This window comes from Poeciliopsis prolifica, unplaced genomic scaffold (genome assembly GCF_027474105.1).
Source record: "Poeciliopsis prolifica strain line A6 unplaced genomic scaffold, Auburn_PproV2 SCAFFOLD016, whole genome shotgun sequence".
Classification (NCBI taxonomy): Eukaryota; Metazoa; Chordata; class Actinopteri; order Cyprinodontiformes; family Poeciliidae; genus Poeciliopsis; species Poeciliopsis prolifica.
In genome coordinates, this window is record NW_026562391.1 from 69,389 (window position 1) to 140,283 (window position 70,895).

Consider the following 70,895-nt stretch of genomic DNA (forward strand, 5'->3'; position numbering starts at 1 on the left):
CAGCCACCACAGAAGCTCTCACGCAGTTTTCAGCTCCTCCGCCCGCACCGCGGAAGCTGTTGCTCAGTTTCCATCAACGCTGGCCACGTGCTAACACAGAAGTTGTTGCGCAGTTTCCGCGCATGTCCACCAGGCGGTACGCACTGATGCGTTCGGAGGCGCTCCTTGACGATGCAAAAAATGTGGTGCAGATTCATTGGTTTAGCGAGTAAATATAGCTGGCGGATTAATGTAGGACGCGCAGTGGAGTCAAAATATATTTCAATGCTGTTGTTCTCTTTAGAGGTCAACAAAGGTCATACGTATCCAATTTGGCGTCAGTCGGATGATCCACGTGTCATTTACAGCCGATCATATGCACATGGCGAAGTACTACAGTTCGTCATTTTTCATCATCTTCAGCTGTGTTTCTAAAGCACTCTATTTCATTGTTGGAGTAATACTTACTCAGAGTGGCGAATTACTGAAATGGTTTGTAAGAAGTAAGAAAACGCTACATTTACTGCATGATTTAATTCAACAAAAATTATCTGAGACATTTCTATCCTTTTCGAAATTTCATGGCAACGCTCTCACAAAGTTTTCACGCCCATCCGCCCGTGGATCTGTTTATCATTGGTGGAGGAACACTGACACCTACTGGCGAAATACTGATATTGTTCTTCATCCTGTTTATCTGCTGTTTCATTTGTGGAGCAATACTGACCCCAAGTGGCGAATTACTGAAATGGTTTATAAACGGCAAAAATGGGATGAAAATCTGAACTTCAATCAAAAATGGCCGACTTCCTCTGGGGTTTAGACCATGGCTCCAAGAGACTTTTTTGTAAGTCCTGACATGGTACACACGTGTACAAAGTTTCGTAATTGTAGGTTAAAGCATGGCTTGGGGCTGATCATTTAAAATTTTCTAGGGGGCGCTATAGAGAAATTAGGCCACACCCTACAAATATTGTGATGGATTCCTGTCGGGGAGTGGATGAAGATCCATCCTTGTGAGTTTGGAGCAGCTGCGCCCAAAAATGTGGAATTGAGAGCCAAACGTATGGCGATGGCGTTACAGGTCACTTCGCCACGCCGCCACGCCCAGCTGCTCCATCGAAGCTGGTCGGGTTTGGAATCCTCAACACACCAACATGTCTTCTGTGTCTGGGCACAGTTTCATGTTGATGAGGTCAAAGGGGTCAGATAGCGACCGTTCAGAGTAAAACATGACACTTCCTTTTCTCAGGGGGCGTGGCCTAAGTGATGTCATCATTCGACCATAGGGTATTGTAGGACACCCGATGATGATCAATCACAGAAACTTTGGTGCCTCTGTGAGTTTCTATGTAGGAGATATAGCAGTTTATTTTTTATGGGGAGTAGGTGAACTTTGACCCCTGCTAACCCCCCTTCAGCATTCTCAAAAACTCACCGTTTTGATAACTTTAGATGGGACATGCCTTATGAGCAGACTGACCGAGTTTGAAGCCGATCAATCGAAATCCCTAGGAGGAGTTCGATCAAATAGGAAGGCTGTAAACGGCAAAAATGGGGTCAAAATCTGAACTTCAATCCAAAATGGCCGACTTCCTGTGGGGTTTAGACCATGGCTCCAAGAGACTTTTTTGTAAGTCCTGACAAGGTACACATGTGTACAACGTTTCGTAATTGTAGGTTAAAGCATGGCTTGGGGCTGATCATTTAAAGTTTTCTAGGGGGCGCTATAGAGAAATTAGGCCACGCCCACCAAATATTGTGATGGATTCCTGTAGGGGAGTAGATGAGGGACCATCCTTGTGAGTTTGGAGCAGCTGGCCTGAAAATGTGGAATTGAGAGCCAAACGTATGGCGATGGCGTTACAGGTGACTTCGCCACGCACCACGCCCACCTGCTCCATCGAAGCTGGTCGGGGTTGGAATCCTCAACACACCAACATGTTCTCTGTGTCTGGGCACAGTTTCATGTTGATGAGGTCAAAGGGGTCAGATAGCGACCGTTCTCAGTAAAACATGACACTTCCTGTTCTCAGGGGGCGTGGTCTAAGTGATGTCATCATTCGACCATAGGGTATTGTTGGGCAGCCAATGATGATTAATCACAGTAACTCTGGTTCCTCTGTGAGTTTCTGTGTTAGGAGATATAGCAGTTTATGTTTTTATGGCGAGTAGGTGAACTTTGACCCCTGCTAACCCCCCTTCAGCATACTCAAAAACTCACAGTTTTGATAACTTTCAATGGGACATGCCTTATGAACAGACTAACCGAGTTTGAAGCCGATCAATCGAAATCCCTAGGAGGAGTTCGATCAAATACGGAGGCTGTAAACGGCAAAAATGGCCTCAAAATTGGACCTTCAATCCAAATGGCCGACTTCCTGTGATACTTGCACTATGACATTAATTGTAAATTTTGAGCGTCCTGGGGAGCTCTACAAGTGTACCAAATTTCATGTCTCTAGGATAAAGTAAGTGAATAGCAAAGGGTCCTTTGAAAATTTCTAGGTGGCGCTATTGAGCCATTTCTTGTGGGATTTTTGTGATGACCTTAAAAATCAAAATTTTTAAACAGGCTTAAGAGCTCCGCCAAGTTTGGTGAGTTTTCCAATATGATAAGGCCTCCAAAAAGCCCCCCAAAGAGGTGGGAAGAAAAATAATAATAATAATAATAATAATAATAATAAACAGTACAGATACAATAGGCCTTCGCAGCGCTTAGCTGCTCGGGCCTAATAATAAATAAACAATAGGAAAACAATAGGCCTTCGCAGCGCTTAGCTGCTCGGCCTAATAATAATAATAAACAATAGGAAAACAATAGGCCTTCGCAGCGCTTAGCTGCTCGGGCCTAAATTAAAGCTGCAAGCAGCCTCGAACGGCCCTCGCAGCCAAGCGCCGCTCCGGCCTATTGCCACCGCGGGGTACGAGCAACCGCCGCCTCTCGCCAGCCACCACAGAAGCTCTCACGCAGTTTTCAGCGCCTCCGCCCGCACCGCGGAAGCTGTTGCTCAGTTTAAACTTCTCCAACTCCGGTCCAACAGAGCCTTCTTGCTCAAAAGTGTGGTTCGGATTTGCAACTCCAAAATCCAAGCAAAATGTTGAGCGTAGTCCAGTTCTGTGGCTCCAAAAAGCAGGCAAAATGTTCAGGAAAACTTCGCAGCTCCAGCTGTCGCCGGCTGACTGTTATTACGTAGCGTCGATCTGTTTTCTCATTGATGGACTACCACTGCCTCCTGCTGGGGCAATACTGGTATTGCACTAGCAGTACCAGTATATCGCCACAAGGTGCCAGTGGTGGTACTCCATCACTGACCCCAGTGTGTTCTTACTTCGCTGTCATAAGTTTTGCTGAATGACTTTGTTTGTATTATTTCTAGCAAAAATGAATGAATGTTTGCACTTTAACCCACAAAATAACTTATATATATAAAAAGTTATAATAATGTATATTTAAATAATTAATAACAACATAACCTATGGGCTGCTGTTTTCTAGGGGGCGCTATAGAGAAATTAGGCCACGCCCTACAAATATTGTGATGGATTCTAGTCGGGGAGTGGATAAATATTCATCCTTGTGAGTTTGCAGCAGCTGAGCCCGAAAATGTGGTATTGAGAGCCAAACGTATGGCGATGGCGTTACAGGTAACTTCCCCACGCCGCCATGCCCACCTGCTCCATCGTAGCTGGTCGGGGTTGGAATCCTCAATACACCAACATGTCTTCTGTGTCTGGGCACAGTTTCATGTTGATGAGGTCAAAGGGGTCAGATAGCGAACGTTCACAGTAAAACATTACACTTCCTGTTCTCAGGGGGCGTGGCCTAAGTGATGTCATCATTCGACCATAGTGTATTCTAGGAGACCCGATGATGATCAATCACTCAAACTTTGGTTCCTCTGTGAGTTTCTGTGTAGGAGATATAGCAGTTTATTTTTATGGGGAGTAGGTGAACTTTGACCCCTGCTAACCCCCCTTCAGCATACTCAAAAACTCACCGTTTTGATAACTTTAGATGGGACATGCCTTATGAACAGACTGACGGAGTTTGAAGCCGATCAATCAAAATCCTAGGAGGAGTTCGATCAAATAGGAAGGCTGTAAACGGCAAAAATGGGTCAAAATCCAAACTTCAATCCAAAATGGCTGACTTCCTGTGGGGTTTAGACAATGGCTCCAAGAGACTTTTTTGTAAGTCCTGACAAGGTACACACGTGTACAAAGTTTCGTAATTGTAGGTTAAAGCATGGCTTGGGGCTGATCATTTAAAGTTTTCTAGGGGGCGCTATAGAGAAATTAGGCTACGCCCACCAAATATTGTGATGGATTTCTGTTGGGGAGTGGATGAGGGTCCATCTTTGTGAAATTGGAGCAGCTGGGCCCAAAAATGTGGAATTGAGAGCCAAACGTATGGCGATGGCGTTACAGGTCACTTCACCACGCCGCCCCACCTACTCCATCGAAGCTGGTCGGGGTTGGAATCCTCAATACACCAACATGTTTTCTGTGTCTGGGCACAGTTTCATGTTGATGAGGTCAAAGGGGTCAGATAGCAACAGTTCACAGTAAAACATTACACTTCCTGTTCTCAGGGGGCGTGCCTAAGTGATGTCATCATTCGACCATAGGGTATTGTAGGGCAGCCGATGATGATCAATCACAGTAACTTTGGTGCCTCTGTGAGTTTCTGTGTAGGAGATATAGCAGTTTATTTTTTTATGGCGAGTAGGTGAACTTTGACCCCTGCTAACCCCCCTTCAGCATACTCAAAAACTCACAGTTTTGATAACTTTAGATGGGACATGCCTTATGAACAGACTGACCGAGTTTCAAGCCGATCAATCGAAATCCCTAGGAGGAGTTCGATCAAATACGAAGGCTGTAAACGGCAAAAATGGCCTCAAAATTGGACCTTCAATCCAAAATGGCTGACTTCCTGTGATACTTGCACTATGACATTAATTGTAAATTTTGAGCATCTTGGGGAGCTCTACAAGTGTACCAAATTTCATGTCTCTACGATGAAGTAAGTGAATAGCAAAGGGTCCTTTGAAAATTTCTAGGTGGCGCTATTGAGCCATTTCTTGTGGAATTTTTGCGTCGACTTTAAAATACGTAAATTTGAAACAGGCTCAAGGCCTCCGCCAAGTTTGGTGAGTTTTTGAATATGATAAAGCCCCCAAAAAAGCCAATTCATTTGGAGGGAGAATCGTAATAATAATTAAAGCTTGCAAGCAGCCTCGAACGGCCCTCGCAGCCAAGCGCCGCTCCGGCCTATGCCACGCGGGGTACGAGCAACCGCCGCCTCCGCCAGCCACCACAGAAGCTCTCACGCAGTTTTCAGCGCCTCCGCCCGCCACCGCGGAAGCTGTTGCTCAGATTCCATCAACGCTGGCCACGTGCTAACACAGAAGTTGTTGCGCAGTTTCGCGCCCGTCCACCAGGCGGTACGCACAGATGCGTTCGCATGCGCTCCTTCACGATGCAAAAAATGTGGTGCAGATTCATTGGTTTAGCGAGGAAATATAGCTGGCGGATTAATGTAGGACGCGCAGTGGAGTCAAAATATATTTCAATGCTGTTGTTCTCTTTAGAGGTCAACAAAGGTCATACGTATCCAATTTGGCGTCAGTCGGATGATCCACGTGTCATTTAACAGCCGATCATATGCACATGACGAAGTATTACAGTCGTCATTTTTCATCATTTTCAGCTGTGTTTCTAAAGAACTCTATTTCATTGTTGGAGTAATACTTACTCAGAGTGGCGAATTACTGAAATGTTTGTAAGAAGTAAGAAAACGCTACATTTACTGCATGATTTAATTCAACAAAAATTATCTGAGACATTTCTATCCTTTTAGAAATTTCATGGCAACGCTCTCACAAAGTTTTCACGCCCATCCGCCGTGGATCTGTTTGTCATTGGTGGTGGAGGACACTGACACCTACTGGCGAAATACTGATATTGTTCTTCATTCTGTTTATCTGCTGTTTCATTTGTGGAGCAATACTGACCCCAAGTGGCGAATTACTGAAATGTTTATAAACGCCAAAAATGGGATCAAAATCTGAACTTCAATCTAAAATGGCTCACTTCCTCTGGGTTTAGACCATGCTCCAAGAGACTTTTTTGTAAGTCCTGACAAGGTACACACGTGTACAAAGTTTCGTAATTGTAGGTTAAAGCATGGCTTGGGGCTGATCATTTAAAATTTTCTAGGGGGCGCTATAGATAAATTAGGCCACACCCTACAAATATTGTGATGGATTCCTGTCGGGGAGTGGATGAAGATCCATCCTTGTGAGTTTGGAGCAGCTGTGCCCAAAAATGTGGAATTGAGAGCCAAACGTATGGCGATGGCGTTACAGGTCACTTCGCCACGCCGCCACGCCCAGTGCTCCATCGAAGCTGGTCGGGGTTGGAATCCTCAACACACCAACATGTCTTCTGTGTCTGGGCACAGTTTCATGTTGATGAGGTCAAAGGGGTCAGATAGCGACCGTTCAGAGTAAAACATGACACTTCCTTTTCTCAGGGGGCGTGGCCTAAGTGATGTCATCATTCGACCATAGGGTATTGTAGGACACCCGATGATGATCATCACAGAAACTTTGGTGCCTCTGTGAGTTTCTGTGTATGAGATATAGCAGTTATTTTTATGGGAGTAGGTGAACTTTGACCCCTGCTAAACCCCCTTCAGCATACTCAAAAAACTCACCGTTTTTGATAACTTTTAGATGGGACATGCCTTGAACAGACTGACGGAGTTTGAAGCCCATCAATCGAAATCCCTAGGAGGAGTTTGAATCAAATACGAAGGCTGTAAACGGCAAAAAATGGGTCAAATCCAAACTTCAATCCACAAATGGCTGACTTCCTGTGGGGTTTAGACAATGGCTCCAAGAGACTTTTTTTTAAGTCCTGACAAGGTACACACGTGTACAAAGTTTCGTAATTGTAGGTTAAAGCATGGCTTGGGGCTGATCATTTAAAGTGTTCTAGGGGGCGCTATAGAGAAATTAGGCCACACCCACCAAATATTGTGATGGATTCCTGTCGGGGAGTGGATGAAGATCCATCCTTGTGAGTTTGCAGCAGCTGGGCCCGAAAATGTGGAATTGAGAGCCAAACGTATGGCGATGGCGTTACAGGTCACTTCGCCACGCCGCCACGCCCACCTCCTCCATCGAAGCTGGTCGGGGTTGGAATCCTCAAATACACCAACATGTTTTCTGTGTCTGGGCACAGTTTCATGTTGATGAGGTCAAAGGGGTCAGATAGCGACAGTTCACAGTAAAACATGACACTTCCTGTTCTCAGGGGGCGTGGCCTAAGTGATGTCATCATTCGACCATAGGGTATTGTAGGGCAGCGATGATGATCAATCACAGTAACTTTGGTGCCTCTGTGAGTTTCTGTGTAGGAGATATAGCAGATTATTTTTTTACGGCGAGTAGGTGAACTTTGACCCCTGCTAACCCCCCTTCAGCATACTCAAAAACTCACCGTTTTGATAACTTTAGATGGGACATGCCTTATGAACAGACTGACCGAGTTTGAAGCCGGTCAATGGAAATCCCTAGGAGGAGTTCGATCAAATACGGAGGCTGTAAACGGCAAAAATGGGCTCAAAATTGGACCTTCATCCAAAATGGCCGACTTCCTGTGATACTTGCACTATGACATTATTGTAATTTGAGCATCTTGGGGAGCTCTACAAGTGTACCAAATTTCATGTCTCGATGAAGTAAGTGAATAGCAAAGGGTCCTTTGAAAATTTCTAGTGGCGCTATTGAGCCATTTCTTGTGGAATTTTTGCGACGACTTTAAAATACGTAAATTTGAAACAGGCTTAAGGCCTCGCAAAGTTTGGTGAGTTTTTGAATATGATAAAGACCCCAAAAAGCCAATTCATTTGGAGGAAGAATAATAATAAGAAGAAACAGTAGGAAAACAATAGGCCTTCGCAGCGCTTAGCTGCTCGGGCCTAATTAAAAGCTGCAAGCAGCCTCGAACGGCCTCGCAGCCAAGCGCCGCTCCGGCCTATTGCACAGCGGGGTACGAGGAACCGCCGCCTCACGTCACCACCACAGAAGCTCTCACGCAGTTTTCAGCTCCTCCGCCCGCACCGGAAGCTGTGTTGCTCAGTTTCATCAAAGCTGCGCACGTGCTAAGACAGAAGTTGTTGCGCAGTTTCGCGCCCGTCCACCAGGCGGTACGCATCTATGCGTTCGGCGGCTATCCTTGACGATGCAAAAAAATGTGGTATAGATCATTGCTTTAGCGAGGAAATATAGCTGGCGGATTAATGTAGACGCGAGTGGAGTCAAAATATATTTCAATGCTGTTGTTCTCTTTAGAGGTCAACAAAGGTCATACGTATCCAATTTGGCGTCAGTCGGATGATCCACGTGACATTTACAGCCGATCATATGCACATAGCGAAGTACTACAGTTCGTCATTTTTCATCATTTTCAGCTGTGTTTCTAAAGCACTGTATTTCATTGTTGGAGTAATACTTACTCAGAGTGGCGAATTACTGAAATGGTTTGTAAGAAGTAAGAAAACGCTACATTTACTGCATGATTTAATTCAACAAAAAAATATCTGAGACATTTCTATCCTTTTAGAAATGTCATGGCAACACACTCACAAAGTTTTCACGCCATCCGCCCGTGGATCTGTTTATCATCGGTGGAGGAACACTGACACCTACTGGCGAAATACTGATATTGTTCTTCATCCTGATTATCTGCTGTTTCATTTGTGGAGCAATACTGACCCCAAGTGGCGAATTACTGAAATGGTTTATAAACGGCAAAAATGGGATCAAAATCTGAACTTCAATTAAAATGGGCCGACTCCTCTGGGGTTTAGACCATGGCTCCAAGAGACTTTTTTGTAAGTCCTGACATGGTACACATGTGTACAAAGTTTCGTAATTGTAGGTTAAAGCATGGCTTGGGGCTGATCATTTTAAATATTCTAGGGGGCGCTATAGAGAAATTGGGGCCACACCCTACAAATATTGTGATGGATTCCTGTCGGGGAGTGGATGAGGATCCATCCTTGTGAGGTTGAGCAGCTGCGCCCAAAAATGTGGAATTGAGAGCCAAAACGTATGGCGATGGCGTTACAGGACACTTTGCCACGCCGCCACGCCCACCTGCCTCCATCGTAGCTGGTCGGATTAGAATCCTCAACACACCAACATGGCTTCTGTGTCTGGGCACAGTTTTATGTTGATGAGGTCAAAGGGGTCAGATAGCGACCTTTCACAGTAAAACATTACACTTCCTGTTCTCAGGGGGCGTGGAATAAGTGATGTCATCATTCGACATACGGTATTGTAGGACACCCGATGATGATCAATCACAGTAACTTGGTGCCTCTGTGAGTTTCTGTATAGGAAATATAGCAGTTTATGTTTTATGGCGAGTAGGTGAACTTTGACCCCTGCTAACCCTCCTTCAGCATTCTCAAAAACTCACCGTTTTGATAACTTTAGATGGGACATGCCTTATGAACAGACTGACCGAGTTTGAAGCTGATCAATCGAAATCCCTAGGAGGAGTTCGATCAAATACGGAGGCTGTAAACGGCAAAAATGGGGTCAAAATCTGAACTTCAATCTAAAATGGCCGACTTCCTGTGGGGTTTAGACCATGGCTCCAAGAGACTTTTTTGTAAGTCCTGACAAGGTACACATGTGTACAACGTTTCGTAATTGTAGGTTAAAGCATGGCTTGGGGCTGATCATTTAAAGTTTTCTAGGGGCGCTATAGAGAAATTAGGCCACGCCCACCAAATATTGTGATGGATTCCTGTCGGGGAGTGGATGAAGATCCATCCTTGTGAGGTTGGAGCAGCTGGAACAGAACTGTGGAATTGAGAGCAAAACGTATGGCGATGGCGTTACAGGTCACTTCGCCACGCCGCCACGCCCACCTGCTCCATCGAAGCTGGTCAGGGTTGGAATCCTCAACACACCAACATGTCTTCTGTGTCTGGGCACAGTTTCATGTTGATGAGGTCAAAGGGGTCAGATAGTGAAAGTTCACAGTAAAACATTACACTTCCTGTTCTCAGGGGGCGTGGCCAAAGTGATGTCATCATTCGACCATAGGGTATTGTAGGACACCCAATGTTGATCAATCATAGAAACTTTGGTGCCTCTGTGAGTTTCTGTGTAGGAGATATAGCAGTTTATTTTTTACGGCGAGTAGGTGAACTTGACCCTGCTAACCCCCTTCAGCATACTGAAAAACTCACCATTTTGATAACTTTAGATGGGACATGCCTTATGAACAGACTGACCGAGTTTGAAGCCGATCAATCGAAATCCCTAGGAGGAGTTCGATCAAATACGAAGGCTGTAAACGGCAAAAATGGCCTCAAAATTGGACCTTCAATCCAAAATGGCTGTCTTCCTGTGATACTTGCACTATGACATTAATTGTAAATTTTGAGCATCTTGGGGAGCTCTACAAGTGTACCAAATTTCATGTCTCTAGGATAAAGTAAGTGAATAGCAAAGGGTCCTTTGAAAAATTTGTAGGTGGCGCTATTGAGCCATTTTTTATGGGATTTTTGCAATGACCTTAAAATACAAAATTTTGAAACTCCCTTTACGCGTCCGCCAAGTTTGGTGAGTTTTTGAAAATGATAAAGCCCCCCAAAAGGCCCCTCTTTAGGGGGGCAGAATAAAATAAGAAACAGTAGGAAAACAATAGGCCTTCGCAGCGCTTAGCTGCTCGGGCCTAATAATAAGAAACAGTACAGAAACAATAGGCCTTCGCAGCGCTTAGCTGCTCGGGCCTAATAATAAGAAACAGTAGGAAAACAATAGGCCTTCGCAGCGCTTAGCTGCTCGGGCCTAATAATAATAAACAGTACAGAAACAATAGGCCTTCGCAGCGCTTAGCTGCTCGGGCCTAATAATAAGAAACAATAGGAAAACAATAGGCCTTCGCAGCGCTTAGCTGCTCGGGCCTAATAATAATAAGAAACAGTACAGAAACAATAGGCCTTCGCAGCGCTTAGCTGCTCGGGCCTAATGACTTGCATTTCACAAACTGACCACTGCAAGCTGCTAAGCAATCGCCCAACGCGCAAAAAGGGGAACCAGCTATGATGGGAACTGCATGAGAGCTGGGGAGGGCAGGTCGTGGTGAAATACTGAAACAGGAAGTTTGAGGTGCAGCAGGAAGAGACGATCTCACAATAATTCACCGGCTAATTTTACCGACACGCCACCAGGCACGAGAAAGTATTATTAACTGTGAAACGCGCATGTTTATCATGCAAGAAAGTTTTTCTTAAGCAGAAGCATGACATCAACTCAAAGGCCACTTTGTTGGTGAGCGGAGGATTACAGCAACCGAATCATACAAATGTTTTGTAGCAGGCTTGCCGTTGGAAGAATTTTTGTAAGTGTCTTGCGTCGACGCGTTCAGAAACGTGACACAAGACCTTCCAAACACTGTCAGCGCAGCTTCGCCTGCCTTTAAAATCTCACAATTTAACCACAGAAGTCAACAAGGTCATGTGAAGAAGCTTTCTGGCTCACATGGAAACGGCAAAATGAGGAAGTTTAGATGAAATTAGAGCATTCAACTGAAAACGCAGCTGTCGACTGGCTATTCCTGAACTTTCAAAGAAAAAAAAAGAGAAGAACTCACTCTGGTTTCTATTACCTGAATATTTTTAATTTGACAATAAATTCACTAGAACACCAAAAAAAACAACAATACTGTAGTTACAAAGATAAAGTGTAGAAGGTATGTACATTTTGATAGGCAACACAATACAGCTTGTAATGAAACATTTGAGTGGTAACATCTATTGCACAATCTTGACATTTTTGGCTTTAATAATTACATACACTATAAAGTACAAACCAAGATAAGATAATTCCTCAAACGCATTTACAATTTTCACAAGATTTCTGTGTAAACTGGCAAATTTTATAGGTGAAGCTCTTCAGTCGACTCTGTCAGGCTAAAGTGAAAGGATGTTGCCTTGCGAGTGTCAGAGCTGTGTGAAAGCTGTGAGAAAGCAGACATGGAGATATTTTTATTGCATTCATGATAAGATATGACATGCGCTATTCCTCTTCTGGGTTGTGAAAAGTCACATTAAAGACAAGCCCACAACGGTAGTTCTCACTACTGAAAGCGTCTGACTTCTGTGACAACAACAAAAAAGCTAAAGACATTTTTGTTTTGACTAAAAGCCTTATTGCAAAGTTCCAGAGGAACCCTGGAGGGATTCCCTTTGGGCTGTCACGCTAATACTGACTCATTTCATTTTGTTTTCAACCTTATTGACAAAGTCTTTACTCGGTTTGTGAAAAGAGAAGTTCCGAATGTCAGTGTGGTTCATCTCCCACGTGCCCCTCATGTCCGTTTGTGGCGACCAGGTTATTCCAGGCGGCCTTGAACGAATGCCAATGCAAATCTGGCGCCGCGGCGGCGTCAGTGTAGAAGTTCGGGGGACGCCTGCAGTGCTTAGTCCTGAGGAGGAGTTTGGTTTATCACCTTCTTCTTCCTGACCGAGACCAGGTCGTAGAACGGATCCTTGGTGATACTCGCCCTGTTTCCAGAAAAGACGGTTGACATTAGTTGATTGTGGTTTTAAATTTATTAACCCTTTCGCAGGCTAAATCATCCACCATGACTTTAATGTCCTCAACAGAGATATGCTCAAATAGAATTTCCAATTCCCCCTCAGAACATATTCTGAATTGACTGATTTGGATTAGGATTAGGATTATGTCGGGGTGGATTTGCTTGGTGTGTTACCTGATGGCCTCAATCCAGGCGTCTCTCTCTTCAGCGCTGGAGGCACAAATGGTGTAGGACTGATGTTTTCCCTCCACCACCCTACCGTCCGTCTCCGTCTTACACGCCTTGATCTTCTGCCCGTGACTGTTGGGGTTGTACAGCTCCAGACAGTACTACATGACAGTATGTGTCAGACATTGGAGTTAGTCCAGTATAAATATTGAAATGTTTGTTGTTTTTTTTCTAAAAATCGAACTCAGTGTACTCTTCCTTTCAGTTTCAGGCAGATTTGAGTAGCTTTTTACAACAAGGACGTGTTGAAAGTCTTTCTGAATCTTACCGGTTTGCGAGGGTACGGCACTTCCCTCACGCTCAGGTTTTCTAGTGGAATGATACCTCTGGGTTCTTTATCCTGAAAAATAAAACGTTTTGAAGAGACGGATCACATTAGGTTATATTTTATAAGAACGAAAGGAAGAGACAAACGTCATCTGCATGAACTGTAATACCAAAAGGAAACGCATGGAAAAGCTGTGTTTATAAAGTTGAAAAAAAATTTTCCTTTGAATATTTAAACTGTTTAGTTTGTACTTTTTTATCTTAAGCTCTCAGTGTTTGTTCACTTGGGAAGTTTTCATAAATTAGTGTGTCTGGTTAAATCCTTACTGCTGTATACTCGAAGTAGTAGAGGCAGCTGTCTGTCAGGATGAACCATCGCCTTTTCCACGTTTTAACACGACCTCCTGAAATACAAAGACGCAGCAGAAGTTAAACTTATTTTCTATATGCTGCCAGTTATTACTGGACACGGGCTTGTTAAAAATTCCCTCGCTAAAAACAAAACTACTGAGGTTGTTTGCGCCAATTGAGGCCTTGTGCAACCAGCCACTTATGTTTCCATGCAAACAGTCCAAAGTTGAGTTATTCTCGAAAGACTTCCTCTGTACTTTCCTGCAGTCGTTCAGTGCATACTAGATTGGTCAGAGTTCTGTTGATTTAATAAACTAGCTGTGATTTCAATAAATAAAAGGGACTTGCCGAGTTTAAGGAGCCAGCCTTCTCTGTCAGGGTTGAAAAACGTGTGGGTCAGATCATTTCCATCATCTTCTGGGATTTTGAAAGGCTCGTTGCGTATGCTCTCGTAGAGTTTCTAAGAGCACAAGAGTTGAAATCAATAGAGGCACATTTGCTCCTGTGGGCTAATCCGTCATCGGCAAGGCCGGTCAGGATAATGAACGCAACAAAAATTAGTCATCGCCTTCAAAATTCACTGCCACTACAAAACCAAAGAGTAAGATTCAATCTAAATTCGTTTCATGCTGAAGAGTTTCATGGCTGAATTGAGCTGGAGGGTCTTACGGAGAGAAGCTCGTTGGGCAGATCCTCGCCGTTGTTGATCCCTCTGTTCATCGAGATGAATCGCTCCAGGGTGGTTTTGTCCTTCACGTTGGGGTTGTGGAGGCTTGTGTTCAACATGATTATGGCAAATGACAGGATGTAGCACGTGTCTGGGTTTGAAGAGGAACGGAAAGCACATGTTAAATTCAAAGGAAACCCATCAAGAAAATATTATCTTGCCCTGGTATTTATGTACGTCAAACTTTTTAACATTATCACATTTCAGCTACCAACTTCAATATGTTTCATTGGGATTGATTATGATATTCCGCAACAAAGTAATGTATGATGATAAAGTTTTGGTAATATGATTGTTTTGGGGGGCATTAGCATTGTGAAAACCAGCCCCTGTTCTGCTCTATGGAGGGTATGGAGAGACATTTTCCTTACTGGAGGCAGACTCTGTTGAAGTTTAACATTTTAGCCAAATGCAAACGAACACCTATGATGCATGCAACGCTCCAGCTTGACGCTGTGATGCTTACCGGAAATTGTTTGTGCTGCGAACAACCATCCTCCAAAGCGAAGAGAGAAGTGCCGAACCAAAGCCTTTGAATGTTCAACAATCAGAAGCATTGCCAACCCAGACCTCATTGCTAAAACTACAGACAGACTGCAATTCTAAAACAATGACATTGTCGCTCTGCTCAGTGATTGGCCTGGTCGAATATCTGGCAGAGGAACACAAGTGAATGGGTGAAAGCCCTGCATGTCTGCGAAGTTTTATTCAAGCGCAATAGCACAGAAAGGCAATGCCCAGGCTGTGTATTTCTTCAAATAAACTTGTACAAGTCTTTGTGTACCTTTGTATTCCCCCCTCTCTCGCTTTTTTTTCCTCTACTATAGTAGCTTTAAAAAGCCAGTGCCACCACTTGTCTTCAGACGTCATGTAGTCAGTAAATAGCGTCCACTTGTGTGGACTTTAATCTGATGATAATTGTAGCTGTTCTGCTAACACTTGTGAGCAAACAGCATCGTGAAGGCCAGGAAACGCATCAAACAGACTGAGGATGTGGGAAAATTCAAAGCAGGGTCAGGCCATAAAACAATATTTTATGCTCTGAACAATCCTTCAGAGCACGGTCAAATCCATCATCCTTGATTACTCTGGGCATTAAGCAGCAAAGCAGCCAAGAGGCCCACTCTGGAGAAGCTTCATGGAAACACAGTCAGATGTTTTTGAATATCTGATTTGAGAAGGTAAGCGTTGAAAGAAAATCAGAAGAAATCAAATTCAAAGATGGCCACAAGCCATATGCATGACCGTTCCCTTCCTACGTGATTCCACTCGATTGTGATCTCGCTTCACAGCTCAGTCTGGGATTTCTTCCACTGACTTGGATTCCTGTGGTACTATGTCAACCGCACCAATCAGCAAACAGAAGGAGAAGCTGTGAACGTCGAAGTTGCTGTTTTAGAATTGCAGTCTGCCTGTAGTTTCAGCAAATGCAACGGAGGAAGTGAATAAAGCTGTGTTGGTCGCGCTTCCTTGAATCAACATCAACAGTCGAAGATGGTCGTTTACAGCGCAGACAACTTCTGGTAAGCTTCATAACGGCGTCGCTTATGTTTGGCGAACGTCATTGCCAAACATGAGCGATGGGGTAAAATGTGAAACTTGAACACAGCCCACGCCTCCAGACGAGAACCTCGTCATTTGTCTGTGGTTTTCATTCAGTGTGACTGATGGGTATATATTTCAGTACCTGTGAAAAGCTGGTAAAAGTACTTCAAAATACCTGTGGTTTTAATTGCAGTGAAAAATTGACTCACAGGGGTCAAATACATTTTGCATTTCTAAAAAAAAATAAGACATGTCTATTTTTTCCTATTTCACAATTACTTCATGTTAGTCTACCAACTTTGTGGTTTTTGAGAGACTAAATGGGACAAAGTTCCTTTTAAATTTTTTTGTCTCTCCATATAAATATGTAAATGCCATTGAACAGAGATAGAAAAAAAAAGTCAGAAAGCAGTGAGGATCAAAGCTCTGGTGTGATCATGTAAAAATATCCCCTCTTGTTGCTCTCCCACAAGCTTGACAAACACACACACACACACACACACACACAGTTGCAATGTAGACAGGAAGTAGGTTGGTTTTGTAACCTGTGGACTGGAAGACCTGGGGGTTGCATTCACAGTAGCGTGTGGCGAAGGCCTCCATCATCCGGTCAATTTTCTGAGCTTCACCGGGCAGACGGAAACTCCACAGGAACTGTCTGTCACATAAACATAAAACATTTATCAACTCGTCATACTGAGACGTGAGTAGGTGGACGGTAGGCTGTTGGTCTGGCTGCTACACGTTCACCGTGTGCCTGCGGATGCCTCAACACGTCAATTTGACCACTGTGATAATCCGGGCTAAGCGTATTTTATGTCACTTTCTGTTTCAGACAACGATTGCTGGTTGCTGTTGCACAAGTTAAGCAAAAATATTGAGCAAATTGGGAATAATTATAGTCTAGACTTTTAAAAATATCTTTCTTGCTGCTACACTTGCTTACTTGTGTTCTGAAAATATATCTACCTGCGGTCCTTGTGTTTTTTTAACTGAAGCTTGAAAACGTCACTAAGGTTTCTTAACCGAGCTGTTTCATTAGCTCCAACCCCTAATTAGTATCCTGAACCGTCTGATATCTGCACAAAACAACAATGACGATATCACTTTGACATTTAGATCATAGGGATTAACTACAATTAGTCACAGAATAAAAAGATTAAATCTGAAACCGCAGCCTTTTTCCTTTCTAACTTTGCACCTGATTGCCTTCATGTTAAATGATCGCGTTCGTTTTGCTGCATTTGTGTCATTTCTGTTGCAAAAACACAACATAAATTTAGAACACATGTCAGAGGGTTTTGAAAAGCGAAAAAGAGTTTCATTTTGGTCAGTGATGTAAATAGGCCACCCTTAACTTTTAAAATGTCATTTACAGCAAATCCGTCAGTCTTGGTTGCTTGTCTTTGGTAAAAGTTGTCTTTGCAGCTCACATGAACATGAGTGATGCTGGCGAGCAGATTAAATAGGTTATGTTAAAAATGTCAGTGACTGTGTGGTGAAAGGTACGTGTCGGTCGTAGATGAGGCCTACATGGAGTGACATTTCAGAGCAAGCAGCACTCCGCCTCTCACCTTCGGTTTGTGGTTAGTCTTAGGTGAGGGCTTGGCTTTATCCAGCAAATCAACAACTGTGTTGTGGGTTATGATCCTGCACAATTTTTTTCTTGAATTATGAATGGATGAAACATTTTGTGTCTTTTTTCAGAGTTTGTCTTATTGGTTAATCTCTTCGATGCCCATTATTAACAGTTTTATGTGAATTTCTCCTTTTTCCCCAAATATAATAACAATTTTCATACAAAAATTTTCTGAATCGGGACTTTCAGGAAAAGAGAATAACCAGTTTTTATTTGTCTAAAGGCATTCCAACGTCTCCTCATAAGTTGCTGGCACTGGACATTTTCCAGTCGATTGTACATCAAAACAAACACTAAAATGCAAAGTGTGTGTTTTTCATAAGTCTCAAAATGAACTAATTCTCTTTTTTGAGCATTTTGTGAATCGGACTAAATTTAAAGGAAGCGGCACATACTGAGTCATACTCTGAATTTAAAAGAGATGCTGAGATATGAAACAGCACCCACCGATCTACTCGAAATTAAAACAGAATCTCCGTTTTGACTCCCAACGTTTGGGTCAAAATACGTTAACGCCGGTCATAAATGCAAAAAATTTGATGAAAGCTACAGGAAAAATGGACAAATACAGTCAACTCACATTGCCATTATTTTTTATTATTATTGTTGTTTTTGCTAAGTGGCACAAAGATTATACTGATGAGCCGCTGGGCTCTTTCCACATTTGTTTTCACTACTGAAAATACTGTTCCAGAGCACAAAGCATTCTTTAAGTTATTGAAATGAACTCAAAATCAAAATGTTTGTGTCTATTTGATACGATGCTCTGCTACTAACCATCAGTTGTTGGATGTTTCTCAGCTGAAAAGCTTGATTTACAAGTAATCTGTCATGTTGTTTAAATCTGCTAACATGTAGCATCTTTCTACAACAGCTAAGGGAACTATTAGCAATTTGAACTTAAAAGAACGTATTTTAAGAAAAAAAAATGAGTTAAACTTTCACATTGAACAATCAGTGCCAGACCTTTGTTAATGTTCATATTATTTCCACACCCACCAACAATCTGTTAAATATAGATAATGCCGACTATAAATGTCCTGGCTGTTTGGCGCCCACTCTAGCGCAGCACCCCTTTGTGTCGCACATGGTGCACACCTACGTTTTGTGCCACGGGCTATTGGCAAGCTTCCCGTGGGTGAACTGGGAAGTGAACATTTGTAGCATTTACCACAAAGCCTGAACAACCCACAATGCTCGACGTCATGCAAAGAAAGTGAGACTGAAGGAGACCGACCTGAGCGCCAGGACCAGGTGGAGGTCAGCGAACTCGTGCAGCTCCACAAAGGCTTTCAGGGTCTGAAGGTGAAGCTCTTCCCTGTGTGACGGAGGAAGAGAATAAAACTCCTGAAGGGGTTTGTAACAAAATCTGCAGCCCTCATCTCGCTACGTGGCATACATTATTTCTTAAAGTTTGCTTTGTTTTGTCAGCTTTCGAATGGAAAAAAAAATCTTATTTTTGTAGACAAAGTTCTAAGGATTTTTCTAAATTTTCTCCCTTTTTTCTTTAGTTTTTCTTTGTTTTGCTTTTTCCCTGCTGTGTTTTCTCCTGCCCCCTCCATGCATCACCTCTCTCCGAGAAACTCTCCGATGGCCGTCTTGTTGAGTCCCTCCTCCTTGTACAGAAACTCCGCAATGGATTTTGCAGTTCCGTCCAGCAGCTTGTTCTCCACCAGGAAATTGATGCCCTGCAGCAAACGGGAGAGAGTCCGTAAGGAGAGTCTTGGAAAGTTCAAAGAAAAAAAAAACATTCTCATTTTAGCTCATATCAGACATGCTCGTTTTGTACCAGCTGCAGCTTCCTTTATGAAATATATTACAAATCACACCCTAAAAAAACAAAAAGCTTTTTCAAGCAATTTCTGTGGCTCAGAGTCAGCAGAAATCATTTCCATTGTTAGATTTTGTCAAAGCAGTTTTCCCAACCTTGCCCTCCATGCAACATTTTGGTTTCTCAATGATCTCATCTGTAGCTGGTAAATGAGGTTCTTGCAGCTTCTGTAATCCCAATTCCTTAAATCTAATCTCTATTCCCTTTTTCTGCTCCATCGCAGGGCTTTGAGGAGAAAGCCTGATTAGAAACGTACCGCTGTGACACACATTTCCGCGATGCGCAGGTCGCGCGTTTCTGTGCACTAATGTGGTTTAATTACCGCTGGCAGGTATTGCAGGTTTCCCTTCCTGCTTTAGACATATTGTCCTGAAGGAAGTAAAGAAAGGAGCCATTTAAACAAGTGGATCGGTCTCAAACTCAACCTAACCCACCCGAATGTCAAATGTCGCCATCTCAGCTTCTCCCTTTCTTGATCTTACTACAGCGACACGCTTGGCCTTCCAGCAAAACCACAGAAACCCGGCAGTGGCTTTCTGTCAGTGCGGTTCACAGGCTTACAGCAACAGAGAGGAGCGAAGCGGAAATGACACAACTGCTCAGTGTGTTGGGCTGAAATGCACTTAGACCGCCAAGAAGCAAAGAGGCCTCCAAAGAAATGGCAAAGTAAGAGGCGAACTTGTTCATTTTTCACTGATAACTGTGCCTCAGCAGCCGAAGGTTGAGAAAAGCCTCGTGTTTTTGGCCTACCTTTTTTGGGTCCATGTTGAATTTCTTCTTCCCGTTTAAGAACCGCTGGTTCTTCTCGATAGTTTTGCTGTAATTCAGAAAGCATTGAGGAGAACTTGATGTTTTTTCTGCTCTGTCAGAGTGAAAGCTAAATGTGTTGCCACATTTGTTCAAATTTTAACAAAATTGAGACAATTTCTATTCCCTAAAAACCTCCTCAATTCAACTCAGTTTGCTCATATAGCGCCACTGTCCAACAAATCTCATTTATTTACAAAAAAAAGTCATTTCAATTCAATTGCACATGCATTCCAATTCATCCTGGTGAACAACCAGTACACTGAGCTCCATTTATTGTTCAAATTAGCTTCAAAAGTTTCTGTCAGGAAACGCAGCAGATTGCATTGAGTCACTGCCTTGCATTGTCTGTTGTCCCAACAACAGACAATGTTGTCGCCTTTGCATCAATCTGTCACACCAAGCATGCATGTGGCAACAGTGGAGAGAAAAAAAAACTCTCCTTCAACAGGAAGAAACCTCCAGCAGAACCAGAACCCGGCTCCGAACAAACAGGCATCTGCCACGTCTGACGCGCTGCATCCTGAAGTGACTGGTGGCATTTTTAGTACATCACCTTCCATTTTAAAAGAATTCAAAGTTTGGGGCTTTCCCTGTTCTGTCACGGCCTTACATACAACGGGGCTCGATATCATTCACACCCCAAATCTAGATCTAAAGTTATTTTTATTCAAGCGCGAATCCTATTTGTTGTAAATGCCAAAGGAATCTCCTAAAAGACAGTAAACCAGGTTTATTATTATTATTCCTGGTTGATGAAAAATGGTGCTGAATGCTCCTTTAAGTCCTTGTCTGTAGTCACTGGAAGAGCCTTCGTTGGTTCTATGGTAACCAAAGACCACGTATATTTGCTACAAGTCTGTTTACATCTTTCTGTTGATAATTGATCATTGGTCTCTGGTGATGACCGGCGCAGTCTATGACTTCCTCCACAGCTTCTCTAGCTACTGAATCTGAGGCAACAGAATGAATCATTTTAAGACAAACTGTATCTCTGTTCTGTGGTTCTCAAACTCTAATACAAGAACCATTGAAGGTGCCTGGACTACCTTCAGTGGTTCTTGTACTAGTAATCGAAGTACTTTCAAAGGTACTTCAGTTAGTTTTACTAATTGAAATACGATTTGACCAGGCTAACTACGATTAGCTTAAACAATGAGATTTACTAACTGAAATGCTCTCTATCCAGGCTAAGTACAATTAGCATGAGGATCTATAAACATTGTAATTTTTTTGGCACTATGTACTGCCAAACCACTAAACAACATGTTTGTAAAATTTTAAAAAATTTTTGACCAGTGCAAACAAACAGTTCTTTATTTACTACAGCTATCACTGAGTTTATAGACGGCCATATTGGATTGCAGGTCAAGGTTGGTGCAATCCGTCAATTCCTTTTTTTAATTTTTTATTTTGAATTCTACATTTGGGTCCATTCTGTTCACTTTTCCTGTTTCACACTTGAGTAGAAATAACCAAACATGTACCGTGAATGAGAATCATTTTCGGCCGAGAAAAGTCCAGATGCAAGCGGTACTTTTTAAAATGATCATCTTTGCTGTGGTGCTTTTTACCACTATAACACTGAATACTTATTTGGAAAAAAGGAAGAAACCTGAGAACTCTTGCCAGAGTTATGTGAAATTCTCGACTTAATGTAAAACATCTGCCATTTTACAACCTTTATGCCACGTTTCACACTTGAAATCTTTGTTGTCCAGCCAAGTTTGTGTAGCACATTTCAGTAACAAGGTGATTCAAAGCGCTTTACATGACATGTAGTCCAAACACACTTCTCTCCATTGTATTATGTAACCGCCAAAATAATTAGCATTGTGTCTCAGATTGTGCTAATTAAATTTTTCTAACCAAATAACCAAAAGGAGAAGCCGTAATTTCTGATCAGTCAGCTGACCAGTAGGAGCCAATCAGGGTTTGTCTTTTGAAGGATTCGGGTTAGAAGAAAATAGTAAAAACCAAGCTTTGCTGAGAATAGGGTTCATCCCTGCGCCGTTAAAACAGTGTATTGAAGGCGACTCACACAGTGCTAAGTTCAATTCTGCTCAGCTTTGTGTGGAAAGTGGACTTTTTTAAATTGTGTTAGGAAGTTTTGTCAGGGATTTATTCCTGAAATAAGCTTTGTTTTGTCAAATGTACAAGACTAATTTCTCCATAAATAATAGAAAGGAGGGGTGGGGGATGAAAAATTTAAAAATATGTTTTCAAAAAGTGACACAGACGTTCAACAAACCTGCCAGAGAAGTGGAATGTCTGGCAGGTTTTCAAGACATCAAATACCATGAAAGAAAGTGCGGTGTGTAGAAGAGGCGACGGGTTTTTCCCACTTACTTTTCCTCTGTAGACTCAAAGCTGAGTATTTCTGCCATGACATTGTCTATCTCCAACTTCAGCTTCTGCAGTGAGAACCAAGAGGAGTCAAACGCAGGCTGCATGAGACGTGAATGGCTTCTAACGAAACATTACCTGGATGTCGTCCAGAAGGTCCTTCTTATACATTTTGATGCTTTCAATCTCCAGCCTTTCATCAGCTGTGAAGTCTGAAGAAACTGAACAAAATATTAGAACAAACAAAAAAAAAGAAATGTCAGACTGAGTCCTGGTTCTTCAACAACTTCCATTATGTCTGCAAATTCTGCCAAAAGGAGAAGCAATTCATATTTAAACGGGATATTGTCTTTTTTACAAAGTACTTTTTGCTCTAATTTCTAGTACAAATATGTAGGTTCACTTGTAATAAGACAAACCTGACCTTACATGCATCAGCTTGCTTTAAGTTAATAATTGTTTAATATTAATGAAAAACAATTAGTTCCTTTGGCAGATAGACCTATAACTAGAACCTTTTCATCAAGATTAAGGAATTATGGACTTAAAACAAGCTCCCATATCTTGTTTTTAGTGTTACTAAAAACTTTGAAATGTCTCACAAACTTAGTGTTGTGAGATATTTGCACGAGAAATTTGACCAAAAGTACTTGGTAAAACTGAGTGTTTGTGCAGTGAAGCTTGTCGTTCTTTTCGATTTGCGACAAACGCCGACTCAAAGCACTTTGTTAAAAAAAAAAAAAAAATTATTAAGGTGACTTCAATTCAATCACACATACGTTGATCCAAGTTAGCAAATGAAGCGTTAAGCTCAGTTAATCCCACATAATGAGCATGCATGTAGGCGACAGTGGGGAGGAAAAACTCTCCTTTAACAATAATTAATGTTTCAGGAAACAGAACACACCAGCTTTATTTTAGTCTTTAAGAAATACAAAATAAGATCACCATGATGCTCCTCTGGTTACTCACTTTGATCTGAGTGAGAGTTAACTTTCCCACAGCTGTATTTTTTTTTTTTTTTTGCACTATTATAATATTTGCTCAATCAAATGTGAGCATTAAAATGTTCATGTGCAGCGGCCATTTCCAGTAAAAACTGATTAGCATAAAAGAACAGAAGTCACGTATTTCAGTTTCTAATATATATTAGAAACTATGTATGTATGTATGTATGTATGTATGTATGTATGTATGTATGTATGTATGTATGTATGTATGTATGTATGTATGTATGTATGTATGTATGTATGTATGTATGTATGTATGTATGTATGTAGTTAGAGAAATGGCAGCTGCCAGCTCTTCCTTAGTGATGTGGCTTGTTTGCTGTTAATGATCTGACCACAACTTCCACTTCTCCACCCTTCCTTTGCTCATCTCGAGAAGCAAAAGCTTAAAGGCACATCCCGTCACAAATACACCTCAGTCTGGGTTTTCTGACGATAAACAAAGGAAGCTGCAAATTTACGCTCACCTTGTTTGAAACTAAAAACTAGTCTGTTTATCTTTTGAAATCTTAGATGGCAACTTCTGTTTTTTTTTGTTTTTTTGGTATTATTACGTCTGATGTCCTCTGACTGACTATGAGTGTCTCTTCTGCATTTTCAGCTGAGAAGGGCCCTTTTTTTTTTTTTTCTAAAGCTGGTTGCTAACAGCAACAAGTGCTTACCACCGTGCACCAGTGACATAAATCATCAAATGTTACCCAAACGCTGTTTTTGGGGGGGAGTTTAGTTGTTGTTTAGCCTAACACACCAGGTCAGACTGTGAAATATATATTGTAAGTACATTCATACCACAAAAACACAGAAAGTGGAGAGGCAAATAAATAAAAACAGATTAAGACAAATGATACTTGAGTAATTTGAGTTGTGACTCCTGGTGTCCCAAATCTAAGGCTGTATCACATTGTCACCAGTTTGTTCAGCATATTAAGACATCTTTAAGATAAAACACACAGAGATTTGCAGATGAAAATAAAAACAAGATCCGATATGACCTCCAAGTACTCCCTCTATCATTCTACAATGTCACTAGTTTTTATTGTTATTGTTTGACAGTTTAGATATATATTTTGCATATAAAGGCAGTTTAAATAAAGGTAACCAGTTACATTCCTATCCTAATGTGTAAAGTTATCCAATAAAATACAGCGACAAAAACACCAAAGCGTCTCTTACCCATTTGGCAATCGGTCATTTATGGCCCCAAAAGTGATGAAAGAAATGTTGGCGGCTCTAGAGAGAGAAGCACAGAGAAGTGATGGGCAGCTGCAACAGAGAGCTGACTTTAAACCACACCTCTTCCTCATCCATCACACTTCTACAGGACAAACACATGAGCAACTTTTCAAAATAAAGCCTTTTAAAGCATCTTATTCTAAAGAAGGATCATTTGGTACTAAATTAACATTTTATTTGCTGCTAACTGGGAGGCGGAGGGCTTGTTTCTAATTCAACGTTGAGTTTCTGATGAAGGTTTAGTCAGATTTAGCATATTTGCATCAGATTTGCGATGTTTTCATCAGCCAGAAGGACTGATATATCCACACACTGAAATACTATTGATCGCGTGCTTCATTTCAGACTTCTTGAGGTTAAGTTGCAGCTGCGTCAGAATTTAGTTTTTACAAAATGAGGAGGGGGAACGTTCCAGCTGAAGCGGGAACAAAAAAAATTCTGAAAGGAGAACAAGGTCTGTGCAACCGGTGTGAGCGGAGCACAGCAACTGTGTGGGTCAGAGGTTAAAACAGGATGAAGGTGATGCTACAGCGCCATCTCATGGTCAACGAACTAAATCACGGGTACTGCTGCTGGGTGTGTTGGTTGTTTTCTGAAGCAGGAAAAAAAAAATAAGCAGAACATAAGTACATGTGAAATGTAATTGACTCAGTTGCTTTGGTGTCTGAAACTTGTGTAAGTTCACACCTCAAACACAAGACATGGGAGCTTGTTTGAAATCAATAATTCTTGATTATTAACACAAAAAAGTGTAAATTTATAACAACATATTTCCCCCATATTATTAGTGAAATATTCTGCCAGCGGAACTAGGACTTTATCATCAATATTAAGGAATTATTCCCTGTCACCAGTGACCTCACATGTAACCCACTATCTGTTATTTTGTTCCGTCTAATATACCACATCAGACTGTGAAATTAATTTGATCTACATCTACGCTACAAAAACTGAGGAAGTGGAGAGAAAACAACTTAGATATATTTTCACCATTGCTGAATAGTTACTTGTACGTTAATGAAGTGAACTTTTCTCTTATTTTAAGTGCTCTAAGATATTTGCATTAGAAACCAGGTTAAGAAATACTTGGTAAGTAAAGTTGGGGTTATTGTTGTCCTCAGACCCTAAACAGGATTAATCGGCTATAAAACACAGATGTTAAGACGAATGTCGTAATTTGTGAAACCTCATTATGTCTATAAGACCTGTTATAGGTCCAGGGCTTTAGCATGTGAAAGCCCTGGTTCTGGTTCATCGCTGGGGTCTTCCTGATACGTTTTTGGGGCCCAGCTGAGCCCCATCAGCCAAGGCTCATCAACCAGGTTCTGGCTGGTGAGCTCAGCTCCTGCTAATAATAGGCCAACTGTGTGGATGTTTGATTCATCGCTGTTTGTGACTGTTTTACCGTCAACTAAACATTTTTCTATCTTATTGTTTTCTGAATTAGCTAACATTACCCTATTTATAGTGTGTTTGTCACTGTGTGAACAATGTGTCTTTTTTGTCATCAATCAAAAATTTGCTAGTTTTACAAATTTGCTAAACTAGCTAGCTGCCATTACTGTATGAGTTGTGCCAGTGTTTCTGTGCGTGTTGGCTCTTGCATGTTTGCATGCATGTTGCTAATCAGGCTTGTTTATAATTCAAACATATATATATATTTACTTTTAAATTTCCTCATCCACTTATGGAAGAGTGTAGGATCTGTCGCTCATACATCTAAAGGCAAAAGTTCTTTGTCCCTTCCTATCTACGCTTCTGTCCAAAGTCCGAAGCCAATTGGACTTCGAACTTTGGACAGGTGGCCAGCGCTGAGCAACTGTATTTATAACTGTAACTAGGCCTGCAAGGCAAAACTTTGCAGCGCTTTTCTGTAAGGTTAATACCAGAATCATCATTTATAAGTTGTGCCGTTATGTCTGTTTTGGAAGTATTTTGCAGTTTTGTAATGACACTTGTAATTTTAATGTTTATATTTATGCTGTACAGCACTTCGATCCCTTGCGGTAATGTAAAACATTGGATTGGATTGGATTGGATTGATGGTAACATTGAGAAAGCCATATTGGGCCCTCGTCCGCAGTGACATAGGCACCACCATGTCTTTAGTGGTGAAGAAAAAGCTGCGCCAAAAGCCAAAGTTTTTACTTTTCAAATCTGTCTACGTAACGCCCCTTTCCTAGGGTAATGAGAGATGAATTTCTGACAAAGGGAAGCAATTACCGGTACAAATGTGTGAAATTTGCTTTTGTCCATTAAATCTGTTGGACCGGCCGTCGTGGTATGATGCACAACTCCATGATCCAGTGGAACATTTGGAATAGCACCAGTGGTCCTCATCAAAACAATCAGTTGCGGTGCTTTGGGCATCGACTCAAAATGGTCTCAAGACATGTAGAAGATAATAACAGATTGGTGTTCATGCGCTGAATGGTGCTCTTGAGAATGGCAAGCAAGACTGTGTTACTGTCAATTTCTAATGCATTTTTTTCCCCCGAACTCACGGTTTTTAAGTCCAAACCTTTGTATTTCAAGAGGAATTAGCAACAGAGTAGTGCTTGGTTCGGTGTGGCTGCTGGTGTGCATGCAAGGCAAAGGAGGAAGTTTCAGATTGAGCTTTTATAATCAGCAAACAGTCTTCCTCTTTTTTTTTTTTTTTTTGCTGTTTGAATTGATATTTTCTTTATCAATTTCATCAGAAACAATCGGTAAAACATTTCCATGAGAAAACTCTTCAAAGTCATGCCACTCTGAAGAAGAAGGAAAAAGTGACAAAAAGAAAAGCAAACAGGAAGTAGAAGATGCGTGCAACGAGTAAGGAGGAGGGTGAGCATGAGAGAAGAAGAAGAGGCAAAGGCTGCATGAGGGGAGAGGGGAAGAGGGAGGGAGAGAGAAAGAGGGAGGTGTGCAACAACTTCCTGTAGTTGCATGCTGATCCGAGTCTTTCAACCTCTCCTCTCTGAGTGTGTTTGTCGCAGAGCGGAGCAGAGACGAAGCTGAGCGGAACAGGATGCAGGCCATCAAATGTGTGGTCGTTGGAGATGGGTACGCCATTATTTCTTCTTCACTTTTCTTGCCTTAGCTTCAGCTGCCCGCCTGGGGTTGTCTCAAAAGTTTAGATCGGTTGATGGAGTTGTGATGATGCCAGAGCTTAGGCGTCAGGATTCCAGCAGAGAAACGAGGCTGAATCAGAGTTTCACCAACTTCCGCAGTGATGCGTCGATAACTCAAATGAAGACGGTCCCGCGTTAAACCCGTAGCTTTCTCTGTATTTTTTTTTTTCCTTCTTTTTGATGGTTCTGATTTTGCTGTGGGGGCACCGAATGAGCTGTGCAGGTCACAACATGCAGGAAATTGCTTTGAAGGAGCAAAGTAAAAGAGAAGGGATTAAAACAGCTGTTGATTAAAGGAGAAAATAACAGGAAAAAAAAACAGAATTTGGTGAATTTATTTGCTTGAAACTCTTCTCTTCTGACAAATTTGAACCATGTGTCACATAAATAAAAAAAGAAAGACAAATTGCTTCTCAAAGCAACATAATTGAGATGATTTTTTCAGACTAAAGCTACTTTCCTGGCCCAGTTGAGCGATGAAAAAGGCAGTTAACCCATTGGAGGTTTCACACAGGTAGTGCGGCTGCATTTCCTCATATGCTGAGCTTCCTGTTGCACATCTCTAATTTAGAGATGTCAAGCAGACGCAGAGGAACTAAGCGACGACATATGATTAACGTTGCTCATCAGTAAAAGCCAAAGCACGGTGGGTTGATGCTTCCACTGCCAAAAATGTAAACGCAAACTGAGTGACAATCCAAAGGTTGAAGCAGTAAGTGGAAAAGAATAAAAAAATTGTCAACGGTAGGAGGTTTTACTTTCGTGTCAGAAACACAACACTCAAAACGCTCCTCTTTGGATGATTAAAAATAGATAATGACTTTAGGAACAGGAAAAAGCCAGCATCTCGTGTAAAACTGCTATTTAAATGCTCTCAGGGCAACATTTTCATGTTTCGTTGATGCAGCGGCAGAGACTTGAGTTGCGCTGGTGACGCAACGCCAGGTCGAGCTCGGGCTTGCAAGCTGAGCCCTGTGGAAACTATTAAAAGAAGTGGAGCAGCTGTGCGTTTTGGGTGAACACGTGTCTGCTGGTCTGACAGTGCATCTCCCAAAAGAGGAAGTCGGTTTTAGATTGCAGGGAAGTTGGCTCTTTGAATCTCCATATAACCTTCAGGTTAAACTTGACCGCTTTAAATATTTATAACCTGATGGGACAAAAAAAACAAACAAGCTTGATTTAAAGTCTTTCACAGGTCAGAGTTCCAGTTTGACCTATAAAACATGCAATTCTAAAAATATTTGAGAGAAGTGAAAAAAAGAAGGACGTCTTGGTTGAAAGATTTTTTGTGATGAACACAGCTCTGCATTTCATGAAATTACTTCAAAATTGATCAGAAATACCAATAAATGTAAAACTGTCACTTCTTAGGGTAGACCGATTAAATCCATGGCATTTTAAGCTGATGAAGCTTTTACCAATAGCAGTACTTCAGTGAAGGAATTAAATATCTAGGACGCAAATGGTAGAAAGCAAAGACTTTTAATTTTATCCACTTTTTAAAATCCATCCATGCGCTGTTGCCATTAAGTAAAATATTTACCGGAGCAGTATTATGTTTTTTTTTCAGGCACATAGTGACATTTTATAGCACAATTAAGTAACGATGTTAGCTTCAGTTGTTATAAAAACATTACATATATGAAACATAATTTGAAAGAAATTTTACTTTAGAATTTAACACCATAATATTGGGCCTCTGTCTCTTTAAGAAGCTCCTGCTCTTTCTGACACTCTGCCTTCAACATGTTACTACTGACAGTTCCACCAGGTGTTTGCTAATTGCTGCTGGCTAGTCTGAAGGAACCGAGCGGGGGAATCTCGGGGAGGAGAGGAGATCTGTGAGGCTTGTAAACTGCCGCTCAGGGGAGGAGCTTCGTCCTCAAAGGCAGAGCGAGGTCCAACCAGGCGTTTTGCATGGTTGCCATGAAAATTAAATGATTTTTCAAACATGAATGAAAGAATCAAGGCAATACTCCTGTCATGTTTTGGACGAGTGGATAACATTACAACATAATTCAAAGTAGAAACAATACTGCCTCTTTAACAGTGTTTATGTCTCATATTTTTAGCAGGTACCTCTGTCCAAAACATCAGCTGTGAAACACTGTAAGTTGATTAAGAGTATTTTGGATGACTGGGAGGATTACCAGCAATGCCCCAACTAAACAACAGCTACTCTCTCACCTGACCTACAACAGGGACATTTTTATTGGACAAGTATTTTTACATCCAGTACAAACCGTAATCAATAATCATAAAAGTCAGATAGTGTATGACTGTATGCCCTCAACAGGTCAGCCGCCATCGCCCATTAATGTCAGACTGGGACCAAAATCAGGGACATTTGTCAACCTAACAGATTGACTTCATGAGTTTGAGCCTCATGGAACATAAAAGCATGACGACACGAAAAACAAGCCTGACGAGAAATCAAAAACTCTTGCAGGAAATGACAGCAGAGAAGAAAAGTTTACGTTTACTCTAAATCAACATGTGTGTTGATAGAAACTAATACACTAAAAATGTTGCCTTTTTTATGTCAGACTCAGCAAATGTATTCCCAATCATAACATAAAGAAGTGAAAGTAACTGGAGTGAATTCAAAATATGAAGCGTAGCTTAATTCAAACCACAGTGTAGACATTTAACGCTGATCTCATCAAGTTGTACTGTTTCGGTTTTCAGCAGGTAACTTACAGAAATGTGTTTTATAAGTTTGATATTGACAGTGTGCGTCTGTACATTACTGATGCCATGATGTTATGTTCCTCACTTTTTTTCTATTTTTAATAATTGCCTGATCTTGGGGTGAAAGGCTATTGATTTTTTGTTTTTTTGTACCAAAAGATGTTTTAGCAAAAAATGACATGGGCCATTATTTATGCAGAGAACTCGAATAATTACCGCCTGAACTCATAAAGCAAATAGGGCCAACTTCTGTTCGCTCACCTTGGCCATCTTCATCAGTGCATACTGAACGTCTGCATAGCATAGGATGAGATTAATGTGTGTGATTATAGATGAGTAGCTCTCGTATAAAATTGAAATCCTCATGCCAAAGAATATTTGAATAAGTTAAAAAAAAATGGTGGCCAGACTTAGTTTGGAAATCAAACTGTATGTCCTTTTACATCATATACAGTTGCATGATTACTAAGTTTTTGCTATTATATTAGTGCACCAGGGTGATACAATAATTCACATTTCTATGACAGTTTGCTGATGTTTTACCTCACAAAACTCTGGATCTCTAAAACAGACCGTCATTGTTGTAAACATACATTTTTTGGCAGCAAATTTTGTTTTATGTTTCAGTATATCAACTAGTGCTGTTGCTCTGGACTGAAAACAAAATAGACTTTTAAAATATGCAAAAATATGAAACGAAGTAAAGCATGAAAGAGGAGCAGAAATCAAAAAGGTTGTTTTAGGATTTAGTTGACTTCACTTTATTTTTAGGCTTAAAATGGCTGGTTCCTGTTTTCAGCTTCCACTGATGCTTCTGAAACACTTCATTTCTGACACTCATATACTTCACTACTCAGCTCGCACACACACACACACACACACACACGCACACGCACACACCCAAACACACCCACGCACGCATACACGCAGATGCACACTCATGCACACTGATAATGGCAATAAGTCAGAATGCAATCGTTTAAAACCCTACCTTCACTCAGCGTCTGGCTTAGTGCCGAACTTTTTCAGTTCACCTGATACATAGACAGACAGACAAATAGAGCACAGAAAAAAAACTATCATAATTGGTGAACTATTATAATTACATAAAAACATAAGTAGGTGAGAAAAAAATCCCACCTTGTTAGAAAACGAGAACATTTCAGACACACATCACCAGATGTACTTTCAGGGGAAAACATGTTCAAACAAATTCCTCAGAGGTTTTATTCAGAACCTCGTCTGCTTGATGAACATTTTTTTTTTCATTATTATTATTTTCTTTTTTTTTCTGTTAGTTGGTGATGCGCTGTTGTTGTTAAACACTAAGAGCAAATTCCTGTATCAAAATTAGAAGCGGGCCAGTTGGTGCTTGTTGACTGGCCTCTGAAGACCTGTTTTGTTTTGTTTTTTCACCACTTTTAAACAACTCTGCAAATCAGTAGGTCACAGCCACAGTAACTAGTTTCAGTTCGTGTGCTTGATGAATCATTTCCTGTCAGTAGGAGATGGGTTTTTTCATCTAATTCTAGTTGCATTATGTAGAACTAATCAATAAATATGTTGCATTGAAATAAACATCCCATGTGAGAGTGTCAAACTCATTATTATTTTGGGTCATGTTACAAATCTTCTCAAAGTGGCTTGTTGTGGCAGAATGCATTGACAGCAACCCATCAAGAAACTGTTGAAAATACTAATAAAAACGTGTGTCTGCATTCAGTGACTACTTTTTAAAATTAAATAGTGCTGAACATCTTCACATTGATCAGTACCCCAAGGATATTGTAATGGTAGCCGATTTTGTGGTTCTAATTTAAAATTATCTGCAAGGAATTTTGCAACATTTGCACATATGCGAATGTGACATTTTGACATCAATATTTAACTTATATACTTTTGTTGTTGTTGTTGAAACTGTCAAGACGTTGCGACAGTTTGGCAGATATTCTGTCTTCTACACTAAACTAGAAACAACCAATCAAAGCCAGGAGGCGGGTCTTAGCGCTGTCGATCACAATCTTGCACGGCGCCCTCCCTCCCTTGTTCTCTCCCACTCTGCAGCTACCATAGACTGTTGTGACTACTGCCACCTGCAGGTGGGAGTTAGATCACTCAAGGATCTGTTGATTTTTGCGTGAAATGTCATGATGGCAGGTTCGTAAAAAACTGGAGGGACTCACTGATGTTTTTTGGCAACGTACAAAAATTTAAAAAAAAAACTGCTTTGATTTGATTGATAAAATAATATTTGAGTATATAACTTATGTTGTACTTATGCATGCCTTTGGAGATTAGAGGGCCTCAAAAGCAGCTAATGTAGGCCAGATTTGGCCCCCGGGCCTTAAGTTTGAGCTCTACAGCGACATTTCCTTGACATTACCCTGACAGATTGTTGTTGTTCCTTTTGTTACAGAGCTGTGGGTAAAACATGTCTTCTCATCAGCTATACCACCAATGCCTTCCCTGGGGAGTACATTCCTACAGTGTGAGTATAATACACACACCCACACACACACATTTTCTGCTTTTAGGTTTCAAGGTTGCATCTAAAATCCAGACATACATGGACGTTTATCTGGAGCAACACAAACAACTCCTGAACAATTTGAAATATATCTTGACTTTTGTCGTCTTTGTGACAATAATAACCAACACGTGCCGCTGTAGATAACTGGAAGCGCTAACAGGGACAGGTCGGGACAAGCAGCAACATTCAGAGCAAGACGCGCCTCTTTTAAAAGACAAGCGTCTTCGGAGCTTAGGGGAGGCGCAACAGGAAGAGACGTTTTCACTCATATTTCCTTTCTACGTGTCGCTGTACCACTGACCCACAAACTCCACAGAGTGCTTCATGAGAGGCTTCACAATGCAGAAGGAAACGTTGCACTCGCTCTGTTGCAACATGCACTCTGACAGATTATGACTCAATTTGTAAAGAGAAAAAAAATTATCTTTAAAATAAACTATTTTGCATCATTCAATTCATGCAGAGATGTGAAAGCGCACAAGTGCAGAATGCATGCATTGGTAAAATAACCCTCAAAACAATGGCAGCTCACATTGTGCAGTGTGTGATAAGAACAATATGTGTTACATGAGACGGATCACTGTTTTAAAAGAGGTGGATGATGACAGTCAGAAAATCAGAAGTGCATACTTGCTTCAAGGATATGATAAAATCACAGCCCCATGTGGTGGCCTGGCATGACAGCTACAGCAGATTTGAAGAGTCTTGGTGGCCTAGTCTAAACATCAAACTTTTCTCCAACCAACATCTGAAAATAGCAGCAGTTTTTAGACAGTGGTCTCATGTAAACGTAGCCACAATTCCTTGCTCTGCAGAGTTTGTCTCTGGGAGTGGAGTCGTCATAAGGGGCTGATAAGCCAATCAGGAGCAGACTCTTTGAGTGACATGAAAGATATATCATGCTAGAAATGATGTCTGTCAGTCAAGCCCTGTAAAGTTTTCTACAGAAGAGGATTAGGGCCACTGGAAAAAAATAAGCAAATAAATAAAAATGTCAGAATTTTTTTTTTCAGTGGCTCAGAAAAGGTTAAAAAAAGAAGAAAAAAAATTTTGTGGCCCAGAAAAATAAATAAACAAATAAATAAAAATGAATGGCCCAGAAAAAAAAAAAAAAAAAAAAAAATCTGTGGCACAGAAAAAAAAAAGTCAGACTTCTGACTGATGGGCGCCAGCAGCAACCACACAGACGTTGTGGCGGACACCCAATGTTCTGGAGAAAATGTCTGATTTCAGTAACTTTTTTAAATCAGACATTTTCTCCAGAACATTTTTCTGGGCCACTGATTTTTTTTCTTCTTCTTCTTTTTTAACCTTTTCTTAGCCACTGAAAAAAAAAATTTCTGACATTTTTTTTTTCCAGTGGCCCTAATCCTCTTCCTAGAGTTTTCACATTCAAGTGCATCATACACAATTATTATGCTAAGTAAAATGAGTTTCACAATGAAGTATTTAACACAAAAGTAATCAGCAATTAAACTCACAACAAAGTCTGGACATTTTACAACTTTCTGATTTTCTAAACTAGCTTAATAAAATTATTACTCTCATGCTTTCAGGTCAAACATTGATATTTATAATTTTGAGGTTCTGCATTTGCTGGCTTTGTGGATATACTGCCATTTTCTGTGACAGTTCATTTCTGTCTGAAGTATGCTCCTAATCATATGTCACCCATTTTTTGATTTCTTTATAGAGAACCACTTTTAAATGCCAGTTTCCTAAACATAATGACAATGTCCTACTATAGAGTTTTATTTTGGCCTTATATCGTGATTTTAGCGCTCTTTATTGGACCACCTCTGAAAAAGTAATAGGAACGACTAAATCTTTTGGATTTGAACAACTATTATTTTTTTTATTAAAATGTTTCAATGGCATCAGTGGCCTTGATCTATAATTTAAGGCAAATGCACCCACAGATCCAAAACTACAGTACCAGACAGAAAGAGACTGCCACACAATAATCACCAATGATAGATATAAACAATTACGTTTTTGAAGCCACCTTCATTTTTTTTCTTACCAAAATCAGTAAAATCAAAAAATAAATGAATCAGAAAACAGTTCACTGAAAGGACCTCAAGGAGCAGTCTGCAGTGTTTCATTTCGGCCACTAAGTGGCAGTGTTGCTTAAAATTTTGATCGGTAAACAGCGCCTGAATACATGACTTGTTCTTATCGTTTTATGACATCACAAAGTCTCTTAGGTTCCTTCCAAGAGGCATTTATATTTATTATTATTTTTTGTTTTCTAATATTTTTGATGGTAGGCCTTATTTAAAAGTATAAGGAACCGAGGACCGGACTCGATCTCGGTTCGGCCACGTCGAGGTCTCCCTTTGGGGCTCGCGCTCTAATCACTGCGCCATATTCCTTTTTATTCTTCTTCGTATCCTTTCCTATTTCGAATTGTAATATATTTTTATATATAACTTTACTGTGTGTCTCCACTTAAATTGCTTGTTAAGTCGAACTCACTCACCTTCTGTCTTTTCGACAGCTTCGACAACTACTCGGCTAACGTGATGGTGGACAGCAAGCCGGTAAACTTGGGCCTCTGGGATACAGCAGGACAGGAAGATTACGACAGGCTCCGCCCCCTGTCCTATCCGCAGACGGTATGCAGTCATTTCCGCATGAGGAGTCCACGCGCCGGGCGTTTCATTAGGAAACGAGATCCAGCTGTAACTCCAGCTGTGGAGAGTGATGCTATTTAAATTGCAGCTGTCCAACTTATACCAAATGTCAGGCTGACAAAACCCAGTTTTTATTGATTGGAGCAACAGGGAGGGAAGTAGAAGTGTTTGGTCACGATGATGCAGACGGTGAAAGGAAATAAACCATTTGTCTTTCAAAAAATAATAATTATTGAGGGTGATAAGAGACTGCTGCATGCCGTTTTTTAAAAGATGGTATGGAGAGACAATATCCGGTCATTTATAAGTCAGTAGCCATTTAAACTCATAATTAAATATCCCACCAACCACATAAATTTAAGATGAACAATCTTTTTTTTCTTTTTTCTTTTGTGGTCTGTCTAGGACGTCTTCCTCATCTGTTTCTCCCTGGTCAGCCCAGCCTCGTATGAGAACGTCAGAGCCAAGGTGAGCCTCTTTTTCTTACACCAAAAAGCTTTCCATAAGTCAATTACATCTAATTTGTGTGGCAACTTATAAATGACATGCAACACAAAGTGATTTACAGGAATAAACAAGAAGCAAACAAGATAAAACTGTTATAAAGGGTTTAATGTTGGTACTTTGAAATAACACTTGTATTACTAAAAGTAAAAGTAAAACATAGAAGTTAAATTGAGCTCAAGCAGCAACTTTCGTAATTGTTTGAGTCTGACGAATACCCATCAAGAATCCAGTGAAGGTAGCAGCGTGATTCATTTGGTAATTCCTACAGCTCGTGTGCGTCAATCAGATGGCTTTGGTGCAAGCAATGCTATTAAGATGGCTGCATTTGTCAGTCAAATACCACATCCATTACAGCCTAATGGATGACAGGAAGAAGTGAGTGCAGAAGTGACCAAGGGAAGGGTGGATGAGAAAAAAGGACGATGAGGCAGAAATCAAATGGGAGAAACGTCTGTGGCATATTTTTGATTCGAATAGCAGCACTTAAAGTTATCTTGGTGGCTGTCTTTGTTTTCAGTGGTACCCAGAGGTTCGTCACCACTGCCCGTCCACCCCCATCATCCTGGTGGGCACCAAGCTAGATCTGAGGGATGAGAAGGAGACCATTGAGAAGCTGAAGGAAAAGAAGCTGGCCCCCATCACTTACCCACAGGGTCTCGCTCTGGCTAAAGAGATAGGTAAGTTAGTGTTGGGTAGAGCGAGCAATGCAGCCCGTGTTCGGAGCCTTCAGCTCTTGTCAGGGCCCATTGACTTTTGCCAAATGTCTTCTTCCTCTCTCACAACCCTCTTGTGTACTGTGAAATAAAGGCCACTTTAGCCAAAAAATCCTTGCATAAAAACAGAGATAGGTAAGTTGCACTTGTGATGTTTTCTTAATGTTTTGAATGTCTTCGTGCCCTTCCTTTACTTCCCCAAAACAAGAAATCGCTGTAATTTACATTGTGGCTGAATACATGAGTTATTCGAATGCTTATTTGCATGTATGTGTGTCGTTCTCCGTGTGTTCAGACGCCGTAAAGTACCTGGAGTGCTCTGCCTTGACTCAACGCGGCTTGAAAACTGTATTTGATGAGGCCATTCGGGCCGTGCTCTGCCCCCAGCCTGCCAAGGTCAAGAAGACTTCTTGTTCAATGCTGTAAAAGGTGAGGCACATGTGGAGAAAGGGGGCAGACTGTTGAGAGAAGGTTTAGCTGCCAGGGTTGCTAGCTCATGACTGTAGATGAGGTAGCATTGCCTCAAACAAAGACCTAACCCATCCAGTCATTTCCTGCTCCATCCTACCATCACCTATGATCAACCTGAATTTAGTTATTTTAGGGAAATACTGAGGAATGCCCTCAGTTAGCAACCGACTGACTGTCCATGGAGACTGTCAAAAAACAAAAACACAAGTCTCTAAGTACTAAATACTGCATGTGTATCTGCAACTGTAAAACATTCTTTCAGTTTTCCAAGAAAATAGAAGCTGTTGTCACTTGGAGTTTAGACACAAATGAACCTTAGTTCACATCTGTTACCTCAGTTTCCATCTCCAGCAGCACCGTATTCACTCGGTCAGCTCATTTATTTCACTACTTCACATTAACAGTAATCATATCCTTATCTACAAAACTTCAATAAACGGGTCAAAAATAAACGTTTTTTTTCTTAAACCTGCTTGCACTAGCTAGCTGAAGTGCTAGCTGCTATTAAGCCAGCACTTAAGAGCAGCTGTTATTATTATTTAAATCAAGTTCTTTAATATTTATAGTGAACGCATCAGGGAAGCTTTGAAATTAGCTGGGAAGAGGGAGCACAAACATTTAAGCCTTGCAGTAAACCAAGAGTTTGATAAACAAGACTGTTAGCTGCAGCTTCTCCACTGGAACAGCGTTATAAGCTAAAAAGCTCAGGATTCAATTATAATTATTATTATTTATTTATTTTAACAAATGACTCAAATTTGGTTTCCTGCTGTTTTGGAATTAATGCAATAATTGCACCCTTGCTGTACAGTAGAAAAGCAATATGCTGAAAATTTATTATTTTTTTCACCAGAGTAAGATATGAAATAAGTCCTAGAGCTGCTGTGATTTAAAAAAAAAAAACCTTCTATTAATCTTGAGAACATGTTTTTCTATGAATATCCTGTATGATTTACATTCCTGCTTAAATGTGTGATTTATGTGCGTTGCATTTGAACTCTTGCAGGACCGGAGAGGAGCAACGCCAGGCATCCAGACCGCTGACTCTGCCTTAAGAAAAGATTTTAAAGTTCTTTTATCAAAGTTTCTTATAAATCTCCACTGTAATTGTATAAAACACCTGGACAGTTACAATTGAATAGCAGCAAACATCTATTAGCAGCCTTCTAACGCCGAGCAATACGAATGCTGCGAGAGATTCAGCTTCTCTGTCTAATGTGGAAAATTCTCATAGTAACTGTTCCAGGTTTGCACACTGTGTTATCACTCTATGAGCTTATGAGAAATGTATATGTTACTTTTTTTTTTTTGGTGTGTCTAATTTACAATTTTAAAAAAGAAGCAGTTGCGCAACATGGAGTAGCCATTCATATTGCAAGCGAAAAAAGCAAGCAGTGTTTCCATGAGTTGTGCTCATGGTGTGTCGTTGAGACGCTTAATATAAAACGCATGACTCGAAAGCATCTTGATCAAAAGTGTTGTAATAAAATGATATATTTCTTATGGTGTTTAAATAAATAAATAAATAAAAACTGAAGTTCTCAATGAGAATGAATTATTTCAATTCATTTGTAAAATCTGAAACACTCTCTCCCGGCGTGATTTTCTGCCAGATGTGCATCACGGTCTGCATGACCACTGCAGCCGGGGATGAGCGAGCGTCTGAGATAACGCTGATTTATCTGATGGCATTTCTGCCATCTGTTATGAGCGTCATCCGTCTCACTTTGCCTTCCTGAAGGGCAAGACGTTGTGGCAATAACATCAGTCTGATTCATTTGCGGCGATTACCAGCGGGAAACCTGATTAATGGTGAGAATGCAGTTCTATCCGTCTCGTCGCCGCTCTCTTATCTGAGGTTCAGGGTGCGTCAGATCAAGCTGTTTTCTAAAGCTCAAAGCCGAGGTTAAGGGTATGACGATATTTCTATTATGACCATTTCTGATTGTAATAGTGTATAGTTTCATAAACTTTACATTGACAGTGTTATTAGAGGCAGAGGTGTTTGGAGCGAGCTGTTCTTCCAGTGAAAGATTATACAAACCTGCCTGCCAGAATCACACAAGGTGGCGATAAGAAACTTAATTTGGATGTTTTTATTGGTGATAATGAACACAATTAATAAATTGGACACCTGACATTTATTCGATGATGTCACCAACAACTTACAGTCCAAACGCACAATGTGCTACGGCTGCAACACGCGGTTACATTAACCTTTTGAAATCAAGAATGTGGTCCAAACCTCAGTTTACTTATTTCTCCTGACAGATCAGTATCTCATCCAGAGTGAGTCTTCTGTACATCCACTCAGCTGATGATAGAGATTGATTGTAATCATTTTGTTTGCGTCCACTAATGTGGACGAGGTTCGATGTAAGATGAAATCTACCCCTTCGATCACAAACATTAAGACTCGCCCTGGATGAAACGAACTTGCCAGATCTCTCAAGAGGAAATGAAGTACACGCTTCAGCGAAAGCATTAATCCTTTTGTTTTCAGCGGTTGAAAAGCCTAAATTAGTTTTGTTTAGAAAGAAAATGTCTTACATAAGATTAATGAAATAGGTCTATCAGCCCGCAAAAGCCAGAGTCCTGAATTTTGTTTTGGAGTTAGAAAAATGTTGCTCAGGTTTTCATTGGTTGTTTTTCACACTGTGGCTTAAGCAGCAAGGAGTTAAAGATGAAAATGTTTAAGTTGTTTAAAAACAGTAACCACTAGGAAAGCAAATCTTCTCAATGCCAGAGGAAAGTTAAAATAAGACATTATTCGATGCAAAGTGTTCTGATGCTTGCTGCTTTCGCATTTATTTTTATTGTTTCCAACCAGGTTAAGGTTTCATTTTCATGCATAGATCAAATAAAATGAACAATTTAGACAACATATCCTGGATTTGGAGGGGCTCCAATAGTTTTTTCAATCCAGGTCAGATAGTCTTGATGGCAGAGGTCCATGAATGCCACTGGTTTCCTGCATGGATGATCTGGATCTCCAGTGAAAGAAGTGACGCCATAAATCCTGCCTTTGTACTCAACTCCTCCACCAGAGTCGCCCTGTGAAAGACAAACGTTACACTTCAGAAAACTGTGGTCAAATTTAATGAAATGAAGACGTGGCTTTAAAAGTGTAAACGTCTTTTTCTTTTATTATGTCGCAATGTCAACTTACAAAGCACTGATCCACTCCTGGTGTTTGGCCACAGAACCAATATTGGTAACTGTGCCACGAGTTCTCTGCAATCTCTTGTTGTTTGAGGCGAGTACAGCTAACCACATTAATATTCCCACATTGAAGAACCGGAGAATAGCAAGGTTCTAGAAAAGAAAAACAGTGGCTTAATTATATAAATGATTTCAATGTAAAATTATTACACACTAAGAATCACACTAGACTGTATATAGCCTTGTATAATATCTACAAAATATAAAAAGAAAGGGAAAATAAACTCACCTCTGGTGGTAAAAAAGCTTCCAGAAGTCGAACCTTGACCTGCAATCTGCACCGAATTCCCTCTGAAATTGATCAAGTAAAAGTTGATCAAAGTTGAGCAACTCTGATCTCGCACCAGCTAAACTAAGGGAACACTTCTTGAAGCTGCAGGGAGATGGGGAAAAATGGAAAAGTATTTTGTGGATTCAAAATGACAAAAATAAATTAAATTTAAAAAAAAAAAGTTATTAAAAATTTTTAAATTCTTCAAAAAAAAATCCTAAGATATTTTTAATTAGTAAAATAGCAAGAAAAAATTTTTTGGGGGGTGGCGGGGCTGAAATACTTTTATGGGATCGAAATATTTTTGTGGGGGCAGAATAAAGAAATACCGTAATTTATTGTGAGTTCGTGCACTGTGTTGGTTTTGTCCTTTGAGCAAGGTGATGTTCATGCATGGCTCATTTTGTGCACCAGTAAAAAAAAAAAAAAAAAAAAAAAAAAAGCATATGCCTATGGCCTATGGTGGTATTTTTTTTACCACTAAAGAAGGGTTCAGTAAATGCGCACATGAAACTAGTGGGTTCGGTACCTTAAAAAAGGTTAAGAACCACTGGCTTAACACCAACAAGTAATCACAAAAACATGTCAACATTATGTTTTTACTTGGTGGGAGATAACATTTTCTGTAGAGAGCAAGCAGTACTTTTAACAATCTTGTTATTATTATAACAAGAGACCTATTAACCTTCTCTATCTGTGTTGAAAATTTTGTTACCTGGCCCAATATGTGTAGTCTGAAAGCAATCCAACACATTTATAACATTAGAATACGTCAAATTTATTTGTACGCTTTTCAGGACAGTTGAAGATGTTTTATTTCTCACTCACATGTTAGGCTTGCCTGAGCAGTCAGGAAGCTCGATCGTTGTCACGCCGTGTGGAATCGTTGCCTTGTCAGGGAGCTTCAGCAGCATCAGGTCATGTTTCTGTTTTTTGAACAAGGGTCCTTCTTCATAAATAGTAGGTTTTTTAAAGATACCCAGTGGTATGCGTATTGGTACATTGTTACCCAAGTGCCATCCTAAATACGCATCAACGGTCCTGCAACAAAGTTTGCCGTCAGTTTTTTGGGATGCATGACAAAACAAACTATAGTTTGAGGAAGGTTTAGTCATCTTCTTTTACTTTAGCAACAGTTGTAATAGTCGGTTTTACAAAGATCTACATCAGAATTCCTCAGTGGGGAAATTCTGTTCTTACTGTCCACTTTTCCAGCAGTGAGCTGCAGTCAGGATCCAGCCGTTACGCAGTAGAGAGCCTCCACACAAACCTTCGCCCTTACTGTCTTTTGTCACTAAGCGAACGTGATACCGGCGCTCATCCTGCCTGCATGGTTGACCCCCAATGAGTCTCTTTTGCAGATCGACCTTTGAGCATGTCGTGACACCTAAAGGTCAAAGTTATCAAATGGAGAGGCTCAGTTTCAGGGTGAAAATTGATCAAGTCAGAGCATGTTCTGGAATTATCTACCAACTTTCACAAACTTTGACATAAGATTAACTTTTGGGTTTTGTGCCAGAGAGCCGACAGACCTTCCTTTGACCACCAGGCCTTTGACATTTTTATTGAAAAGCTCACAACATTCACATTAAAACTTAAATTCAACTTTATTGAAAGCAAATCTCATTCCACATGTCTGAAAAATAGATCATTTCTTCCTACAATGCAATTTTTATGCACAATACACATCGTTTTCTTCCAGTTTCCATAGGTTACTTTCACCAGTTATTCATGTAAGAACAAAGCATTTAAGAGGAAGAAAAAACAGAAAAATAAGTTTTTACCCGGAGGAATACCAAATAAAGAATGGTCAATTGCAACATGTGACACTCACCGAGCCACAGCAGAACCAGGAGAACCGTCACGGCAGCCATTGTTGTAAGTTGGTGCCTAAAAACCGGTGACCCAAGGAACCTTTTATACTCTGCAAATTTGTCTATCAACCAATCACATTTCAAAGATTTATCGACAAAAATACGTTTGTTAGGCAACCATATTTCTGTTGCCTCATTGTGCAATGGTCAGTGACATTGCACACCATTGGAAAAGGATACATTTTGTTTGTCATTCTAAACAAATTTTTAAAGCAATAAATGTAAACTTTATCTTGTAACTTTCTTGTGAAATGAAAAGAAATGAAGTTGACACTAAAATGGATCTTGGAAAACTTTTTTTTTTGCCAAAGATGAGATTAAAGTAGACTTTTATTGGAGGAACCAAGGTTGTCCAATATGTACGTTGCTGTGTAAATATATACAGGATTTTGTTACTGTTGAAGTTTTCTAACTTTAATATTAAAAAGAGGAACAGATGTCTTTTTTTTCATATGAAGCCTAGGCGTAAATTCAAGCTGGGAGACAGAACACAGCTGATTCCCATCACTCACGACACGCCGCAGCCAACCCGAATCGGCGCCTCGTGCCGCACCACCCAATCATCGTTAAGCCGGTCCCTTTAAGGAGCCTAGCCACCGGGTGTCTGCCTGCTCGTCAGCCGTGCTTCATCTCGCCTCCTCCCCATCTCCACCTTTAGCCCGACGAACATCCTCCAGGCCCACTCTTCGTTCCTCCTCCAAGGCTCCGCTCCATTCGGACCGGGGGCAAAGACTAGTGAGCTTTGCCTGACTCATCATCTACCCTCAGCGATCCTCAGCTCTTTACTACCAAGGCGGAGACTCAATCTTCGAATACCAAACAAAAGAAACAAAGGAAAACATACGAAACCTTGTATACTCATTCACTGTAATGTCTATGGGAAGTGAAAACTAAACACTCTATCTCCATGCAAGGAAGGCCACGGGAAAAACAGTGAGTTCCCAAATAACTGTCTGGGGAAGTTCAACAACCCTGGAAAACTTACTTCAGTAGACACATCATGTTTCATTAGTTTGTACACCGTTTTCAGCTGCACAGAAAAACATCTTGACTGTGTATCAAAAAATATTACATTTATATTATACATAAACGAACATCATTTAATATGAATAAAAACTCTTCACCAGCCAGACTTGCATTGTCCCCAACGAGTTTGCTCTCTTCCTCAGAGAGAACTACCCCAGCCGGGGCAGAGCTCTCTGAGGGTGAGAGGGCTACCCCAGCCGGGGTAGCCTGGTCGTTGGGGACCCTCACAGACTCAGTGGGAGAAGAAACCTTCCCCGCCGGGTCGGTTTCTTCCATGTCCGTGCCATCAAAATCTGAATCCGTGTCACTAAAGTAATTAAACATTTTTTCAATGCCTGTAGTTATCATGTATCCGAGTCCCCAGCCGAGCGGCAGGGCAAACGGCACGAGAGCGTGAGAGAAATTAATCATAGCTACGAAACACTGAGAATGTAGGCGATGTCTGGATCCTGAATGTTCAATGTCTTGAGATTCCAACGTTTAAAGGCTCAGAACATCTTTGATCTATTGTGATGTATGTGATGTCATCGATGACCTCATCAATGAACTCACTGTAGTTCTGTGGCCCGGTCTTCCTTCTGATCTTTGCAATGGAAACGATCAGATCAGCTCTGCATGACTCAAATTATAGATGAAGTTGTGACTAAATATAGAACTAATTTATTAAAATTTATTTAGTATGAAGAGATTAACGACAGATTTATATTTGACTGAACTGTCAGCAATATTTCTACACTTGAATTACTCGTCTGATCTTTAGTGTGTTTGACACAGTGCAGTGAACAGCTGAAAATGTAATAAATGTTGCATTTTTGGCCCCAAGTCAAACCGAGCTCTAACACTCAGGTTAGCTAGTTTTACCGCTACATGCTATGCAAAATGGCTGCTGGAAAAGACAGCTGTTTTGTGTTTGACTTACAATTCAGAAACCACCAGCTGCGTTCTTGTTCACTGCCCAGGAGGCTCCACTTCTTCTGCTTTTGGGTCTGACTCAGGGTCAAAGATGTACGCTTGTCTAACTGCACACCTGGTGGCAGCCATTTTGTCTAACTGTGCACCTGGTGGCAGCCATTTTGTCTAACTGTGCACTGGTGGCAGCCATTTTGTATAACTGTGCACCTGGTGGCAGCCATTTTGTCTAACTGCACACCTGGTGGCAGCCATTTTGTCTAACTGTGCACTGGTGGCAGCCATTTTGTATAACTGCACACCTGGTGGCAGCCACTTTGGCTAACTGTGCACTGGTGGCAGCCATTTTGTATAACTGTGCATCTGGTGGCAGCCATTTTGTCTAGGTGCGCACCTGGTGGCAGCCATTTTGTATAACTGTACACCTGGTGGCAGCCATTTTGGCTAACTGTGCACATAGTGGCAGCCATTTTGTCTAACTGACAATTCAGTCAATTTATATTTGACTGAATTGATGCATTTATATTTATTTTTTATTTTAACAGTTTAAATGTCCATAATGTCTCTTCAACACTTTGCATTGACATGTTTATTTAGAGTCTGCTCTACAATGGTTCTATTTTTGACATCTAGACAAATTTATTTCCACCCACTAACTATCCACAGAAATGGTTCTTCAAACTATTTTTTTTCCAGACTAAGAAATTAGGGAACTCAAAGTAAAATAGTGATTTCTGTATATTTTAAAAAGATTATCAGATCAATTGAGTGTTTTTATAAAATACAAAAAATTAATGATGGTCTAATTCACTGAAATTTCTGACTAGACCAAGGCGTCGTGGATTCAAAATAATTTCCTGAGCAACTTAAAAGGTCTTATTTTTAAGTAGCTCATCACATCAGTACTGAATGTCACAGAAAAGAACACAAAACTGAGGGTTCGTTTTTCTTCAAGCTGTGAAAAAAATTCCTCTTTTTATGCCTCTAAAGATTCATTAATAAATACAAAAATTACACAGAATTTTAACACAGACTTTCCTGGATATTTTCACTTGTTAGCATGCACATTTCTGTTATTTACACTACAACACATGCTCTTAAGTGAGATCCAATGACTTGAATCATCATCTTAGTTCAGAAATAACTTACTTTATTGTTAATTTTCATGTTTTTTAACAAACCAGGCTAGCAGCCGTCGCGGTTTAACCGTCGATCTCTCCCACCTTTGCTGGTGGTATATGCAACATTTGATGGACACTTGTGCAAGTGGTTTGCAGTTGGCTTCAAGGGTGGTTTTCCACAGCCTCATCGAGTTTGCAATGAAGGCTCTCAGAATCCTGTTGATGTTATACATCTCTAAGCATTCAATGATCCAAGTATGCAGCATTGAGTCATAGGCTTTCTTGTAATCAATCCAAGCCATGCACAGGTTGGTGTGTCGGGTTTTGGTTCACCTGGACAGGTCGCCAGTCTGTCGCAGGACAAACAACCATGCACACACACACTCACACCTAGGGAGAATTTGGAGAGACCAGTTAACCTGACAGTCATGTTTTTGAATTGTGGGAGGAAACTGGAGTACCCAGAGAGAACCCACCAGGCACAGGGAGAACATGAAAAAAAAAAAAAAAAAAAACCCAGGCCGGGAATCGAAAACAGGACCTTCTTGCTACAAAGCAACAGTGCTACCAACTGTGCCTCTGTGCAGCCCCATGTCAGTGTCCATTGCATTTAAAATAAAGGCAAATCAATTTCTCATAAAGTTTATATAAAAATAGTGGAATATAATGTTGAAAATCCCTTGTAAAAGTAAGTCTGTTGTGTTTCTCTTTGGCACTGCTGGACAGGACATGCTAAAAGAAAAAAAAGTGATGACAGTTATTAACCTTTAAACTTTACGGCATTCCTTCACATTGTACTGATGATTCTAATGACTGCGGACTTTATGATGTGTTTATGATTTTTTAAAAATGTTTTCATAATGTAAGGCACTTAGAGCTGCCTGTCGCTGAAATATGCTACAAAAAAACTTGATCGATTGATGAAAGATCTTTAGTGTGCTGTTGATCATCAGGCAAATGTAGCTCACAGTCGTGTCTGTGAACCAAGGTTTTTTTTAAATGTGTTAAAACATAAGATATTGTAATTAAAATAACCTACGTCAAGATCTTGCTACTGCGCAGACAGACGTCTTAGCATGGAATTTAACAATTTTCAGCCTAAAAACATTTTATAATGAGACCATAAGTTTAAAAAAAACAACAACAAAAAAAACATCTGAGAATGACTAGTAAAAACTACGCTGGACAATTTTTTTTGTATAATTCATTAATAATTAAGTAGTTAATTATTAAATCCTTTTGTTTTTCCTAACAGAGTTAAACAACCATTAAAAAGTATGTTGATTTCTGAAAGTTGAAGTCTTAAGGTTTTTGCTTGGTATAATCCTGACAAATATAATGTTAGTGACAGTGATGATAAATGGTATAATAATCACAACGACATTCATTAGACTTCCAGTGTAAAACAGCTCAGTTTTTTGAGCTATTCATTGCGGCGAGTAAAAGACACGACAATTAGTGTGAATCACTGAAGGGAGAACATGGGACAAACAAGCAGTCACCTTTAAAACAGAAGTAAAAAGGGGAAGAAATGTTTCACAACGGGGGAAACATACCGAACTGTTCCCATGAAAACAGCTTCAAGTTTAACATTTACTTTTTATATATCAGCCAACAAATGTAGAAAATACAGCAATATAATTAGTGCTGAAAAGGATTGTATTTCACAGCAGCGCTTAATTTCTTTAAAGATTAGGTTGTGTTTTTCACATCTAAATATTATTTTAGTTCAAGAACTAATATAATACATTTTTTGCATTTAAAATTGTACACAGATATTTATAACTATTTTTGTTTTCAGGCTTGCTGCTTCTCTTTCTGTCATTAATGTGATTATTAATAAGAGATCCCTGTGGTAGGTAATCTAATCAGTGGCGCTCTACTGGCGATCTGTCAGAGTTGGTGAGTGGGTCGCCTTTTTTTCTTCGCTGACCCGAAACACACCGACAGCACATCTACACGTTGAAGTTTTCAAAGTCAAGCTAGCGTAGCCAAACCACTTTCCTCGCCCTAGAAATTTTTTTTTTAATTCACACTTTTCCCTGACCTTTTTGTCTAGTTGTCGTAGAGTTTTATGTCAGCTTACTTTTACAATTTAGTGGTTTATGTTGACAACTGGACCAGTGGTTGTTGGGAAGCAGTTTCTTGGATCGTGGTTGGATCGGGATCCTGTGTGTGCGTGACTTCACGCGGCAACGTTTCTATAAAATAATGCCCAAGATAGTTCAGTCTCAGCCATTGCTTAGGACCTTATGTGCTTTATGGGTAGTTTTTCTTCCCCTTCCAATAAAACGTGATTAAGGATTTTCTTTACTTGTTCAATTCACAGCAACTTCATGTCAGTCTACATCAAAATGATGTAGGTGTGCAGCAGGTGCAGGCCAAGCTGGAGTGAGCTCAAGCACACTTTATGCACCGCAGCAGAGCTCCTCTACTCACTGAAACCTTTTTCGGCTGTTAGGAGAGTCATGTTTTTGATGCATCATCCTGACATTCACGTTTGGCATCAAGATTTCACGTGAAACAGAACAGGAAGCCAGATAAGAACCAAAGATTCATTATCAGGGCAGAAGTGAGAAGAGGGGGGATAAACATATCGAATAAACATATTAATGCCTAAACATTGCATAAGAATGTATTTATTTCATGCTTTCTTTGCAGCCATTACCACCAACCTGCAAAACCATCTTTCCTTTCCAACAAGTGTTTAATATCTTAAACACTAGAAAATTATTTTGCACAAACATTCATTAGCAAGATTTGCAGTCCCAGGGTAAACAGACAAAAGTTAGAATAAGAAACAGCCAGTAAGGTTTGATTTAGCAGCCCCAGGTTGATTTACAACGGCAGGAAGGTCGATAGATTTCACCCCAGCTGGAAATTGTGCCGAGTCAGGGAACTTCAGTGGCATCGCCTCTGTCACCGGGTCGCTCTTAATCCCTCGTAATCTTTGAGCCAGAATGCCGAGAATCAAGTTACCTGCGAGTTGTTGAGGCAGTATTGACCTTTATGTATTTCTTATGAGCAGTCAAACAAATACTGCTAAGAGTATTTCATATAAATATTAAAAAAAACATTCTGTGAGAGCCACGTGTGATTTCATCTGATGAAAATATGAAAGCTTTTTCACGATCTGTCACGGCACAATCCTGTGGTTATGAATTCAAAAGCCTCCATGGAGCTTTTGAGCAGTTCTCCGAAAAATAACAATTTAGAAGGATAAACACCAGCGACTCGTTTTACCTCGAGGTTTGCTGTTATACCCGTGAGTGAAATTTATTGCTTTTCATATTCTGCAAATAGGTTGCTACCTTGAATTTGGCAAAGCAGCCAAAGCAGATGCAGATCTTTTGCACATAACTGTCTGGATAAGCTTGATTATTTCTGCTCAGGAAAGCCTGATGTTTGCCCAGGCTCGTTGTGTAAGTTGTCAACAGTTCATCCTGCGTGATGTCAGGATATGCAGTCTTTTCACCATCATTACAAAAGCTGTAGGTGAGGCACTTTCTTTTTTTCCCCCCCACAGTGCCCTCAGCAAATGATGGAGAAAATAATAATATGAAAAACCTCAGGTTGGTGCTGTTTTGCTGTCATTTATATTACTGCACACTGAGACTCACTCGACAACAGTGCAGTATGTGCAGAGAAGCTGACAGACATGCTGCATATACTATGAGGTGTGCTGCTTATGTTTTATTGATTACATACTTAAACACTTTTCAGAGTATGAAGGCAGAGGCTTCTCAAAATCTGTTGTTATTTTTACACTAAAACAGCTTCATAGTCTCGCTCACGAACTTTCAGAACGGTTTTGGTTTTAACGCTGCTTCATTGACTCCAGAACAACGTTTTCATCCTGTTGTTATTATCCTGTTGAAAACGCCCCAGTTGTGTCTAAGTTTCGGCCATCTTGACCCAAACTGTTACCGACGGAGGTGTTGGTGTCCGCGGTGAAGCAAGTTTTACATCAGCGGGAGCTGAGAGCGCATCGACCGGGAGAGAAGCCCCAGCTTCCAAATCAAAACTTTCAGTGTTGACTGAAATGATCGGCTGCTCGCTCTGAAAAACAAAATCCCTCCCAGAGAAACATTTCAGGGCCAGATTAAGGAAAAACGGGGCCAATTTGACCACAGCAACAAACACAACAACCAGCAGAGACAAATAACTGAGAACAATTGACCAACTTTCAAGAATTGTGCAGGTAGTACCGGGCTGTTCGGCTCTTGGTGATCTTAAATTGAGCAAAACAGACAACATTTTTATTGATTGATTTATTATTTTTTCTATATTTTTTTTAAAATTTGGAGCCACTTTAGTTGCACTTCTCTGCGTCTGATCTTCATGAGGTCCACACACGCTAAAACTGTGTAACACACCCGAATCATACACAGCAAAAGTCCAGTGTTAATTTAACTCCCACAGAGTTGATTTTAACACTTTTTCAGTGCTTATATAGTCCACTCTCATCAAGAGTTAAATTAACACTTTCAATAGTTAAAATTTTAACACTGTATCAGAGTTACTTATTTAACTCACAAAACAGGGTTAATTTAACACTGTGGGATATACTGGATAACACTGATCCAGGAACAAAAATTTACCACTTTATTAGTGTTGATTTAACACTTTCAAGTGTTATTTATTCCAAAAAAAGTTACTTTATGATTATGATTAATTATAATAATTATTCAGAAATAAAACTTGACACAAGTACATACATTTTGAACACTTTATTTTTGCAGCTGTGTTTCCAACATTTTAAATTGTGGTACAATGATCAAACATTCATTAGAAATGCCATAAGAGTTTTGAATATCAAAAGAAATTTAAGTTCAGGGATTTTTACTAAATGCCTTTCTTCACTTTGAACAATTTTGAAAGCATGATGATGATCAAATGTGTCCGCTTGGATACAGTTTTTGACACATAAAAACAGGTCAACATTTTTTAGCCTGACTTTCTCACAATAGAGCACAATGGACTGGTTTAGCAGCCTTGCTCTCACGTCCCTAACTCTGGGTGATTCCTTCATTTTGCCCACGTCAATGTTATACTGTTGTCTGCAGAAATGTGTAGAAATTCATCAATGCAGCATCATAAGAGAAATTAAACACAAAATGTGCTTTGAATAGCTCATCAAATGCTCCATGAGAACTGTTTGTCTGGCATGGGATGAGGCACTTATCCATGACGATGTAGAAGCTGTCAATCTTGCTTTTCTGATGCCCAACAGCAAGGAGGTATGGCTGCAGACCCCATTGTCCCCGAAGATGCTCCTCTAAACTGCAGCATGACTAAAATTAAAAAGATATACACCAAACATTAGAAACAAAACATACAGCTTTACGATACATGTGACATAAAAATAAATTTAAGTATGCCCAGACATCTTCAAAGCTGTCATTCAAACATCTGTATTTATGCATGTCTATAGAAGTAAATAGACAAATAATTTTGCATATTTTAAATTTCAGTTACCTTATGAAAGACAACAAGTGTCTCATCTGCATCACTTGCACTGATTTTTGGAGACTTCTGTCCTCCTGGTTGCGGTGGAAGAAGATGTAAGAGAAGTAACAGCGAGGCCATTTCTTGGTCATAGCCTGAGAACAAATTTATAAAAGTTTTCAGCTATAAAATCAGAATTTTATGAGTACTCTGAATAGTCAACTATCTTCAGATATATCTAGGTACTTACTAGATGTGTTAGCGAGGTCATCGCTTTGAAGACTTTCCGCTGACTGCACCAAACTTCTCAACTCAGGTGGAGAAGTGAAACGCTTAGCCTCCTTGATGACATTTGGTTTGAAGAACACATCCCACTTCTGCAGCAGTCTGGATGAGGTTTCTTCACTGAATAGGAGACGGAAGTCTTGATCAATCTTTAATTGGATGTAGAAATCAAACCATTATAACAATGTAAAAATCCACATTTAAAGACTTCAGTTGAACACTTACCAATCCTTTTGTGTCCAGGAACCCCGGAATGTGGTCAGGATATCATTTCTTCCACTGGCATCTTTAATAAGCTTGTGATGGTGCTCAAAAGTCTCTCATCTTCTGAAAGATCACAGACCTGTCTGTGGTGTGGTTAAGCAGAGATATGGCCTCCTGGCAGGCATTCCCATCAAGCTGTTTTTCAACAATCACAGTTCTCTGTATATTTGGGCCTCCAGATGAAATGTAATTGGTGCTACTTGATGGCACAAGAGATCCTCTTTGAATCTTCCTTAGGGCCGTTTTAAGACGCCATGAAATGTATCCAGTGCTGCTTGCTGCATCATAAAAGTGTTCTTAAAAAGAAAGAACAAAAATTAAATGCAAAATCACAGTTTTGAGTCACAAAACAAAAGAGCATGATTGATTGTAGAAAAAAAAAAACATTACATTGCCTTTTTTGGTGTATGGATCCTTGAGGGATGGGAAGAGTGTCACTATTCCAAAGGCATACTTCTCTCTGATTGCTTTTGTGGGGAGGTGCCTAACAGCAGATTTTAAATTGGTGATTAAACATTTTTTTCAATTATTATACATAAATTAAATAGTGTAAAAACAAACATACCCTTGTTCATCAATCATGTGAGCCACCAGTATGTTCACCATTTGTCTTCTTGTGGCATCAGTTAGGGTTTCTGTAGTTTCATACTCCTGCAGAATTTCTTCACCACTAGACTTGCTTTGTAGGACACCTTCAACCAGCTATAAAATGAACAATAAAAAAAGAAAAAAAAAAAAAAAAAGAAAATATGCAATATGCAGATGACCAAAATATGACAAAACATGTCTGGGCATACAAAACAGAATTTAGAGGCAGATAAAAAATATTGTTACATTTTTAGCAGACACTCAGGATTCTCAGTTTTTTGCTTCTTGCGTGGCATCTCATCCATTAGTATTGTTGATGTTGATGCATTTGAGTTGAAGCTTGAGTCAGAAGCAGATGACCATTCTGAGAACTCTGAAGAAAGAGACAATAGACATCAGTTACATTCTTTGGTAAAATCTGTAAAACAGTTGATTTAATTTGCTTTGGTATCTCACCATCATAGCAGAAAACTGTCAGTACCACATTGCCTTGTCTAAGGAGGTCACTGAATATTTCTTCGTCAACTTCAGTATCTGTTGTATCTTTGTATGTAACTTCTGTATCAGGTGGCAGGCAAAAATGTTCAATGACTGAAAAAACAAGGAAAGATTTAGAGCCTAATTCTGTAATTAGCTGTATTTTTTAAACTAACAGTTACTTGATATTGATCATGTGATTAGCATAAAACTTATTAATGAAAATACAATTTTTACTTACCACAAATGTGTAAAATATGTGTTAAATACATACATTGAAAAGAATAATGCCCATGCCCCACAGATGATGAATAAATAACAAACCTTTCTCATGAATCTGATTAAAGTCAAACGGCCCTTCGACTTCCTACAACTTGACATACTTTTGCAGGTCACCAAACTTTACATGGATCAGCATTTTATTTAAGCATGGGATAAACCTAGACAAAGCAAAATAAGGTAAAGGTCAAGAGTTCACCTCACTGTAACTCTGCTATTGGTGTCACGTGACTTCGGCTCGTTGACGCTCCACGGAAGCTAATAGTCGTTAGCTTACATTCACAAGGCCAAAATTATCATTTTAAGCGGCAAAAACGTAGAAGTATATTTTTTACGAGTGTATGATCCAACAAAATATGTTTTGTAAGAATTGCCATTATAATAATATCATAATGGTGTAAGTGCTACTAGCTACCAGCTAACATGTTGTGTAAAACTGTTGCAAAATGAACATATTCAACTGCTTTTCATTATGTGGTAATTAGTAGAAATAGTCAAATCACTCACTCTGTCAGTGTAATAGTGCTGGGCAAAATATTTAGTAAGTTGGACACTTACCGTGTAGAACAGGAGATGAAGAAAACGGAGCCGTGTTCAGATTGCAATCAAACTGCAGCAGAGGGGAGGAGCTTATTTATCTCCCTGCAGAGTTGATTCAACACCAACGCAATCAACTCTGCGAAATAACTCCAACACTGGGCATCATTTAAATCGCTAAATGTTAAAAGTACACTTACTGAGTTAAAATTAACTCTGACACGTTTAACCCTGAAATTTTAAACACTCCAGTTTTGCTGTGTACAACAAATTCAAAATAAAATAACTTCACAGGCGATAGATCAAAAACAACTGAATTGTACCCTAATGAAAAACATAGAAAAGCATACACAATCAATATAGAAATGATATAAAGAAGAGAGGAATGATTCAGCACGGTTGTTTTTCTTATAACGTCCTTCTTAAAGTTGTTCTTCTATCATATTTTTACTGTATCAATAGTCTGATGCCTTGGTCATGAGTTGCCTAACCATCTACAGCAGTCAGTCGGTGATTTGTTTCAAAACCTTGGAGAGCAAAACCGCTCCAGCCTCCCTTTCATGCAATTGGTTAAAGTTTTTCACTGTAAGTGTGCAATCAAGACTTGTTTTGTTCTCCTCGAATCAAAAGGTGTTTGTCCCTGAGAAGCTTTACAATGCAGAGCTTATTTGTGTTACAGTTGACCTCCATTTAGAGAAAAAAAATACATCTCTGTCTACAAAACCCTAGAATTTCATGAAAAACTGAAGTAAGCTGATTACTGGAGGTGGGGAGAAAAGTTAATGACAGAATTGAAGCTATTATTTTTATCATCACTACTCCATCACAATAAGATAGCAGTGCAAGCAGAGGGGCTGGACGTACTTCCACTCTGGAGTTGCCAAGAGTGAGAGGCGTCGGGCAGGAGTGGCCATACTTGTTGCCACCCATCTCTGTGCCTGTCCATCGGGGTTTACCCCGGTGGATGAGAGGGTAGCCTCCCTCCGCCTGGACAACGGGTCCTGACTGTTGTTTGTGCTTACGGGCCAAACCACAGTTCAGATTACCAACCCTTCCTGGAGTCCTTGAAGGGGGTACTGGAGAGTGAGTGCCCCTCCTGGGGACTCGCTTGTTCTACTGGGGGACTTCAACGCTCATGTGGGCAACGACCTTGGGACCTGGAGGGGCGTGTTTGGGAGGAACGGCCCCCCCGATCTGTGTTGGACTTCTTTGCTCGTCACGGATTATCCATAGCAAACGCCATCATATCTACATATCTAAGATTGATTCAGTTAACGGATCACATGAAGAAGAATAGTCTTTTTGCCCTCCAGCGTTGTCGGCACGCACAAAATTTCCTTATTCGGACAATAACATGCAGGGGGTCCGTATTTGTAAATCTGATTATGATTAAGTCAGTGCCTCACCAGCTGTGAACTGCAGAAGCTTGAGCTGCAGTGGAGTGGTTTAGGAAATTTGTCGCATCGTTTATCATTTATCGTAATAAATTTCTCATAATACTTTGATTTATTGTTGTCATGATTAATTTAATTAATGGTGTTTGAAAAAAACAGTCACACTGATATTTCTACAAAGTGGTAAATAGCTTCATTGTAACTTTTATTGTTACTGAAATAGTACCTCAAATTATCACGTTGAAACTTTCACAATAAAGTACATATAGCGCACCCTTTGGTTAAATCAAAGCATATCTACTCCTCAGAGCTGCCTAATGTCTGGATTTAAGTCCAATTGAGAATATGTGGTAAGACAGGAATATTGTTGTTCTATTTAATGTACCTACATTTGAGCTATTTGGTTGTTTTTTTAAAAAAGGTGACTATTTCAATCTCTAGTGTACAAAGGTGATTGAGTTTACAAAACACAAACAGCTTCAACTGCAGTGAAAGGTGGGAAAACTTTGCATTGACAGAAGGATGAAATACACATTACTTTTTTATTAAATGTTTTATTTTTTTGCCAGTTTTTTATTTGCCATACATGAGTTACTTTCTTTCTACTTCAGACCTGCAATTGTCACAAAATTTAAAAATAAGACCTCAGTGACTTTTTTCCAAAGCCTTTCAAATGTTCTGCTCACTATATTTTGAGGAACACAAAACCCAACAGGTGTTTTATTGCCAGCAGATATAATACATTACAGTTTACTAAAACACTATGTTTCGGCTACTTTTTTTTTTTCCCTGATTGTTTTTTTTCTTTTCTTCCCCTTGTGTTTCCTTCATTTCTCCCAGCTGGAGCTGCGATACAAACAAAGAGAAATAAGAAAACTAATCAGTCGAGGTTCCGTTTTTGTGTGGAAGGGGGAAGAAAAAAGGAGTTTATTTCAATGAGATGGCGCAAAATCTCAGCGGTCCCCATCTGAATCGTGACTGGTGCGTTGTTGTTTTAATGGAAATCCCTTGCGAGCTGCTGCTGAGAAGTGTGTGTGTGTGTGTGTGTGTGTGTGTGTGTGTGTGCGTGCGTGCGTGCGTGCGTGCGTGTGTGTGTGCGTGTGTGTGTGTGTGTGTGTGTGTGCGTGTGTGTGTGCGTGTGTGTGTGTGTGTGTCGGCTCGGGGAGCAGGGATTGATGGGGAAGTCGAGGAGCTGAGCGACATGGAGAAGGTGAAGGAGGAAGAGGAGGAAGAGGAGGAGGAGGGGGGTCTCCTCGCACATCCCTGAGCTGCGCGCGCTCGAGGCGCACAGACGAGCGCGTTCACTTTATTCATCGTCCAACTCTTGACTTCACGGAGACGCTGAACAAAACGACTACAGGGAGGAAGGTACCTATGTATTCCTTTTAATTACAGTTTTGCCCGCGTGGTTGTGTTGTTTTGTCTGTGTTCTATAATTGTGTTTTACGCCATAATGTGTGTAAAACAGTAAATCACAGGAGCTAGCTTGTCTTCGACGTTGGTTTATTGAAGTATTATTCTCACGCGCCTCTATGTTTTCTATCAACAAGTGTTTTTTTCTCTCTCTCTCTATTAAACTGGTTGTGAGATATTGAAGAGTTTTGTTTCTGCCGTCAAGTGTAAGAGTAATTTCCGTCCTCAATCGTTTAACCAGGCAGTAAAAAATATGCTCTCACCAAACACTTAATGAGATACAGCTGTTACAGCAGTGAATCACCCTGTTCAGGATCCAGATGTGTGGAAGAAAAACTGAAGTTTAAACCGAGCATCCACAATGGGATGCTCGGTTTAAAATAGATGTCTCTTACATCCATTGAGCAGTTGTGTGGAATAAAATGCCGTGTTGTTGTATGCCAGAGGGGACTGGGTTTTTGGAAACTGAGATTGGAAAACGGTTGCCGGAGCTGATGGGTCTCAGTTTCTGCTGTAACATTCAGTTTGCATGGTCAAAATTGGGCATAAACAACATTAAAGAATGTAACTATTACTCTCTTGTTTTCGTAATGTATTTTATCAACATTATAGGAATATTTTTTGTACACGCATCAGGCCACTTGGTGCAAAACAAGTCACAGCCTACATGAGTAGTGTTGCTGCTCATGTCTGTCCTTTCACAAACACAATGTACACATCTTCTGATGGCCACTGTGAGCAATATAATGGACCTTGTCAGAGACTTTAAACCTCCTCAAACTTGTTTATAGAATATGACAGTCAGTTTATTGCTTTCCAACAATCACCAGACGTCAACACAATATAACAGAGCAACGTTTGGAATGTAGTGGAACATTGCAGATGTGCATCTGACAAATTTCGGGAACTACGTGACGCTCTAATCACAATAGTGGACTAGAATGCCAGAGGAAAATTTCAGATATTTTTTTAAATCTGTGGAATGAATTATGAAAGCAGATCTCAAGGTCAAAGGTGATCAAAGCACCTGATTGTAGGTTGTAAATTGTAGGTTTGTTGAGTATTTCATGGGGTAATCACTCAAATGTTCATGACTGTTCAATTAATCTTAAAAGACCACAACATGATGCCCTTAGGGATATTAAAGTGCAACATAAAAAGCAAACACTTCACTTTGAGTTTCTATTTCTCTAATATTTGCATTCTTACTTGCTAATAGTAATATTAAATCATGCACAATCTTTCATAATCTCGTATGTACATCTTTTGCATCGTGTTATGGCCAAAAGGCTCTGTGCTATAGTCTGCATTCACATGTGTATTCGAACCGCACTAGAGTCCCCTTCAACCAAACCGAGACCAAGGTTTGTAGGCGGACCAGAGTTCAACTGTGCATTCACGCCTCTGCAAACAAACTGGATTTTCTAGGCAGATGGAGTGGAGTTGTTTTAAAGCAGATTAAAGCAGAGCTGGCGTGAATGCTTTCTAAAAAGTGAAACTGACAGATATTGTGATGAGTTAGAAAGAGGGAGGTTGAGTTGATTAAATCCAAAGGAGGCAAGTGGGAATAGAGTGTCAAAATGAAAAAATGAGCTAACCTACAAAAAACGAGATTAGATAGAAAAACAGGATAGAGGAAGAGGAGCAGACCAGTCTTGGGACCACTTTCAGCCATTTGACTCCTCAACTGACTGAGATGATAATTTCTCACTCTGTGTGGTCTTTGGGTATTTTTTCTGAACGGGTAGGAAAACACAGATGAAATGTCACCAGTTCAGCTGCGTATCCACAGTGATTTGCAGAGAATGGATCATAAATTTCTCACTCCAAACTCTCTTCTCTGGCCACCTTCTCCTGCACTGGTGTAGGTTTGTTGTAAACCAATATTTTAGCAATCAAGTAATCTATCTATTATTCTCACTATTAATTAAAAAATTTCTAAAATAAAATATTGGAAAATCTGGCATAACACCGGCATTACTATCAGATGTCAATATAAGTGCAGTTTTTCATTTTTGAGCTTCCCTATCAGTTACTTTTCTGTCGTTTATAAAATTAACCTGTAACAATAACGGCTCACTTTCTAAGTTAACCTGAAGAAAAGTTATACAAAGATCTGAAATTATACCAAATTTAATAATAGAGGCAGGCTCACAAATACGCTTATAAAAAAATGTCTAAACTCCAGCTCTTAGTTTATGTATTTATCTTCAGTCAGCTTAATAGATGAACTCTCACCTTGGGTTGAGAATACAGGAAATGTCATCTGGAGTTGGGGGGCAGGCGAACGAACAAACGTAAAATGGGGATGGAGGGGAGGAAACAGACCAGGGGACAGACGAAGGTAAGTTGGAGGGAGAAAGACGAATGAACAAACCTGATGTAGAGGGGAAGACATCACTGGTAGACCAGGGGACAAACGTAAGAACGGGGGGACAATATGGGAAATTAACTGCACCTTTGTTCGTCACACTCAGAAACTCATCTACCAGCCATGTACCGCCACATTGATTTCCGCCACCAGTTTGTTGAGACCGGGATGATATGAAATTTATTGTGCGGTTCGTCCGTATAGCTACACTTACACTGTAACCATCAACTACTCAGCCGGTCGCTGAGTTCAGTCTATCCGCTTATCTGTATAAAGTATAAATACTCCTGCAGCGCTCTTCTCGCCGTTCGCTTTCAACCAGCAGCTCCCGGAGGAGAAAAGCTGCTGAAGTCCAGGCTGCGCTCCAGTCATTTTAAGGATATTTATTTGTCCCCCAAAAACGATGAAAACCCGGGCATCAATCAATCAAATTTTCACAGGCCGAACTTGAAAATAACATGTTACTGACCTCATAGATCACTTTTTTTAGTAGTGAGTAATCGAACACGTTGCTATTTCAAATCCAATAGTCAGACTACAGTTACTTATCAAAATCACTTTGCGTGACAATTTTCCTTTGTAATTTAATTTTATTTCCTCCGTGCGTCTTGGGGGGGTATCCGCCATTTCTATACGATGGTATCAGCGGCGACAGAAACATAAACAATGGAGGGAAGACAGAGATGCGCATTTTGTTGCTGATAAAAACGGAACTATTTTGAGTTTCTGTTGCCAAGTCCAGTTTGGGCTTGTTTTTTTGTTTGTTTGGGTTTTTTTCTAAAGTCACTTGCAGATTTAATGAGTCGCGGGTTGCGCTTTTTGGCCTTGCAAATAAGCAACTGTATGTCAGAACTTGTTGTGATCCAGTTAGTTTTAGTTAGGCTCTCCTTGTCCATCATTTCCCAGATGATCCGTCTCGCTGTGTCTGATAATGTCAAGTTAATATATTTGCTGTGAATGGCGTCGAGCTTGGCGTTGCGCTCCAGAAAACTGCAAACATCGAGACTGACAGCTCAACAAACGTGAAAACAGCCACGAATGAACGAGTCTGTAAAGTTGTACAACTAAACCCCATTATGGTTATTAATATTAAGATAAGTGTCACAAATCTGTGCAGCCATCTGAGTTGTGGAGCCACTCAGATGGCTGCACAGCTCTGACACCAAACGCTTGGTCTGGAAGATGAGGCGGGGGGAGGAGAGATCTAAAATCCTATTTATAGTTTTGCAGACAATACTGGCACACACAAAAACACGTACAAATTATAAAATTTTTTTGGTATTGCTTTAACCGTTAAACAATCTTCCCTTCAATTCAACCTTATAAGCAGAGACACATTGTTGATGTTACCATTCCAAATAACTTGCAATTAAGTTTTGGCAAAGATCAATGTCATTTTCACAGGTGGTGGAGTGTTGTTGTTAGCAGCTGCTGAAAGTAACTAAAAAAGTCACTTTTAATGTAACTTAGTTACTTTCCAAATCAAGTAATTAGTAATCTAAGTTACTTTTTCTAGGAGTAATCAATAATCCGATTAAAGTTACTTTTTCAAAGTTGCTATGTCATCACTGTTGGTGACAAATTAAGAAGACTAATGGGACATCAGGTGTGGCCTAGAGGACGCGTCAGCCAGGCTCAAAGTCATTTTAAGGATGTTTATTTAAATAAACATCCTTAAAATAAAGAGCTAAATAAAAAAAGTTAGGAGCAAAAGATAAGAGGGAAGAGAAACGAGAAATCCCCCACTTTGGCTCTCACTTTGATTTTTAAACTGTTAAATGAAGCTGGAATGAAACGGAAAACAAATAATCTCTGGTGACCCTTTTTTCTCCCAGCCTCTTTGACTGTCGTCAGCTGAAGCTGTGGGTAGATACAGAAGCTTTTTATTTAATTGCTCAATGTCCACTTAGTAGCTTTGAAAGCTTTTTACCCATTTTTTTTCCCGTCTAGTCAATTTGGCACAAATTTGTATAGATGCATGTGTGCAGAACATTGTGTGGGAAGGCCAAAATAATTGTTGCAGTTGTAGAATTGAACAGACAGTTTATGTATTCTTTTCTCTCATGTGCTGTGGTAAAACATATCAAATAGATATTCTACTTTTTTTGTTCTCCAGTTTTTGAACAATGAACCACCCTTCGGTGACAGTGTTTACAGTTTCCACCTCGAGATCAGCATGAAGATCTAGTGGGAGTATTGATCAGATTGTGGCAGATCTATGCGCCGCTGTCAGTCTTGTAATGAAAAATGTGAAGGCAGCTGCATGGCTGTAATGAAACTGGATCCAAACACTGCAAATCCGGTAAAGGGATTACAACAAACGCGGTAGACTCCCCTGGGGAATAAGACTGATAAGGACTGACTGATACACCTGTTAGTTGATGTTGTCTTTCGGAGCCTACATGCTTTTTCGTTCTTGGATGCAACGTCTTCGAACTTGCTTGCTTTGTCTTCTTGAGGCTACAAAATCCGACTCACATGGTAAACCATTTTTCTTACCCCTGGAATAGACAGAAACTGCACTGATTATGTAAACTTTTTGTGCTGCATTTTCTGCGAACGCGACAATACTTGCAGTTGCTCGTAAAAGTCGCTATGTTTGAGAAACATAACCCCACCGCTCACTGTTTGCTCTGCCAAGCGGAACTCAGTTTCTCTGATAATGAGACTTAAGTAGAGCATAATGCTAGTTATGTAAATAGTGGTTCTATTTACAGCACCTGGCAAAAGTATTCATAGCCATTGGACTTTTTTCACTTTGTGAAGCTAGAGCATTTCGTCACATTACAGCTTCAGCTGTATTTTCCCATAATTTCCCAGAAAATTGCAATTTTTTTTGTCATGCACTCTCCAAACCTAAAGAAGATTGGCAAAATGTTCACTGTTCCACAAAAAAGACAAACACTGTAGGAAATAAAGCAAAAATGTGGTCAGTCAAAATAAAAGCGTAACTTTTTGAGCTAATATGTGCATAAAAAACAAAAAAACAATTAGCTTGCCATCTCTGTAGCATAGTTGTGGTAGCATTATGCCATGGGTAGGCCTTTCTTTAGCAGGAAACAAGAATTAGGCAAGGCTTGATGAGCCAATGCATTAAAAGATAAAAACAGGCAGATCCTGGAGGAAATCTATTAGTCACTCCAGACTAGGATGGAGACTCGTTAATTAACTTAACTGAATTATAAATTGTCCCAGAAATAATTGCGATAAAACAATTATATTGTCATCTTGAGACCATTTTCCAATTAAATTAAATCTAAATAATGCATGTACATCTAGGCCTGTCACATTTTACAGAATTAACTATTATCCCACAAATTATTGCAATAAATTATAATTTACACAGTAGGCAATGCACAACATTGTTTATTAGAATCATTTCTGGGGCCAACAGTTATGTTGTTTTGAGACCATTTTCAATACATTGATAATGGCATAATAATGCAAGTTATTGTCCTCTCAAACACTAATAAACCTTAATTTTGTACCAAACTTTTCACACTTGAACAAGAAGACATGTTAAATACCCAAAATAAAAATTATAAATAAAATAGATTATGGAGTCCAAAAACAAAATTGGTTTTCAAAATTATTATTCATTAAAATGGAAATTGTCAACTTAATTGTAATTTATTATGCAAATAATTTATTAGTTGCGTATCAGAGGCTTAGATGGAGTTTCATCCTCCTGCAGAAAAGAAACTCTTAAGTTCACAGCCAGAGCTAGACCAAAGCTTCATGTTAGAATGGCCCAGTCAAAGCCCTGTTCAGATTATTCTGAGCCTGATTTATTGCACAATGTAAAATGGGCAAAAAATAATCAGTCTCAATATGAGTAGAGCTGCTAGAAACATATTCTAAAAGGTTTGGTCTTTAAAGACCAAACTGATAATCATCTGAAATGTTATTGAACTGCAGGTTACGATCTGAGAGATGGATTTTATGCAGTGCAGGTCCATTGTTATGTAAAGCGTATCCGTGCAACCCATATTTTTCAGACCTGTTTCTGTCTTTCAGAGAATACCTGCTAACAATAAGCCAGAATGTCTAATGTTGGGACTAATCAAATTAACAAAAGCAGCACTAATTGAGCCAGGCTTTATGCTTTATAAATCACCAGACGCTGTCATTTTTTTCAAAATTGAATGAAATGTACCATTAGCAAAAATGTCCCTTCATTATCAATGCATTGGCATCCAAGTGGGTTTTTACTTGTACTTGGGACATAATTAGTCACGATGCATAAATTAATTTCGCAGATTAAATACATATCAGACAGGCATTTGTTTGATATTGAGTGTGGAGTCAGTCAGTCTGTGTCTTAATGATTATGAGGAATTATGTAAACATCAACAAATCGGCCAGTTCAGAGTTCGAACCATTCAGGCATTCTAGCATTCTTTCTCTTGTATAGGAATGCCAGAAAAATATTCCTATACTAGAGACGATTATTAAAATATCCATATAAAACCCTGGGGATTAAAAGAGCACTGAGATGGAGAAGAATAGTTTTGGTTAGATATTTCTCACTGTAATGGAAATGAACATTACCAAGCGGTACCACTGGCTTAGTTTAAATCAGTGCTTCTCAAATAGTGGGGCGGGCCCCCTTTGGGGGGCGCGGTGCAATACTTGGGGGGGCGCGTGTGATCCTGGGGAAGAGGCTTTTTTTTGGCCGAACTAGTATAAAGTGTAATTGCGCACAGTAGGCGGCAGTGGCGCTCTCATTGTTACTTCTGTCACGTTTGCGACAGTGCAACATTTTACGACTTACAAGACAACAGGTTTGCCTTGGTTAGCAGTGTTAAGTCAACAAAAAGCTCCGACTGCGTTCTGTCTATGGCCTCCGTTATTCAACAACCCCCAACATGAAAAAGTTTTTCACAGGGATGAAAAGAAAAGCGGAGAGAGACAAAGATAATGAGACAACAGAAAGTCAACCGAAAGCTAAGAAGAGGAAATACGACGAAGCGTATTTAGCGCTTGGCTTCACTGTGACTACAGTTGGAGAAGAGGAAAGACCGGTGTGTTTGCTGTGTCTAAAAATGCTCGCAGCGGACAGCATGAAGCCAAATAAATTAGCGCGTCACTTAAATACGTTACATCCCAATCACGCCGATAAGCCGCTAAGAGTTTTTTCAGCGAAAAAAATGTTAATAAGGAAAAAATGTTATGCAGAGATGTATAGTCACGGTGGGGAGTGGGGCGCGAATAGTTTTTCTTCTTGCTAGGGGGGGCGTAACGGAAAATAATTGAGAAGCACTGGTTTAAATCAACACTCCTGTATTCAGTGTGACCTTGGTAGTCAAGAAACTCATTTCAAATGTTGGTTTTATAAGAAAGACATGCAACTTGGTCATGCAGTAAAACTGCTCTAACAAAAGGTGATGTGTATATGCAAAAATATTAATACCCCTGGAACTTATTCCTGAGTTCAAGCAGAATTTATATTAACAACCTGCGAGAAATAATGCATATTTTGATGTTAGGTAGAGAACAGTATTAGTTTTTTGTAAGTATTAAAACATAACAACAAAAAGATCATATATTTATATTCAACCTCCAGGTTCAATATTTTTATTTTGCCACATTTTGCACCATTTTTAGCTCTTGAGGTGTGTTTCAATCAGGTTTACACATGAGTAAAAAGATTTCCACTTGTGAAGTAGCTCAAGCTCAGTCAGATTGGATGAAGAGCATCAATGGCAAACAACACAAACTGTCTGTGCAGGCCTGTCACAACAACAGATTTTGCTGGGCGATTGTCTCAAAAAATTATTGCAAGAAACGATAATATTGACTGAAGACCTTTTCACATTGATTTAATGGAAATTATGTAATAATACATGCGATTTCCTGCCAAAGATTGATACACTTTACTTTAAAAAGAACACTTAACACTGATACACAAAATAAATAAGACAACCAAAAATAAAATAGATTCTAAGTCTCCATTAGCAATAAATGTACTTGAATAAAAACTAAACAACATAAAGCCAAAGTGGAAATAAATTCTGCATTCAACTAAAAGAGTGCAGATTATGAAATCTGTATAGTATGTTGTCCTTCAGTAATCATTAGATTTAAATAGAGAAGATTTCCGACTGTCTGATGCAATAGTTCACACTACAGGATTTTTTTTACCCCAAACAACAATCTTAGAACGTTCTTCGGTCTGAGATTGTCACTTGTGTGTTATGGTAGATCGTTGTGGCCGCTCCGAACTAAATCAATGATTTATTCAGACTGGGAGCTTAATGCAGCCTGTTGAATGTGACCGGTAGCCAATCAGAAAGCGCGGATTCTCCTCCTGCTTTCTGAGGGGAAACACAGAGGGAATCCCGAACAGCTGACACTGTGCAAACCAAAGTCCAGCAGACATCGGAGATGATATGTGGAAACATGAATGTTTATTCAACATTTTATGCAAATAAAATATAAATGACTAGGGGAGGAGTTGGAGCGAAATTTCTACCAGAAAACCCGGTAACTTTTCAGCTGTTCTTCATTAACGTGACATAAATAGGTTATAATGATTTTAATTCAGTCAGACTGACACTAGCTACATGCATTGAAAGTAGATAGTAGTCAGGAATTGATTAATGCCTGGTTTAAAAATGAGTGAACTGGACTTATTATTTTGTGTCCATTGTTGGACACAACACGGTTTCGATCGAACCGTTATACCTCGGATTTCTGTCGGCTAATGTGTCTCAGGTTTTGATAATGGGCCACAATCGGAGACATAAGATCGTGTCCTGCGTGCTGGGCATCACACTGAGGAAATAAGGAAGGGAGGGTCAGTGGAGAGCACCTGAGTTGAGGCTTTTTTCATTCAGTGTCGTCAACAGTAAGAGAAAGAGGCAGGAAGAAACGATATTGCTAATAATTGAAATGAGGTCGATAGTTTTAATTTATCGTGCTATTGATTTATTGTTTATCGCGATAGGTCGTCTGCCTGTCAGTCAGTGAATGATGTCGAACACCCAAATTTTTGTAAATCGGAGCTGATCGATCTGTGTATCCCTAAAACAACAATAAAATAAATATTTCAAAGTGTTTGTCTGTAGAGTGATAGCTGATCTTTGCTCTACTTGACAGACCTGTTGGTTTTAATTAAGTAAAAGGGACATGCAATATTTTTGGGAAGAATTTTGGAGACCAGGTTTTATTCCATTCCATACAATCCAAATGAAAAATGCAGAAACTTGGCTCTGTATAGCCTGTTGGTTTACAGATCTCATTTTCATTCCTGGGCTCTGACTTGTGAAAGTACAAGGGTATAAAAACTTTGGGTCCAATTGTAAAGCTGATAATTCATTCCTCATTGCGTGACATAATTATCCGAGCACCACCTAGAAAGAAACACCATTGTCCTCATGCTTTCCTGCCTTCCTCCAAACACGCGACTAATATTATCTATACGTTATTTATTACTAAAAACCCCATCTATCAAAACTTTTTTTTCCCCAGACTAATGTATCTTCAAATAGAAGCGAGAAGAGTGCCACTTAGATATAATTTGAGCATGCTGCTGACGTTTTCACAGAAAGATGGTAATGTATTCACCAATAATTGCTGTCCCACTCACTCAAAACAGCCAGCATTCATTCTCAAAATGTTTCCTGTAATCACCTTGCAGTCAAACAAAGGCTGGAAATTGGATATGTAAACTTGAAAAGTGAGGGCTGCGCTGCTAATGGCTGTAAAATCCTGTTGGTAAAATTTGTGACAGAGGATTCGAAACGTTAAAAATAGGTGAGACATCACAGAGAGAATATTCGTGTAATGATCTTGCACAGCTTTATGCACAGTGGTTTTGCTTTGAAGAATAAGTGTTGCCGCCTGTTTATTACTTTCCTATTTTTAATATTTGTGATGCATCGGGACCAGACAAGCCGGTAGAATGCCGCTCAAAGGCTCAAAGGAGACAAAAGGGTAATTCTATTAACGTTTCACTCCACCTTTTTTCCCCCCATGTAAACAAATAAGAACTGTGAAAAAATGCTCTATATTATTTTCTATCTGCATTCAGCAGAAGCACATGAGGCAAATTTAGCATCTAAGATGCATCGCTCACATGTCCTATCAGACAAGGCTCAGCGTTGCCTTTGTGGCTCAGTGTAAAGGGGGCAGACTCTTGAGTCAGCATTCATTCACGTTCCTATTTATCTCTTTGATTTGTTCCACACTATGTCTTTTAAGCCTTGTCTTGACCTTATTTTACCATAGCAACATCTAAATAGATATTTCTTTTCCTGGATCTGGTTGTACAATGCGGCTGACACTGGGAGGAGATTCATTTTGGTTAGAAAGATTGTCAGTCTGTTGGTGTTGTGTTTCTCTGAGATTAGGATGGGATGGTGTGGCAAAGAGAGAAAGAGATGTGTGCATGTGTGTTAATATACCTGCAGCGTGCAAACATATCAAATGATTTCTACAGTAGCCACATGCATTGCAGGCAGATTGGAGTAAGGAATTGATTAATGCCTGATTTCAAAATTAGTGAACTGGATTTATTAATTAATTAATTAATCTACACGTTATATTTCTATAACGTGTAGAAATCACATGTAGAACGTGATTTCTACACGTTATAGGAATATGTCACACAAATTTGGAGCTTTTATGGTTTATTTTATCTTTTTTTTAAATATAACCTTATATATATCAAAAATGAGATGCATACATTTAATTTTTGTATACCCTCAATAATAGGGTATACATTTACTGTAATGGCTAAATGCCCTTTAGAAAGGCACATCTTGACATCATTGGTTCTGTTGCTTGTAAAATTCTTGCTGGATGTTTGACCCCTTTATGAAACTTTTTCCACTGATACAATTAACTTTATTTTCTTAGGTTATCAAGCACATAAGTTAAGCGTACCTACATGTTTGACTGAATGGCATTTGTTTAATTACTTCTCTTCTTTTAGTCATTCAAATAAAGGCAATGTTTATGTCTAAATATTTAATTAGCGTTTGTAGTAAACAAAAGTCCTTTATATGAATCAGAATTACTAAAACAGCATTGAAGAGCTGTCCTACAGTTTTTCTTTAGCTATGTGAAACAATTAGATTTGGAAATGTGTTTCTGTTTCTTGTATTTCTGTTACTAATTTTTACTTCTCTTTTTTTAAAATAAAAAACAATTTCAAATATTTTAAGATAACTGTTCTGTTTTAGTAATTTAAAGCTGTAGGAAATATTGACATTTTTTTATTATTATACTTTCCTGACCTTGTCCATTGCCTGCACTGTAATTTATTTTCCCTTGTACATTTACCTCATATCTGCATGTAGCCATGGTTGTGTAATTTTTTTTTCTCCATAGGTCGGTTCATCCTGTTTCCAACACTGATCCAATTATTAGTGGTTGCTGTAAGGGACGAAGGTGTGCCTGTGGGTGGCATAGTAGTTATTAAGAAGCAGAGGATGGCTTTATAAACAAATCTTCTGCTAATCAGACTAAGTACTTTGAGTGGTTTTGTCGTCGCCGGTTTGTTTTTGTTGTGACGGAAGGAGGGCTGGAGCAGCTGATCAGCAGTTTAGTATGCGACAGGAGGCCCCACAGACATGACAGCAAACTTTTTCAAACTTTTTTCCTGATGTTACCATCAACGTCTTCCTCGGTTATTTTTTATCTACAAAAACTTGATCAGATACTGATTAGAAAGTTCTTATGAATTTGTTGTGCTACAATAAAAGACCAATTTGGTCAATGTTAGGGATCAGGTAATATTTTGACTTTTTGCTTGGAAGGCCTGGAAGCCACCTTACCATTCAATACATATGTATTGTTACAGTTAGCCTTTATCAAATCTTCGACTAAATATCAAGTTACATTTTTGATGTAACAAGCCCTTTAGAAGGTCTTCATATCTCAAATGTTCTGAATGTTTTCTTTCTTTTACTTATAGGGCTACTGATGTGTCATTGATGGGATCCACAGGCTTGACTAATGTGTGATATTTCTTAAAATCTCAATGGAGCTCATCCAGGCCACCCAGGTTTCCCTAGTGCCACAGGAAGGAACCATTGCTGCCTGGAACAACAACTCAGTCCTTCTCTACTACCACTCCTTGTTCTCCACCGTCCCCTACACACCACTCCCCAGCATCAGTCAAGCTGAGGAGTCTTTCCTATTTAACAGTTGTTTAAACTCTACTAAAAGCACACCCACATCCCTCCCTGGGTTGGCAGGAATCTTCATTCCTCTTATTTATGGGATAGTGTGTATAATTGGCTTATTGGGAAACACTCTGGTCATCCACGTCATTGTAAACTACACCAAGAATGAGTCTGTCACAAACATCTACATCCTCAATCTTGCCATCGCAGATGAACTTTTTATGCTAGGTTTGCCCTTTTTGGCAGTACAAAATGCTCTCCTCTCTTGGCCCTTTGGCTCACTGATGTGCCGTGTTGTGATGACAGTGGACGCCTTCAACCAGTTCACCAGCATCTTTTGTCTCACTGTGATGTCAGTGGATCGATACTTGGCTGTCGTCCACCCAATCCGGGCCTCCTGGTGGCGACGCCCCCATGTAGCAAAGGCTATCAGTGCCACAGTTTGGCTGGTGTCCTTTGTAGTGGTGCTGCCAGTGGTGGTCTTCGCCGATGTTCTGAAGGATGATGGGAACTGCAGCATTGTGTGGCCTGAACCAGCCGAAGTGTGGAAAACATCTTTTATTGTGTACACATGCACTGTTGGCTTCTTCTGTCCTTTGCTTGTCATCTCTTTATGCTACCTGCTGATCATCATCAAGGTAGGACCTTTCTCTAAGTTCCTGCACTCCTTCAAATACGCACTTCTTTAGGTCCTTTTGAACTTAGTAACTTATGAAATCAACAATTTCACATGTCTTTTAATGCTTAAATAAATTGAACAAAAACACTGCATAAGTAGACCTAAGATCCTCTACTTCAAAAGAAATTCTAGGGTAAACATTCAGAACACCATTAGATAATTCAAGATTTGACTATTTTCAATGTCGCTGTTTATGTCTGAAATGTAAAATTACGTTTTTGACATAATTTGGGGTACTAAATATTAACTTTCAAAGAATATGTTGGAAGAGACAAAAGAAAGAACGAGCTCCCCAGTCCAAAATTAGGTTGATTGGTCTTTCTAAATATTCTTCATTGCAGATCCACAGTTACATTTTAAATGATTGTCATAAAGAACAACAACTTAGTCAAGAATAAAATTTCTTGATTTTCTTCTCTCTTTCCTTCCAGGTGAGGAATGTTGGGAGGCGGACCCAGACCACGTCCTCCAGACGCAGGAGGTCGGAGCGAAAAATCACACGAATGGTGGTGGTAGTCGTAGCAGTGTTTGTTTTCTGTTGGCTACCGTTCTACGCCCTCAACATCTTAAACCTGCTTGTGGTGCTGCCCGGAGACTTCAGGGGGCTCTACTATTTTGTTGTCGTGCTTTCATATGCAAATAGCTGTGCCAACCCCATATTGTACGGTTTTCTGTCAGACAACTTCAAGAGAGGCTTCAGGAAGGCCTTGTGCCGCGCTTCACGGAAGGTGAAGAACAATGAAAAGGCTGGCACCGAGGTACAGCGGCCGACGGAGGAGTGGGGCGGCATCATTCTCCTGTCACAGAAGAGAATCACCAACATGCATGGAAAATATATTGGTGAAAATGATGTACTGGAGGAAGTGGTTGGAGCAGAGGGAGGCTTGCAAATGAGAGAAAGGAGCAGATTGTCACATAAAGGACAAAACTCCAAAGCAGAAGATGATGGTGAACCCCCTGTTATACAGAAAGCTAATCCTGAACTGACTCCAAGTGATGATGCTCTCGAGGTAGCTCAATGTAAGGACAATAAAAGTCAGAACAGGAACTCACAAATTGAAGAAGTCACAGCCAAAAACTCTGTGCTCGATATCAGCTATCTGTAAGAGTTGATGACAGAGCCTGCCTTTTACAAGAACGGGGTCTCTGTACATTTACGTTGTACAACTCTTTAAAGTTTAGAGACTGTCTGTTTTGATGCAAACGTTTTTATACGTGGCATAACTAACTTTGAGGTGTCAGCCCATCAAAATCTGAGATAGGACCTTCATTTAAATGTGTACAACATGTTGAAAGACCCTCATTTTGGGGAAACTGGTTGCAGTATTTCAGTTATTGCTGCTGG

At 40.0% G+C, this 70,895-nt stretch overlaps 4 protein-coding genes and 1 long non-coding RNA gene across 7 annotated transcripts in view; 2 read left to right on the forward strand and 3 right to left on the reverse strand.

Moving 5' to 3' along the window:
* Window positions 1-11,653: 11,653 nt before the first annotated feature.
* LOC129367356 (cytohesin-3-like) lies at window positions 11,654-24,622 on the reverse strand. The gene is made up of 13 exons (XM_055041729.1): window positions 24,539-24,622; window positions 22,494-22,576; window positions 22,359-22,423; window positions 19,953-20,019; window positions 18,941-19,059; window positions 18,609-18,689; window positions 16,278-16,390; window positions 14,130-14,278; window positions 13,809-13,920; window positions 13,437-13,513; window positions 13,111-13,182; window positions 12,789-12,943; window positions 11,654-12,579 (listed from the first exon to the last, which is right to left on the reverse strand). Exons 1-13 carry the CDS (start codon window positions 24,555-24,557, stop codon window positions 12,495-12,497), a joined length of 1,197 nt encoding a protein of 398 aa, XP_054897704.1. The 5' UTR covers window positions 24,558-24,622; the 3' UTR covers window positions 11,654-12,494.
* Window positions 24,623-27,501: 2,879 nt separating this feature from the next.
* Window positions 27,502-38,804, forward strand: rac2 (Rac family small GTPase 2). The gene is made up of 7 exons (XM_055041018.1): window positions 27,502-27,643; window positions 32,819-32,890; window positions 35,433-35,550; window positions 35,974-36,036; window positions 36,593-36,752; window positions 37,084-37,217; window positions 38,266-38,804. Exons 1-6 carry the CDS (start codon window positions 27,609-27,611, stop codon window positions 37,212-37,214), a joined length of 579 nt encoding a protein of 192 aa, XP_054896993.1. The 5' UTR covers window positions 27,502-27,608; the 3' UTR covers window positions 37,215-37,217; window positions 38,266-38,804.
* Window positions 38,805-40,042: 1,238 nt separating this feature from the next.
* LOC129366912 (serine protease 1-like) lies at window positions 40,043-44,236 on the reverse strand. The gene is made up of 6 exons (XM_055041010.1): window positions 42,587-44,236; window positions 41,953-42,139; window positions 41,581-41,793; window positions 40,711-40,772; window positions 40,429-40,574; window positions 40,043-40,313 (listed from the first exon to the last, which is right to left on the reverse strand). Exons 1-6 carry the CDS (start codon window positions 42,624-42,626, stop codon window positions 40,134-40,136), a joined length of 828 nt encoding a protein of 275 aa, XP_054896985.1. The 5' UTR covers window positions 42,627-44,236; the 3' UTR covers window positions 40,043-40,133.
* Window positions 44,237-50,752: 6,516 nt separating this feature from the next.
* Window positions 50,753-52,804, reverse strand: LOC129366920 (uncharacterized). Of its 3 annotated transcripts, none has more exons than XR_008606664.1 (8): window positions 52,724-52,804; window positions 52,514-52,640; window positions 52,245-52,381; window positions 52,070-52,163; window positions 51,641-51,793; window positions 51,381-51,564; window positions 51,161-51,285; window positions 50,753-50,976 (listed from the first exon to the last, which is right to left on the reverse strand). It is a non-coding gene; the product is annotated as an uncharacterized LOC129366920 (long non-coding RNA). The 3 variants fall into 3 exon arrangements; XR_008606663.1 differs by having other exon boundaries at window positions 51,381-51,535; window positions 51,641-51,975; XR_008606662.1 differs by having other exon boundaries at window positions 51,641-51,975.
* A 15,922-nt stretch (window positions 52,805-68,726) lies between these two features.
* The window catches only part of si:zfos-169g10.2 (somatostatin receptor type 5), a 2,962-nt gene continuing 793 nt past the window's right edge, over window positions 68,727-70,895 (forward strand). The window contains exons 1-2 of the mRNA XM_055041008.1: window positions 68,727-69,509; window positions 69,982-70,895. The exon at window positions 69,982-70,895 is cut by the window's right edge and continues 793 nt beyond it. Coding sequence (XP_054896983.1) covers window positions 68,727-69,509; window positions 69,982-70,656 — 1,458 coding nt within the window. The 3' untranslated portion in view covers window positions 70,657-70,895. The remainder of the gene's footprint in view (window positions 69,510-69,981) is intronic.

Excerpts from the sequence above, each read along its gene's own strand:
- LOC129367356 (XM_055041729.1), bottom strand. Across the intron at positions 22,424-22,493 it reads ACCTTCTGGACGACATCCAG|AAGCTGAAGTTGGAGATAGA; the intron begins GTAATGTTTCGT and ends TTCTCACTGCAG. Across the intron at positions 20,020-22,358 it reads TTTGAGTCTACAGAGGAAAA|CAAAACTATCGAGAAGAACC; the intron begins GTAAGTGGGAAA and ends TCTGAATTACAG.
- rac2 (XM_055041018.1), top strand. The coding sequence starts at position 27,609 with ATGCAGGCCATCAAATGTGTGGTCGTTGGAGATGG. Across the intron at positions 32,891-35,432 it reads GGGGAGTACATTCCTACAGT|CTTCGACAACTACTCGGCTA; the intron begins GTGAGTATAATA and ends TCTTTTCGACAG. Across the intron at positions 36,753-37,083 it reads CGCTCTGGCTAAAGAGATAG|ACGCCGTAAAGTACCTGGAG; the intron begins GTAAGTTAGTGT and ends CCGTGTGTTCAG.
- LOC129366912 (XM_055041010.1), bottom strand. The coding sequence starts at position 42,626 with ATGGCTGCCGTGACGGTTCTCCTGGTTCTGCTGTGGCTCG. Across the intron at positions 41,794-41,952 it reads CACTGCTGGAAAAGTGGACA|GACCGTTGATGCGTATTTAG; the intron begins GTAAGAACAGAA and ends ACTTTGTTGCAG. Across the intron at positions 40,575-40,710 it reads AAGCTTTTTTACCACCAGAG|AACCTTGCTATTCTCCGGTT; the intron begins GTGAGTTTATTT and ends TTTCTTTTCTAG.